Source organism: Procambarus clarkii, chromosome 75 (assembly GCF_040958095.1).
Source record: "Procambarus clarkii isolate CNS0578487 chromosome 75, FALCON_Pclarkii_2.0, whole genome shotgun sequence".
Classification (NCBI taxonomy): Eukaryota; Metazoa; Arthropoda; class Malacostraca; order Decapoda; family Cambaridae; genus Procambarus; species Procambarus clarkii.
Window position 1 is genome coordinate 21,428,563 of NC_091224.1, and position 72,089 is coordinate 21,500,651.

Below are 72,089 nucleotides of genomic sequence, written 5' to 3' on the forward strand. Positions count from 1 at the left end.
CATACTTTGCGTCATTATATAATGGAATGTGAAAAATCGCGGAATCCAGAGATATTTTGGACATCAATAGTGTCCAAGAAATGTGTAAGTACTTCATTCATAATGATGTACTGCCAGGGAATCTTAGCGAAGTATCCAAAATTTGCTTACTGTAGGTGCAGCCTGCACATGACTGTAAAGCTGCCGCCCAGTTGGGTGGGTGTGGAGCACATGACTAAAGCTGCCGCCCAGTTGGGTGGGTGTGGAGCACATGACTGTAAAGCTGCCGCCCAGTTGGGTGGGTGTGGAGCACATGACTGTAAAACTGCCGCCCAGTTGGGTGGGTGTGGAGCACATGACTGTAAAACTGCCGCCCAGTTGGGTGGGTGTGGAGCACATGACTGTAAAGCTGCCGCCCAGTTGGGTGGGTGTGGAGCACATGACTGTAAAGCTGCCGCCCAGTTGGGTGGGTGTGGAGCACATGACTGTAAAACTGCCGCCCAGTTGGGTGGGTGTGGAGCAAGACTAGTAATTGTGTGACTCACCATAGATGTAAAGTGCCTTGTATAGTAACTGTTGTGAGCCTCTTGTTGAATCACTTGTAATACATAAGATTATTAATGATTGTATTTGTGTGGGCAATTGTATATGTATGTGTATGTATATATGTACATGTATGTATGAGTATGTGTACATGTATATATAACATTAATAATTGTGTAATTAGCGTCAAAAGATTGATATTTGCTTAGCTAAACGAACTGGTAAGATACTCGCCTGGCGTTTCGCAAGCGCCTTGCCTTGGGTTCGAATCCTGGCCGGGGAGGATTGACTGGGCGCCAATCCTTAACTGTAGCCTCTGTTCACCCAGCAGTGAATGGGTACCTGGTTGTTAAACGATTCGGCGGGGTCGTATTCCGGGGAAATTAGGGTTAAGGACCTGCCCGAAACGCTACGCGTACTAGTGGCTTTACAAGAATGTATGTAAAACTAGAGGGTTCGGTTCCTGAACCGATTATGTGCCTCTGTAACCCTTTACACCACCGCCCACGGGATGGGTGTGAGGGTGAATAATAAAGAAAGAAATTGAATTGTACCCAGACACAGCTGGGACTTGCTTAACTGTCTCGAGTGAACAGCTTATCAATCAAAAAGAATAACATTTGTCAACCCTTAAAATCTTACGTTATCCAAAGTGTTTGTAGGAAAGTTAGGGACGGTGTAGGGACTGTAGCAGAGCGATCCGTGGAAAGGTCTGCTTTTCATATAGATTGTCGTCCCACAAAGCCATTAGCAATAACTTAATGGGTCTTAAAAATTTATTTTTGCCGTGAAGGGGCTTAGGAAGAGGTAATCAACTTTCGCAACACCAAAGAATTTTTCAACATTTATATCGAACCTTCAGGTTTTTTATGTTAAATTTTGAAACTCTTTTTGCAACAATTTTAAAATTGTTTAACTCTTTTAAAATAAATTATTATTATTTATTTTATTGTATATATAACTAAAGTATTGTTATAACAATATATATAATAAATTAAAATTTGCTTAATGCGGTATCGAAAGCAAATAATAATAATAATAATAACATGGGAAACAATAAATAATAATAAATATATTTGTACGCAGGTAAATGTTCATAATACCAACAAATTAATAACAATATGTTAATAACACACACCAACCAAAGTTCAAGTAAGTTTATTGAGAAAAGGAAGTACAACTCAAAAGGATAGAGCAGTTTACGCTAAATGTAAATACATGTTCAACAAGCATTTTATCATAAACTATGCTATATTTTGTTATAAATAAATTAATATGCCTATCATTATTACTGATATTATTAGTATGTTATTAACAATAATAATATTATTATTAGTGGTACTATTATTTATCTACCTTATAATCCTTCATATAATATACCAGGGGATGAAACTGACCCCACTCAGACTCACTCCTCTCCCGACACCAAGAAATAAAATGTGTAAAATGTGCTTTCAGTGCTGTCAACCTGAAATTACTGACAGCTGAGTGGACAGGGCTTCGGATTCGTAGTCTTGAGTTTCCAGGTTCGATCCCCGGTGTTGGCGGAGACAAATGGGCAAAACGTTTCTTTTACCCTGGTGCCTCTGTTACCTAGCAGTAAACAGGTACCTGGGAGTTAGACAGCTGCTACGGGCTGCTTCCTGGGTGTGTGTAACAAATAGAAGGCCTGGTAGAGGACCGGGCCGCGGGGGCGCTAAGCCCCGAAATCATCTCAAGATAACCTGCTACTCCAGGCTGAGTGACTAACATGTTAGCTCTTATCCAAGATATCAATATCCAAGATATCAAAATGAATATTGAAGAGCTGTTTCGCCAACCAGATACCAGAACACTCAAAATCCGCTTCTCAACAAGCATAAACTATCCTCTCTTTGCACTAAATATCTCCATCTCCCCCTCACTACGGAGTAGAGAACCTCCTACTACAACCTACAACAGGGTTCCAGGGGCTGTGACTACAACCGTGACACTATGTGAAGCAGAAAGGAACAACTCTGCCCCAAACGAACACCTCGGAGGCATTTGTGGAAAGACTGCTCAAACTCCACACTCGAGTTATGGCTCGTATCTAAGGAGAATATCCCAAATCCAAATCCTGCGTGACGTATACCTGGTTACCTGGTTGATGGGGTTCTGGGAGTTCTTCTACTCCCCAAGCCCGGCCCGAGGCCAGACTTGAATTGTGAGAGTTTGGTCCACCAGGCTGTTGCTTGGAGCGGCCCGCAGGCCCACATACCCACCACAGCCCGGTTGGTCCGGCACTCCATGAAGGAAACAATCTAGTTTCCTCTTGAAGATGATTATACTTGAAGTATAGCTCTGATTAGGGTTCCATAGCACCCATCCACAAACACCCATCACCAAGCATATAAAAAACCTCAATTATACAACAACAACCACCACCTCACACCCGTTGCACCCCACAACCTCTCCTGGGAGATGTTGTTGTTGTTGTTATAGATTTAGCTACTCGGAATAAGTTCCAAGTAGCACGGGCTATGGTGAGCCCGTAACTTACCTGGCACAGGAGCGGGGCAAGTAGCACGGGCTATGTTGAGCCCGTAGTGGACTTATCTGGCACGGGAGCGCTGCTGATTGATTGATGAAGATTAAGCCACCCAAAAGGTGGCACGGGGATGAATAGCCCGTAAGTGGTGGCCCTTTTGAGCCATTACCAGTATCAAGAGCTGATACTGGAGATCTGTGGAGGTGCGACTGCACCCTGCGTGACGGGAGATGTCTCCCGTCGAGCGGTGCTCTGCTGGGAGACCACTTATACTCCCTTATACTCACCGCTCTTCACCGTCAACTCATCCCATAATTGAACAACACTTCTTTCCATCCCACCACAACAAACCACCTAAGCCACACCAAGAGCAGCACCCTACATCAACCCAAGTGATGCCTTGAAAGGCGGTGGGTACAGTTACAGCCCCGCTCCTGTTCCAGGTAAGTCCACTACGGGCTCACCATAGCCCGTGCTACTTGGAACTTTTTGTTCCTAGAAGCTGAATCTTAAACAACAACACAACGACGGTGGGTAGGGGTGAGATAGTGTAGTGGAGAGTGGGGTAGGGAGGGAGGAGATTGTGCAGTTGGGGTACAGGGGAGTTTGTGTTGGGGTAGCGGGTGAGATAGTGCAGTGAGGAGGAAAAGACGATAAGAACAATCAGTGCTGTTAATTCTCTCCGTGAGGCAACATGCTCAACACAGGCAGGTGAGAGAGAGAGAGAGAGAGAGAGAGAGAGAGAGAGAGAGAGAGAGAGAGAGAGAGAGAGAGAGAGAGAGAGAGAGAGAGAGAGAGAGAGAGAGAGAGAGAGAGAGAGAGAGAGAGAGAGAGAGAGAGAGAGAGAGAGAGAGAGACAGAGAGAGAGACAGAGAGAGAGAGAGACCTTGACGTATATATATACTAGGACATTACTAGTCCTACTAGTTATAAGACTAGTAATGTCTGGAACTTACGTAATGCCTCCCTCTCCCCCCACCCCTCAACCTCCCCCAATCCAGGGGCTTATATATATATATATATATATGCAGGGGCATGCCCGTTCAATGTTGCCAGATTGGGCTACAAATACCGAATTGGGCTACTTTTGAGAGCCCCGCGCTCCCAAATTTTTAATTTCGCTACTTGCTACTTTTTGGGCTAATTTAAAAGCAAGATGTGCTAATTTGGGCTATTAATGTTAAGAATGTACGATTGCGAGTTACATGAAAGTAACTAAGCTATAAATAATTGTAATTAATAATAATTGTAAATATTAATTAATACTAAATAATATTATTTAATAAATTAGTCCCAAGTCAATGCAGAGTTTTCTTCCAAGCACAGAAACTTGTAAATATAAATGCAAGATAATGGATAGATCGATAAATAAATAGACAACTTTCAAATATTGCACCAAGTAATGGTGAGAGGAAAAAACTAGACAGTATACATTACATTTGAAATTAATAATGGATGAATGGTAATAAATTGGTGTATGTTTGTATGTATACCAGACAAAGTCCATTTAATGGCAGAATTTAGAGATTTTGTGTAAAACTTTTATATCTCATATTATTAATTATAACAGTAATCGAAAAGTAATAGTTTGTAAATACAAGAGACGAAACAGAGAGCATGAGCTTGAGCGATGTGCTGAGTCCATAAGGAGGCCGAGCTTCCAGAAATACCTTCCTGTGATTGGCTGTTGCGGGGAATACCAACACTCTTTTATGAATAAAATTTAAACTAAGAAATAGGTCCCTGTGCACAACAACAAAGTTGTTGTGAAAAAGAACAACAATTTCTGTTTTGCACCTGACAGAAATCTCCATTTAACTGAATAATTTACTCGAATAAGAGGGCAGAGCAGCGTATTATTATTTGTGTCAAGGCAACCCCCAATAATAACGTCTCAAGTTAGGTAGCCAACCCATTTTTTTATAACATCTGTTATATCCTGCAATATTTAATTATCACTTTATTTACACTTTAAATACTTAACTCTTCACTTTTTAGGTCGATTAAAGTTGAAACAGAATATCATAAGCAAGGATGGTGTGCTGAATAAAGATGATTTATTAAGTGGATGGCACCTATATTTGATCCCTTCCTGTGATTGGCTGTTGCGGGGAATGCCAACGCTCATATGAATAAAATGCAAAATAAGAAATACGTCATTTTTCTCAATAACCTTGTTATTGTACAAAAGAACAACAATTTCTGTTTTATACAAGACAGAAATTTCCATCTAACTGAATAATGTAGACCAATAAGAGGGCGGAGGCATTGTATCGCCGATATTATTTGCGTGAGGCAACCTCCACTGATGACGTCACAAGTCAAGTAGCCAGCCCATGTTTCTGTAACACTCGTTACATCCTGCAGTATTTAATTATCACTATATTAATACTTTTAAATACTTAACATTTCACTTTTTAGATAGATTAAAGTTGAAGCAGAATGTCATAAGCAGGGATGGTGTGCTGAATAAAGATGATTTATTAAGTGGATGTAGCCTTTAGCTGATCCCTTCCTGTGATTGGCTGTTGTGTGAATGTCAACAAAGAACATCTACCAATGATATGGCATTTATTATGCACCCCATACCCACGTGTGGGGCGGAGCTTGGAACCTCCTACCCGAGCACAACAACCCGCCTTATGGGTTGCTGTTTGGCTATTTATAGTGCGTTGGAAAAAAAAGAGATGGCGCTAGTTGTATTTTGTAGGGTAATTTGTTATAAGTGTAATTTGATGTCAACAGATGGCGTAAGCTGTATCTTATGGCCACTGTTGACCAGCCAGTTGATAGTGTTCTCTTTTGCCGACAGATGGCATCAGCTGTATCATTATTACTTCCAAATTCCCTTTAAACATTGATCTACAAATCCCTTGGCTTATGATAAGGTTTTATACCATTTATGATAAGTATTAGATAACTGGAGTTCCGCAATTACTTTTATTTATTAACTGTTCAGGATATCATCATATAACGTCTGGTTAGGACGTACTGCTCTCGATTGATGAAGATTAAGCCACCCAAGAGGTGGCACGGGCATGAATAGCCCGTAAATACTGCTCTCGTAATATTATTCAGGGGGTGGGGGAACTATCAAGTGAAAGCGCCAAGCCTTTACGACTATATAGCACTCCTAAGGGATCAGGATACGGATTTTGGATGGAACGGGGGAAAGGAATGGTGCCCAACCTCTTGGGCGGTCGGGGATTGAACGCGGACCTAGAGGAAACGAGACCGTCGCTCTACCGTCCAGCCCAAGTGGCTAAGCGTAATATTATTAAAACAACAATTTATGCATATAATAACAGCATTTCACACTAAAAATACTTGGATATATTGAAATTTGGCAGTGAATTCCAATCTAGGAATCTCCTATGACTAAACTGTACTTTTTAATTATTTTTATGTACTTATTACTTATTATTAAATTATTGAGTACTTACTATAATAATTAAATAAATTATTTTATTTAATATTTAAATTATATGATAAAAAATAGGTAATAATAAATCATTGTGTAGGGGGGACAGGCAGCCAGTGTGTATATATACATGTTAGGCTTACACCAAGGTCCCACAAAGGTACCACAAAGGTGCCAAATTAAAGACTGGGAGCTGCCGGGGCGGGCCCAAGGGTTGCTGGCGGCCCTGGCCAGGCTGAACTTCCGCGCCCTTATAATCACCATTGTTTAATAATCTTCACAGGGAGAAACAACTGTAAATATAGGAATAGTTTATTACAACATACACGGTAAAGAAAACAGCTCAGAAACTAAGGAAATAAAGCTGTCGAAAAAACATTAACGTCCACTTCAAGTTCAAGTATGTTTATTGAGACAATAAAAAAAAAAATACATCTCAAAGGAATAGAGTAGCTTAGGCTATTTCTACCCCCCCCCCCTCTACTTCAAGTCCCTCAAGGGGCGCACAAATTCAGTGAGTACAAATACACAAATCACAATGCAAGAATCCCATTTAACATAGCAGGTTAAAATAGGAAGCACATCATATAAAAGTGTTACAAGTGAGTTACAAGTTACAAGGGAACAAGTGATATATATAATAATATATATATATATAATATGTGTGTGTGTATATGCAGAAATAATATTAATAAAACAATTAACATTGTGTAGTGTACTCTATATATCAAAATATATTACTTTGAAACCCATATCATTCACTAAAAAAAAAAATTGGGCTACTCTAATTACAAGTTCGCTACTTTTAGACCGTCAGTTCGCTACTTTCAGCAATTTAGATCTGGCAACCGTGTGTCCGTTGGTCCGCCAGTACGTGATGGATGAGCGGGGAGGGGACATGCCGCCTCCTCATCCTCCCTAAAATGGTAACTGGCACTGGTGTAAAGGTTGATTGAGATCATGTTTTGCGATGAGTGTGTTGATTTGGTTGCATCCTGAGGACGGTCAGTAGTTGGGATTGTGGGGCCCTAGATAACCGTATGAATAATGAATATAAATAAATAAATAAATATGTTTATTCAGGTAAGGTACATACATACAAGTGATGTTACATTATTGGATTGATATGTGAAATCAATGAGTCAGGACAAGGATCAAAATCAATGAGACAGGACAAGCCTTCCTGTCCTCGACAACAATGGGAATAATAACTTTTCTCGAGTAAATACTGACGCCAGATGGCCGACGTGGCGTCAAGTGAGGTCTACCATATTGAAGACTTTATCGTCTCCTTCAGGATGATGATGTGGTTGGTGGTGGTGGCGACGGTGCTGGCCGCCTCTACCGCAGAAGGCGACGACGGAGAGCCATCTCGCCAGTTAAATTACACTCGTGCTGGGCCGGTGGTGGTAGAGACGTTGCAAGGAGCGGTGGAAGGGATCCAGGAGATATCCACTAAGGGCAGGCGCTTCTACGCCTACTATTCCATCCCATTTGCTAAGCCTCCAGTCAAGGAACTCCGCTTCAAGGTCAGGACACTGACTTTCCATCTTCGGGAATTTCAAGACCGAATCTAGCTGCATTTGTTTCACTTTGTGTAGGTTAAAAAAATTACAATCGTGGCTAGGCTATTGTTGTATATTTTCTGGTGTTAGGTTTAAGGCCTATATGTACTGAGGGCAGTGTCTTATACAATGTGTCACTGTGTGGGTTGTGTCTTATACAATGTGTCACTGTGTGGGTTGTGTCTTATACAATATGTCACTGTGTGGGTTGTGTCTTATACAATATGTCACTGTGTGGGTTGTGTCTTATACAATGTGTCACTGTGTGGGTTGTGTCTTATACAATGTGTTACTGTGTGGGTTGTGTCTAATACAATGTGTCACTGTGTGGGTTGTGTCTTATACAATGTGTTACTGTGTGGGTTGTGTCTTATACAATGTGTCACTGTGTGGGTTGTGTCTTATACAATGTATCACTGTAGACATTGTCTTAAACAAGCCTGTAGAGTTTGAGCTGCTGAAGGGTTATTAAGTCCCTCACAAGAGCTTGTTGACCAAACACCACGTATCATTTAGTTTATCCTCAACATTGTTCAGATGTTTGGTGAACATATTTACCCGAGGACCACAATATATAGTGACCTCAACGGGGACAGAAAGCCAGTGGCTTGTCAAAGTTATACCCCCACATATGACCAACATTCCGGTAGCAGTACATCAGTGCGTACTTAAGCTTGTTGATAAACAGAAGAAAGATGTAATTAACTGGTAATTTCCATTTCAGGACCCAGTCAAGGCACCTCCCTGGGAGGGGGTTCTTGAAGGGGGGTCCTCCTACCCCCCTCCCTGCCTCCAGGTGCCATTCTCCACCATCGCTACAGGAGTGATTTCACTAATTGGGCAAGAGGACTGTCTCTACCTCAATGTGTTCACTAGTAAGGTATAATCGCCATGAGTTATTATAATGTCCGACATTTACCAACTTGCCTCCCTATTACCACAGATGACTCGCTAGAGATTGAATTTACTTAGTTTATTATTAATAATTCAATCCCAGACCCATGGGTCATGTCACGCACCGAACCCAACGGGACCAGTTTAGTCCCCCGGGTAGGACAGAGTTGAGACTCTGTCCTTTCACCTGATGCCACTATTCACATTGCGGTAAATACAGATACCCAGGTGTTAGGGAATTGCCGTGGGTAGCATCCTGTGGAAGGATGTAGTTAGCCTAGGAAGAGAACCTCAATATACCTGAAGTCCAGGCTTCCTGTCCCCGAGAACGAGAAACCCAGACATGGTGTAGGGCGGAACTAAATTAACTTTATACCAGGAATTGCAGACATTTCCAATTTCTCAACAGAAGTTTGATTCAATGTGGAATGGAATAGAGCCAGTAGGGTCTAAAACCTGTATGATGTCATGAACATTATGACGACAACATCTCTTGCACTCGTATATAGGACAACCTTTTATCTCTTCAGTTTATTATAAGCCTACTCATATATGTATTTTTTGCGGGGGTGGGGGTGGATGAATTTAAACGCTTCAAAACAGTCTCTAGTTTGATGCGGTCTTCTCTCTAATTCTAATGATTCCACGATATGAAATTTGTCAAAGATCACCTTGATAGCATTTGACGACCAAGAGACCATTTGAATTCCCTGTTTCACTTCTTTTTTTATATTACTGCTTCCAGCTCCAAGGTGATCCAGACGAATAGACACTAACTTGAACTTGTCGAGAAATGAAACAACTGAATGTCTGAATATAAGTGATGTCTAATTGTGGTCATACTGATGTAAACAGTTAACGGTAATCGTACAGTAAATTCAGACGTTAGGTTTCTCTGACTATATGTCTGTCTCTGCCTTTCTGTCTCTATTTTATATTAAAATTGTTATATTCATGTAAGGTTTTGCAGTTTTCGTATATACATACGATATATAATTCAATCATTATGAATTTATTAGTAAAGTATTAAGTTAAGGGAAGGGAATTATCAGGGGAAAGCGCCTATATAGCACTGGGAAGGGGTCAGGATAAGGATTTGGGATGGGACGGGAGTTAAGGAATGGTGCTCAACCATTTGGACGGTCGGGGACTTGAACACCGACCTGCATGAAGCAAGGCCGTCGCTCTACCGTTCAGCCCAAGTGGTTGTGCTTGTATTAAGTTAGGATCAGGAACATTCTCGCAATTACGGGCTATTCATGCCCGTGCCACCTTTATCAATCAATCAATTCTCGTAAAGCCATGGACACTTCGTCCTGAGTAGCTAAATCTTTAACAACATCGTAAAGCCAACCACAGCCCCTCTCCAGTGCCAGGTAAGTCCACAACGGGCTCACCATAGCCCGTACTACTTGGAACGTTTTGTTCCGAGTAGCTGAATCTAAAACAACATCGCAAAGCCACTAACGCACCTAACTCCAGCCAAGGCAGACGGAGGCCGAGTTGCCAGTGCTGGTGTTCATCCACGGAGGAGCTTACTTCGCCGGCAGCGCCAGCAAGTACCCGCCGCACGCGCTCCTCAATGAAGACATCGTTCTCGTCACTCTTCAGTACCGGCTGGGCGTCTTAGGTGAGTTAACACGGTGGTGTTCTGTGTGTGGCGCCTTGAGATATCTTACCTGGTCCTGGAGTGCGTTCTGGGAGTTCATCTACTCCCGAAGTCTGGCCCGGGGCCAGGCGTGACTTGAAACAACTTAGTCCTAAAGGCTGTTGCTCGAAGTGGCCCTTAGGCTTATAAGGGTGATATACGTTCACTTACAAGGCAGCCATTGGTCATTGTTTCATCAATGATTCGTGACGTTTTCTCTGGTAGAGGTCACGAATCATTGTTGAATGATTCGCTGCATTATAAGCGTCTATAAACAAGTGTGACCTCAAACATGTAACCAATGCGATGTTATTTGTCCTTAAGGCTTCCTTTCCACCGAAGACGAGGTCATGCCCGGGAACCTGGCCCTCAAGGACCAGGTAATGGCCCTCCAATGGGTCAAGGCCAACATCCGGCAGTTCGGCGGTGACCCGAAGAAGGTCACCATCTTCGGAGAGAGCGCCGGCGCCGCCTTCGTACACTTCCACATTCTCTCACCCAAATCTGACGGTGGGTTGGCGTAGAAAGATTGATGTGCTTAGATTAGATGTTTAGCTACAGGCCCAGGGGGCCGTGTTGTTACGACAGAGCCATGTGGCACTAGGCTATTTGCATATAGACGCATGGGTCACTAAGCTATTAAGAAATAATTAAGAAAGTTCATTTCAAAACTCATGTTAAATTCGCTATATTTTTATTCTTAAGTTACATAAATATTAACTAGCATTTTTACCAAGATATTTTTATCCAAGATATAAATATTATTTAGGCACTATCTTTTTAGAATTATTTTGGCAATTATTTGAAAGGCGCTGAGCAAAGATCAACAGGCTGACTTTGTTCCAAGGCGTGACAATAGGGCTATACCCGAATTTCTAGCAGAACTATTCCCTACCGTCTCCCTATCCTCAGAGATACTAAAACATCAACCTCGATCATTCCCATGTGTTTAGAACCAGCTCACGACAAGAAAATTGTCCCGGGCTTAATTGCCGAACAGGACAAGATATGTGAGTAATTCTCGTCAGAGAGAAGCCTATGGAGCCCTTGATAAGCCTAGCTGTAGCTTATTAAGGCTTTCCTAGCCCAACTACTGACCGTCCGCAGGATGCAACCCACATCTGTGGCCTAACTCTTGGGTTACCTATTTACTGCTAGGTGAACAGAAGCATCGGGTGAAAATGAACTTGCCAAACGGGTTTCTGCCCTGCCTGGAGGAGTGACTCGGGTGTGAGCCGGGGACGTAGACCACTGCATGGTGCCTCTGTTCACCTAGCAGCAAATAGAAGTTAAGGGCGACTGTTGTGGGTTGCATCATGGGGTAGTAGTTGGCCCAGATGAGAGGAAGTGGGCAGGGTTAAGTAAATAAGTTTCCTGTGCCCGGCAAGAGTGGGGAACCATTCTAACGAACTATAGTTAACTACGATCTTCAAATGCTCTATTCTCAACAATTACATAATCAGTTCTAGACCCTTCTCTTCTAACAAAATCCTTTAGACGACCCAACCTTAGTATGTCATTTATCTATTTTATGATTTCCTAGTTAGTCTAGCTATTATCCTCCTACCCAAGCAGAATCATTCCCATTTTTATTTTGTTGTGATTCCTGATCGAGCATACTTCTCCAGGATTGTTCTCCCGAGCGATCCTACAGTCTGGCTCGGCCTTGTGCCCTTGGTCGCTCGGAGCCTCTCACAGAGAAGTGGCCTTTCACACCGCTGACACGGTAGGATGCGCAGACACACGGGATTCCTACGAACTCCTGCGGTGTCTGCAGGAGGCGAGGGCGGAGCAGCTGGTCCTCACTCTCCTCGATCACTTTGTGAGTAAATCTTCTAACCTGTAGCGCAGTAGTCTACGTTCTCGACTCACACTCGAGGGGACCCGGTTGGGCATGTGTCCTTTAACCTAATGATCCTGTTCACCTAGGCGTAAAATAGGCACCAGAGAGTTAGACAATTGCTGTGGGTTGTAACGTGGGGAAGGTCAATAGGATAGGATAGTGGATCCCAAATTTTTAGGTCTTATTCCTCCCTTTTCTAACGATAGTCTTGCTTGTGGACCCCTACAACCATGTGTGTGTGTGAGGGAGAATGAGTGGGCGCGCAGAAGAGATGGAAGAGGAGGAGATGATTGAGGGAAATGGGGAATGAGAGTAGCAGAGAAATTCAGAGATAAGGCGACCTATCGACAAGAATTTGTGTGCGCGAGAGATAATAAGAGAGATAAAAAGAGAAACAAGGATGAGCTCAATGTAGTTGACGTGGAGTTGATAGCCACACAGCAAAGTGTAATGGGACGTTCGTCCTGACCGTACGATATACGCTATACACGGTGATTAAGATAACAGGAAGAACACGACGGGAGACATCTCCAGTCACGCAGGGTGCAGTTGCACCTCCACAGATCTCCAGTATCTCTTGATACTGGTAATGGCTCAAAAGGGCCACCACTTACGGGCTATTCATGCCCGTGCCACCTTTTGGGTGGCTTAATCTTCGTCAATCAATCAATCAACAGGAAGAAATAATCCTAACCTGCAGTTGATTAGATCCGTAACTTGCAACTTTAACGGCATATATATAAGCACTGGCTATATGATATATCATGCAAAACACAATATTTTTTAACCATATTTACAACAAGAATCAAGCGTTTATATTACAATCTTGAACAAATGTGTATCATCCAAGCGCGGATATGTGTTGGAATTTTCAACAGAATAATTAATTTTGTGACGAAGATCAATAACTGATAATGTTTTACACGCTCCAAGATCTTTGTCTTGTGTCGCAAGTGACACCTTTCTTTCCTGTTCCCATTCGTTCTTTTCCACTCTATTTCCAGTAGCTACCATCCCTTTGTATAGCGTAAGGCTTAATGTCTATCACAATCTAGAGGGGTAATTAAGGTTACTATAAATACTGTACTTACTGAATAGTTAGTAAATATACTTTAACTCTGGCCATCTTCACTTAGAAACGGTATATAATTTTGTATAAATATTCCTGTTCACATTACCATCCTGGTCCGATTATTTCACTGACGCTACTGCTGCTCTGACTGTGCAATGCTCCGCAGGCATGGCAGTTTTTACCGTTGCTGTTGGGACCCCGGGTTGATGGAGACGTCATACCCATGGAGCCTGAGGTGCTGGCGAGGTTAGGCTACCACAAGCACATTGACATCATATCGGGGATCACGGCCCACGACGGAGGTCTTCTTGCTGTCAGTACGTGCGTCTCTCTCGATGTTTCCTTATTCTGATTTCTATGTTTCTTATGTAAAGACCTTAATGAAGGAGTAGGTCAAAGATTTTATAAATGTACTCTCTACGAGTCTACGATATCGCTGCTCGTTAAACAAACGTCAACTAACCTAATATATTCTAACCTATCTTTAACTGAACCTAACCTATCTTCAGCCGAGCCTCACCTATCAAAATTAAGAAATACAATTTTGTTGTATATATGATGTAGACGGGGTATGTTAGACTGGTAAAAATGCCGCCCTTCCGGCTAACAAGACAAACACATGTTGATGAAATTAATATATTCACCCATGCATCACCATTAAAGTGTTTTTACTTGTTGGCTTCCGTTGACGGAACAGCAATGTACGCCAGAGAGGACCTCCGGAAGGCATTGCAAGAGAGGTTCCACGAGCTGGGGCCTGTGGCGTTGTCGTTTGACACGGCAGACGACACCCCTCTCCTGCTTGCTCGCCAGGTCTTCAACCACTACCTCGGGGGAGTTCACCTGGACGAGGCTCATGCTGAACAAGTCGTCAAGGTTAGCAGTTACGGGCTCACCATAGCCCGTGCTACTTGGAACTTTTTGTTCCAGGTAGCGAATCTTAAACAACAAAGGTTAGCAGGGGGGGGGGGCGGGCTTGTGAGATAGATTTGTGGCATTTTTCTCGTGAATATGAGAATGGGAAGAGGATTTGATCATGTGTAAATGGTTCAGAAGCCTTTAAGTGATCATTCATATGTTCAAAGGTTTAATTAATATAGTGGATATGCTGTAGTTCATTTTCCTTAATTTCATTTTTGGATATTAAAATGTTTAATTTGTTTTCAATTTATCTTGTCAAAGCCTAAAAAAGCCTTTTTGTTTTTCTTACACTTTCCTCTTTCTATCCCCTTCAAAATATATATTTAAAGGCTTTTTTAAATTAAATAGTTATATTAATCTTCTTTACGACAGATGTTCACAGACCGAACATTTGCAGTCTGCCACGACCTGACCTCCATCCTGCACTCTCGTTCCTCTGCTGGTCCACTACCACACCACCACAGCAAGGCCCCCCACCGCAAGGACCACCACATTAAGGACCACCACCGCCGCACCTATACCTACGAGCTCCACTACAGAGGAGAGCACTCCATCACCGACATCTTCAACATTACCATCGGCAGACACTGTGAGCTGACACGCGAGGCTTCTCTAATCTGTCTGTTTACATTAACTTAACTCAATAATTTATTCCTGTATTTGATGAGTAACAACCTACCACTCACAGTATTCATCATCTATATTAACAATGTTGATATAGATGATGATGTTGCTCGTGTTGCCTTGCATATTGCAACAATGAATTATGTTGCTTGTTCCAAATGTTAAAGTGGAGTATGCGTCCGGACGCCTGTGTTTCAGGGGTGACCCATGCAGACGACCTTTTCTACTTTTTCACGGGAGGAGAAGCCTGGCTGCCCCTCACCCGCCCACAAGACCTGGCCTTCAGGGACCTCCTCATAAGGCTCTGGGTCAACTTTGCTACCACTGGGTACTGACTTACCCCGTCTCCACAAAGTCTGTATATATTTAGCTAATACTGACCCACAGTAATGACCAAACTACATATCTCTCTACTCTACATACTACTAAATACTAAGTAATACTAAACTACATACTCTCGCCGACCTGCATGAAGCAAGACAGTCGCTCTACCGTCGAGCCTAAGCAGCCCAACCATGTTAAAGACTGTACCTCTCTCAACCAGTTTAAGTTAAAAACGAAGCTATACCTAATAAATTCCCTGTAACCTACCTTACCCTTCTATTGTCAACCAATGTCTGTTTTTCTTTAAAGAGCGCTGTTTGTCGACATAATTGTATTTGTGCTGCTTTTTCATCTATGTTTTCATTTCTTGTTTTCATTCTACTCATTATGCTCAATTAGTATTAAGCTTGTCATTTAAGTTTATCATGCCCGAAACGCTTTGCGTAATAGTGGCTTTAGGCATTGTATGTACTAGCTCTACCTATAAGTCAACCAATCCTTGTAAAAATTTATTGTATGTATGAACCTTACCTAAATAAAATTGTATTGTATTGTTGTTGTATCAAAAGATGAAGAAACGACGACGTTTCGGTTCGTGTGGGACTTGATAATGGTCCAAGACAGACCGAAACGTCGTCGTCGTTTCTTTATCTTCTGGTGTGTGATCATCATATCTTCAGCCACGTTATTGTGAATCATCATCTGTAATGACCCACTATTTTGAAAACACAAGAAACTTACACTGAATATTTTCGGTACGAAACTGGAGCCCGCCCTCTTCAGCAGTTTGGGGCCGAAATATTCAGTTGACGTTTCTGCGTTTTCAAAATAGTGCCAGCTTTTATATATAGATCTACATATTACCTCATTTCATTAACACGCCTAGGTATATACACAGCAATGTGCTGCTACCCTATTATGTATGAAAGATTACAGAGTTCAAATAGATTACAAAGATCAAAAACTAGCAATAAGTTCATATAATAATAATAATAATAATAATAATAATAATAATAATAATAATAATTGTCAATTTTTTTAATGTTAATTAAGGAATCCAACGCCGGATTTTTCGCTTGGGTTCACCTGGGAACCTACCACAGAGGCCCACCTACAGCACCTGGTCCTCCAGCCCTCACCTGTCATGCACAACGACACTAGGCGTCAGGTGAGGCTAATTATGTAGACAGGTGTTAATACGGTTATTACTAATTGCTGAATTTGCAATTTGAGGGGGGGTGAGGGAGGGGTAGATTTGAGTCAACCAATTGGATTTGAATTTAGATTCTAGATTAAGGTAAACTGTTTGTTTATATATGTTAAGTAGCATCATTATTATCTTTATAAACATCATTATAATGAACACTATCACGAGAATCATTCTCACCACTATCATCATCATGTTTGGACACAGTAATCCAGATGGTGACAGCAAAAAATGTATAGATTAAAAGCAAAAAAAAATCTTTCCTTTGAAATCAAAAGCTCATTTAATTACCACAGCCCTCCTCTCTTCTACTAGTTGATCAACTTTCATTATAATTGGTTGATCATCGCTCGTATAGATCCTGTCTATATCAATATGTTGCATGGCTGTGTTGTTGGTATGCTAATTATATGCATTAGCATGTCTTTTATGCACGTTTTTGCATTTTTAAATGTTGAAAAACATTTGTCAATCTTCTGATTATTTTCGTGTTTAGGTTTATCGCTTTGCAAGGCCTCACTATCATTTTCACTTCCCACTTTATGTACACTGTACCATGTACACAACACCACGTACACTGTACCACGTACACAACACCACGTACACTGTACCACGTACACAACACCACGTACACTACGCTACCCACAATACACCATCATGCATCACCATAACCACTACATTACTAAATCTAACCAAATACTGCAACTGTGCTTGTTTGCTCCTGCAGGAGAGAGAGTTCCTGACGTCCCTCCCCACCTACCAGTACGGCCTCCTGGAAAAGGAGATGGAAGAGGAAACTGCAGAAGAAAACGGGTGGAAATTGGATGATGATGAGGAGGAGGAGGTGGAGGAAAATGAGTGGTGGTACTTGGATTATGATAATGATGAGGAGGAAATAGAAGAGGAATGGTGGAAATTGAATAGGGAGGAGGAGGAGGAGGATGAACGAGCAGCAAACACAACAACAAACACTGAGTCGAACACAATCTACACCAGGGACGAGTTGTGAGCTCTGAGTGTTGGGTAGGCTATACACATGATGGGTAGGCCATACACATGATGGGTAGGCCATACACATGATGGGTAGGCCATACACATGATGGGTAGGCCATACACATGATGGGTAGGCCATACACATGATGGGTAGGCTATACACATGATGGGTAGGCTATACACGTGATGGGTAGGCTATACACATGATGGGTAGGCCATACACATGATGGGTAGGCTATACACATGATGGGTAGGCTATACACGTGATGGGTAGGCTATACACATGATGGGTAGGCCATACACAATGATGGGTAGGACCTACACATGATGGGTAGGACCTACACATCATGTTAGGGTTAAGACTTGTTACATGATGATTTGGCGAAACATAAATTTCATAAGACAGAAGATTGACGACTTTGATTATATTATTATATCAATATACTTTATAAATGCATAATTATATGTTACTCTACCGTCCTTGTACGCTGTATAACTGTATCACTGCATTTATGTACTGCTGGCTCACTGTATTAATGAACCAATGCACTGGTTTTGGTTAGTTGCTAGGCTTGTTACGCCTATGTCAACCTCTGGAGGGTTATTGAGGCCTACATAAGATTCGGGGAAACTGCAGAGGGGGCTATTGGTCCATACGTGGCAGCTCCGCGCATTCCAAATTTCATAATTTCAACACTGAAAAAAGTCAGTATAGTTGACCAAAGGAGAACTGAATATAAGTGTAAACACACTTCCTGTTACTATGCTGAACCCTAATCTAGAAATGTCTATATAATTTAAGTACAGTCGGGTGCGTTCTCGATTCACAAACGGCAATTCCGGTTCGAATCAAGGGCGGGACAGAAACGGTTGAGCTCGTTTCACGAGTGTCAGTAATTCGACCATGGAGTGGGGGAGAAAGGACCTCTACTTAAGCCTGACGAGTATGAATACACTCTCAGAGGTCACGACCTCTCCGTAGGGTGCAGTCGCACCTCCACAGATCTCCAGTATCAGCTAATGATACTGGTAATAGCTCCACCACTTACGGGCTATTCATGCCCGTGCCACCTCTTGGGTGGCTAGCTTAATCTTCATCAATCGAATACACTCTGGCTGCCGGTCTCCCGACACAATAAACTATTATTATTATTATTATACGGAATAACAAATATAATTTCCGTGTACTTTAGATTTGTATGGAGGACCCCTGACCGCTGACCGTTAACAGAGGCATTAGGGAAATGTTCCCAGCCATTTCTGTTCTGCCCGGGAATCAAACCCAGGATTCCTGATTGTGAGTCAGGAATAAAGCCAACAGGTAGATACATGCTGTATTGGGTGGACTGTATTTCCTGAAATTATATAGTGTCACACCTAGAATTAATTAACATAGCCATGATAATTAGGCTCAGAATTGGCATCATCGACTACCCATTTGTTTAAATTAACGGAAATGTATACATATAGATGATTAGACATTTCTTTATAAACAAAAAATAACATAATTGACTAACGTACCTAATCTAGTGTATTTTTGTTAATGTTATCATACAAAAAAATTATTTGAGTTTAGAATTATTATTAACATATAGGACTTTTCTGCGAACTTTTCATATCAGTGACATCGGGTGCCAAGAAGTACTGCCAATGCGCACAAAACATCTTTTAAATTATTACTTATCTAAAAAAAGAATGATACAATTAAAGTTAAATAGTATATTTAAAAAAATAATATATATTACTATAATATATTATTATTTGTAAGACACTGAAAGCAAATTCACAAAAAATAGTGCCTATTTACTGGAGAATTAATTGACTAAAAGTCCGTCAGTGCCTCGGGCGCCGCACTCGAACGGCTTCTGTTGATATGTTTGTGTTTTGGGCCATTTCGATCAGCGAACTTTGGGGTCGAGGAATGTCCCTCACTGGTTTGACGAGCCTCGCAGTAGTCTGAGAGAGAGCCCAGCCATGGCGGACACGCTCTCAAACAACTTCTGCTCCCTCTGCGGCTACTCCTTCGACCGCTTCGGCTCTGACAAGCTCAACATACGGACATCTCTGGCCTCGCCCGTTGTCGAGCAGTCGGGTGGGTCGCGGGTCCTGACAGGGGGGAGGGTGATGGTGGGGAGTTTCGGGTAATAAAAAATCAACTTTGTTTTCCAACTAAACCATACACAACCTAGCATATCCTAGCCATAAAGAACCCAGCCTAGCGCAACATAACATATCCAGAACGCCTAGAAGAGGTGGCCAAATAGTTTAGGAGGGAAACTTTAAATGCGTGCCCCTTTAAAACTGCAGCTAGACAGCCTTTTCCAGATTTTCTGGATGCTTTAGTTATGACACAAGTTACAAAGAAGAGGCTTGACATAAAAGCAACTCGCAGAATAGCAAGTCATAATTCGGTTTTATTAAGTTAGTTTCTATTAGCATAATGTGCTCAAGAAGTACACTAATATATATTTAAGGACAGATGAAGACGTTGCAGCCTCTGCTGGCTTGCTTCTACTATTAAACATTTGTTCTGTGGTTATGGGGGAATTTTGGAGGATTTGGCTTTTGGGAATGACACTGAGGCAGAGAGATAACAATAACTCTCCTTGAATGTTTGTACTTTTTCCTGAATAAACATCTTATCTTATCTATCTTATCTAATACTAAAAGTGCACAATCACATTAACGTGAGGTCTCATTGAGAAAATCCTGTCGGGGCCGAGTTGTTTAGGGCGTATGCTTGGGAGTACCCAGTGTGTAGGTTCAACTCCTTGTTATGGCTTCTACCGATTTTCTCAGTACTAAGAGTACTTAGTACTCTAAGTACTAAGAGTATCTACTATAGTAATACCAAGTAATATAGCAATACTGTACTACTTAGTAATACTAAGAGTATCTAATTCTTTATCACACAAGTAAATAATTACAGTACTTGAGTGATACAGTAGTAGATACTGTAGTTGATTTGTTGACTCTTAGTGACAATTGTTCACTTGGGGTGAAAACTGTTCTTGTCATTGTATTATAGAGCCGAAGGGTTGTATTGTTGGAACTTTCCCACTTGTTCCAATAGGGGAATTTAACAACTTATAAATAATAAAGCAAAATAAGGTGTTTTAATATATTTTTAAGTGAATTTGTGTATTAACTTAAACTGTGGAGGTCACTAGTATCAAGAAATAATGATTGTAATTCATTTGGACATTTTTTTATTAAAACCTTTGCTTCAGAATTTCAAAATGTTGTGTTTTTGTAAACTGCATTTCAGTGGTTTATTTGATTAATATTACCAAGGTGCATCAATGTTAGTTGATTGCATCAAATGCCTGTCACTGCTAATTTTTTTAATAGGCATTACAGTATTAGGTCTGAATAGGGGGTAGGTTTGAATAGGGGTAGGTCTGAATAGGGGTTTGTTTGAATAGGGGTAGGTTTGAATTGGGGGTTTGTCTGAATAGGGTTTGATTTGAATAGGGGTAGGTTTGAATAGGGGTAGGTTTGAATAGGGGTAGGTTTGATTAGGGGTAGGTTTGAATAGGGGTAGGCTTGAATAGGGGTAAGTTTGAATAGGGGTAGGTCTGAATATGGGTTTGTTTGAATAGGGGTTTGTCTGAATAGGGGTTGATTTGAATAGGGGTAGGTTTGAATAGGGGTAGGTTTGAATAGGTGTAAATTTGAATAGGGGTAAATTTGAATAGGGGTAAATTTAAATAAGGGGTAGGTTTTAATAGGGTTGGGCTTGAATAGGGGTGGGCTTGAATAGGGGTAGGCTTGAATAGGTGTAGGTTTAAATAGAAGTAGGCTGTACACAATTTGCAGTTAGGTGTGCAAATCAGATGTAGTGATTTTCTACATACATACCCTCTGTGCCAAAGGATGCTATCAGTAGTCTCATTTGCTATTGCTACTCTAGAAAGTTAAGCACTAGTGCCAATTTTCTTTGTACTGTATTTTGTTATTGAAGGAATCAATAACTGAAAGATACTCAATTCAAACTTGATCTGTAACAATACAGAAGTATCTAATTCTTTCAGGCGATGAAACACAATAACGTGGCTGAAGTAGTTTGACCAGACCATACACTAGAAGGTGAAGGGACGACGACATTTCGGTCCGTCCTGGACCATTCTCAAGTTGATCGAGAATCGACTTGAGAATGGTCCAGGACGAACCGAAACGTCATCGTCTCTTCACCTTCTAGTATCTAGTTCTTTATCATGAGTAAAGTTGATCTTTGGTCATTAGCTGGGAATCTGTGTTTAAGGATTTCTTCAAATATTTATTAATTTGGTTGAAAGTTGTACAGTATACCGTACTTATTTTTAACCTTTGAGGTAATTTGGAGAAATAAATTAAAATGTACAGTTTATTATTTCTTGATAATATTTACGTAATGTAATGATTTTCAGGACTGTTGGAGATGCTGGACATCACAGTAGCACCCCTGAGGAAAGAACTAGTGTTCATTTGTTACTCTTGTCGGACAGTATTCAGCAACTACACAACAGCTAAAACAAATTTTAAGAACAGAGAAATGGAGGCTTTAAAACTTCTCACAGAACCCGTGGAGGCCAATGAGCAGGGCCAGTTACCTTTTGTACCATATTTGAAACGCAAGTGTATGCATAGACCCAATTCCGAGTTGATGCTAACAAGGCCATCAAAAATTCAGAAAATTGACAGTTGTGCGACAGATTCTAAATCCACTACAGAGCAAGGTCAGAGTCCAGAAAAGGAACCCAAAGCTCTGCCAAGAAAGGAAGTGTTGGATGATTTGAAAAGTATAAACAGTAGCAATGAGAGAAACAGTGAAGCTGGCATTGGAACCTCTGTGAGTGAATAGATGTTTTGGTAACTGCGTGAGGCCTGAATTTGCATGTTGCTTCATATCCAAAAATGCCATTCAGCTGTACTTTTATTTTTGTATTTCTTTTCAGGGGCTATGATATTGTATTTCTGTAATTAAGTTTCATAGATTCTTCTAATAGCAAAGCTAGTTTTTTTCTATGGCTATGTCATACACCTGAAATGAATGTGTACCGAGGCAGCGTTATTGGTCGTATTGGCCTACTTTTGCAGTGCTAGTATCGATACAATTTACTTGGCATAGTACTTTGATAATTTATATTTATATTTTTAAACAAAGCAGGTTGAGTTCTAGCATCTGACAAACAATATTTGGTATCATTATCGTAGCATCGGTATCTGTTAATAAGACAGTACTGTATCAGTATTGGTCAAAATATTGTCCTCTGTGCACCTCTACTATGAAAGAGTTATGAAAGTACAGTACAGGTACAACAATGGGTTACAGATTAGTGCACCTGAGCAACAGGAGCATGATAGATAATGCTTAAATTTAAATTTATTTTGTATTTCTTTAGGGTTAAATTATGGGCCATAAGTGTTTTTAAATGAATGCTTATATGTCAGCTAAATATTCAATTATTGTCCCATCACAATGGGTTTTACTTTTGAGAAAACTTAAAATTCATGATATGTGCAGTAGCACAGGAACACTTCTGAGGGGAATTTTTCACAAGGGATTTCCCATTTTTAATGTGTGCTTGTATATTGTATGCAATATATTGTATACATGTATTGTGTGCAGTGTGTTTTATTGCCGGCTAGCTTCTTCAATCTGAGGGCTCGGTAGTACTTTTTCACAGTGGGAGTTTACTAGAGTAGAACAATACGTTTTGAACCCTTCTTGTTTAATCATATTTAATTTTTTCTTTTTCTCTTTCAACACCACTCAAGTGTAGCAGGAATTTCTGTGTTGTACAATTCAAAGAATAGTGGTGAAAAAAAAGAGAAAAGGCAGAAGAAAATAGAAACAGAAAGTAACTAGTTATAATTATTAATCATTCATTTTGTTGGGGATAGGACAGGCAGCCTCTGAATATGTATATACAGTACATTAGGCATATATCGAGGTCCCCATGGTTGAACAACTGATTCGTCTCAGGAGAATAACCCCACAATAAGGTGACTAACTTCCAGGTATCTGTTTCCTGCTAGGTGAACAGAGGAATTACTGTAGGTGATAGGAAAACGTGTCTGACTATATCTGTCCCACCCGGAATTCAAACCCAGGATTCCCGATTGTGAATAGAGAATGGGCCAACTGCAAAGATAAAGATGATTGGAAGGAATTGAACTATGAGGGGAAAGCGTCAAGCCATTATGACTATATAGCACATGGAAGGGATCAGGATAAGGATTTGGGATGGGATGAGGGGGGGGGGGCAGGAATGTTGCCCAACCACTAGGATGGTCGGGGATTGAACGCTGACCTACATGAAGCGAGACCGTTGCTCTACCGTCCAGCCCAAGTGGTTGGACGGTAGACAGTTGGACGAAAGCAAGTAGAAGGGGGCTAGAGAGGCAAAAAAGAATGCTGAGGAAAGAGAAAAGAGAAAACAAAAGAGTTGAAAACAAAATGGGTTTCAGGGCATTGGATAACAAACTACTGCATATTTCTTATCAAGATTCTATGGTACGGTATTTCAATTGATAGAAGCGAATTGTATATTGATAATTTTACTGAATTATAGTTAACAATATCTGTTGATTATCTGTATTGTATTTTTCTTGAAGATCAGCAATTGTGATTAACAAAAAATGAAATCCATTTTTTAATATTAATGCTTAGTGAGTTTTTACCTCAAGTTTGGGATATATATGATAAGTTTGGATGTTTTGTATAGTAAGCCTAATAGAATTCTCCATTCACAGAAACCTGGAGCTCTGAGATTTGAAGCTGTTAAGTTCTTGGAAGATGGACGCTACAGAGCCTCTGTAAGGAAACTGTGGGGACGAAGCAAAAGGTTCAGAACGAGTTGTTTGTCGTTCCTCTCTGTAGTGATCAAAAGGGAGACAAGAAGTAAGATACTGTATAGTGTTTGGTGTTTTACCTTGTCTGGGACATGTCTGTTAAGACGTGTAGAGGTTTCCCCTAACCAGTGGCAAGACTGTCCGCTAGTCACCCACCCAATTACAGTATAGTATCATGAAGAGCTAGGGAGTGGAAATCGAGGTGTACAACTTACTCGCGGGTCAGATCTTAAGTCTTAATACACCTATAAGGAATGGCTAAATGAATATTTATCTTGCTTTAAGTGGCTAATGCATTAGCTCAGCAAAATCAGCTTTACAAAATGACTGGTATGAAATGTTTCAACTTTTACTTATACATTGTAGATTTATTTTTTCAGTTGTGTGTTGTGGTCTCTCACAGGCAGTAGGTAATAAAACTTGTATTATTTGCCCCAAAAATTAGCATGTTTTATAAAATTGTTTTTTGTCATGAGAAACTGCATAATGGGCTTAATTTAACCTGCTAATATTCAGAGGGAAAGTCTCAGTAATGTAGGTGAAATATATGAAATGAAACTGACAATGTTTTGGTGGTTTCCTGGACTCTTACTATGTGCTATATTGTCATAATGGCTTAGCGCTTTTTCCTCATAATTACCTTCCCTGGACTCTTATCAACTTGAAATGTTGTTACTGTCATTTCATGTGTGTGGGGGTTGTGTTACCTCCATTTGAGTTTTACTCTCAGGATTTAACTTTTAAAGCAGCCAGGAAGTAGGCCTACTGCAAAACTGGGTTTGCTACTGGCACACTGTGATGCTAAATGCATAACTAATAATCTATATGCTAAATGTTATAATAATTACTAGAATCTAATGTTGAACATTCTTCATTTTATGAATTCATTATTTTATTGTGTATTTTCATTTACGATGTTACAGATTTGTTGAAGCACGGGACACTGTTTACAAAAAAATTAGATGGCAATAGCCTCCGAGATGTGTCTTGGGGTCCGACAATAGACACGGTGGCCCAAGTTGCCCCCACCACCTTTTACATCCTGTTTGCGTTGCTGGGGCTCGATGTACGAAAGGCGTAAGTATTTGCTTGTCATGCTTCAGTAGAATGTTGAGCCTAGACCTACAGAAATGAGTACCATTCTTTGGTAATAATGCTTGTTGATTCTTAATGAGGTAATTTATGTTACAGCATTGACTAGGAGTTCTTAAGTTGGTAAAGAATTGTATATCACATGGTGACCTGTAGCATAGTGGTTAGTGTAGTTGTGATCACTTACAAGTGATTGGACCCAAGTTTGATTCGTGGGCATAGTGAGACATTTAAGCAGGTTTCCTTACATGTGATTAACCTGTTCATCTAGCAGTAAACAGATACCAGACAGTTAGACATAGGTTTCATCCTGGAAATGGTCAAGCTTGGTCTATGAGGGATCTTGAAAAGCCTAAAAGGCTTTGTCACTGACAATTATAAATTATACGACACTCTTGTTTTTGCTTGCTGAAATCCTGTATTGGATATTGTGTTAACTTTAAGCTTAGACATACAGTATTTTGTATTGTTTAGATGTACTGTACCTGTTTTAATTATTAATAAAATTTATATGGGTATATTGTTGCTAGGAACAGGAAGCTTGTTATGCTCAACAGGGTGCCCCTGACCAAGGGTGAGGCTGTCCACACAATCACCCATCCAGATACTGACTAGAGCCAATCGTTCTTTACCTGACTTATTTAGTGAGGCGCATATCACCTGGTGTGCCACACCAGTGGCCAACATACACCATAGTATGTGTCTACCTGCCATGCTCTAGTTTTCCCTGTGTTCCTCTTGTTTTGATATCTTGTCAAAGGTTTTGGTTGAACAGGACAGAGTGCTGACAACAGTGTGTAGAAATACCAAATGGAGTTCATAGAGATTTCTTCTCTATAGTCTTCTCCAAAGACTTCATAGAGATTTTAAAATCCACAGAATATATATAGAACTTGATAAATCATAGGTTCTTTAGTTGAGCGTATTGAATCATAGATTCTTTAGCTGACTTACTGAATCATAGAATCAATAGTGAGTTTATTAGGTCATGGATTCTTTGGTAAATCAGTGGATGGATAAAGCCCTTAGAAGTTGCACATTATCTACAAATAAAGCATTCTCTGAACTTGGTGTTTTTCTGCTCCTAAAGTTGTGTTGTATTTGAAGTCTAGGGAAGGCTTAACCCTTTGACTGTGTCACACAACCAAGGATGTTCTCACTAACTAGCCATACGCTGCGCAATACGGTCAGGAATGTTTTAAAATACTGCACAAGATTTAAAACTAACACCATCTTGGAAGGAAATCATGGGTAACCCTCCTGGGTGAGAGCCTCAGTACTGAGTGAGTGACCATGAGTCGCACATGCACCAGCACTAGCATCAGCATCACTGCCATGCAGCTTGTGCCTGAAGCATAACCTTATAATGACGAAATAAATGAGCAACTGCAATTATTTAACTCCACTCCATAAAGGGACCGGGTAGTACAGTCGGGTTCATTCTCGATGCACAATAGATTCCGGGTTCCAATAATTCCGGGTTTGAATCCTGGGACAGGAATGGGTGGGCACATTTCGTTTCACCTAATGCATCTCTTCACCTAGCAGTAAGTAGGTACTCAAAAGCTAGTCAGCTTGTTTTTGGGGTTGCTTCCTGGGCAGGGTCAGTAATTTGACCATTGGGAGGGGACCTCGATATAAGCCTAATGTTTGTGAATATACTCTGGCTTCCTGTCCCCCAACACGGTGAATTATTATTATTATTATTTAATGATGATAGTGTCATGGAAGATCCTTGACTATGTACAAGGTTCAGGTAACAGTGAATGCAATGCTGGTTATGGTGTTCACAGACATATTCATGATTTAGTAACTAGGATTTTTTATAATGATTATTGATAATAGTAGTTTTATGGCTAGATTTAGTGATGCACATAGTGCTGTGTATCAGGAGGCACTTTTCTTTGTCAGGTGCCATTGGCAACTGACTAGTGTGTGACTGCTGTGCTTAGATTATGAGATTACCACACACACACCAGAACTGCTTTGTGGTTTGTAATAGTTTTTATGTAGCACGCAGAAAAAATTGACTGAGGACTCTGGAACCTAAACCAACTATTCCCATATTTTTAAGTTCAATTTTTTTTTTATGTATACAATTCTTACATTTTTGTAAGAATGCTTGGCATTTTAGGCAGGTCCTTAATCCAAATTTTCCCCAGAATATGACTCGCCAAATCGTTTAACAACCAGGTACCCATTCACTGCTGGGTGAACAAAAGCTACAGTTAAGGATTGGCGCCCAGTCAATTCTCCCCAGCCAGGATACGAGCTTAGGTTGAAGCGCTCGTGAACCACCGGATGAGTGCTTTACCAATGCGCCACGGAGACTGCCCCATGTTGTGTTGTAATGTGTTGATTTTGATATGCAGTGTTGTTGCAGAAACGTAACTCACGTGTAAATCGAAGGCCAACTATATGTGGAAGTGGTCGACGCTACTTAATAATTAAAATGATTGACTTCCTCTTTTTTCTCAGATCCCAAGAAGCCAAGGATGCAAAGCAGAACTTAGCTGGTTGTATGCTGTCAATGGCACTTTACAAACGCTACAAGCGACGTGCCAATTTTCTTCCTCTGCTGCACTCTGTATACCTGCACAATATTGGGACTCCATTAGAGGTCGGTATTTGGGGGACCAGAACTACCACAATTTTTTGCCATGTGTTGAGATCTTTTATTATTTATTTCGATTTTATGCTCGATTGTTTGCTCCATCGGCTGTGAGAATGACGGTAACGATATAGCAATCTTTATCCCAATTCTCACAAATGATTGATTTCTGTATTACTCTAAAACTGTTCATATTGACTCATGAAGTTTCGTATATTTCAGGTAATTCGTGTTCTTCATCAAGTAGGCCTGGACTGTTCCAGCTTTCAAATTACCAGGTGTTTTCAAGTTGATATCGTCCTCCAACAGTGAAATAGCACAACTGTGGAAGAAAGAATTGGAGGTGCGATTTTCTTCATATTTAATACTGAATTTTTTCTTACAATTTTTTTTTTTGAATGTATGTTGATTCATTTGTTTCACTCTGGTGTTTAAAGTGTTTAAAACTTTCTTTAGAGAAGAAAGAAGACGAATTTCTTTAGAAGAAGAATATATTGTTTAATGTAGAATTTTGTTGACTTGGTGACGAATAAAATACTTGTTAAATAGATTAAGATCATAATTCATATCAAAGATAAACTATAATATAAGAAATGTCATGAACCTCCTAGTAAGGCTTGTGGTATGGCCTTTCCCCGTTAGGCAGGTTGAGATCGTATGGGCAAGTCTCCTTACACCCGTTGCCTCTGTTCACCCAGCAGTCATTATGAACCTGGGTGTTAATTGACTGTTGTGGGTGGCATCCTGTGGAATGGTAAAGTGCTGCATATATCCCAGGTATACTTGAATTTCCCACAAATGGCGGCACGGAGAAAATAGCCAGAAGGCTACACATGAAATTTGCCGCAAGGCAAAGAAACTAGAGTCGCAAGGCCCACTGCAACGAGTTGGATGGAAGGTCCAACAGTCACAAAAAGGTTCACGCCCGAAGTCAAAGAGTGGGTTCACGCCCAAACAAAGTAACTACTACTACTTAATAGTTGGCTCTCTTGGCCTCAAGCAAATCACAACTTTATAGGGGTCTAGAGATATATTGAAAGTAAAATAAGTCACCAGTTTACCATTGTGAAAGTATTCTACGTGACAACAGTTGCTTACAAGATACGCACCACAACAAAGTTAATAACAATGTTAATCTCACTGGCACATGTCACAGTAGCTAGATGTTACTCAGTTAAAGAGGTTAACAAAAACTTAACATGGAGAACACTAGATGGCAAGTGAAGTGCATCTTAAGTTGTGGTCCAGTTGAAGTAATTAGGACATTAAAAACCAAAGTCACTAAGGACTACTCAAAGTCAGAGCCTTGGTAGACTTGGCAACAATAAAGTAACCAGTGCAGGGCAACTTCATATCATTAACATCAACAAAGCAACAAGTCACTGAAACAAAACTTTGCCCTCAAAGAACTAAGTCCCAACTAGACAGGCAACTGGCAAAGTCAAAACTTGCAAAAGTTAGTCACAAATGATTTCTAAAAAATTGCCAAGTCCCCACAAAGGAAAATATATAACATGTCACTTAACCACGAGTTTTATTATACTTGGTACTATGCCAAGTATAATATATATATACATAATATAAATATAAAATATATATATATTTTAATATATGTATATCTACAACATGTATAACAATAGAGTCCTTCACAGTATATATAAATAATTGGTCATATGTACAATTGGTTAACATAGTTATGTCATAGGGTATCCAATCACAACAGGTATATGCTGAGTCATAACAGAATAGTAGAAGATAAATTTATGTGTTGAAAGGTAGTGAGTCCACTGGTTATCACTTGTTGACATAGGTGCCTTATCCCATGAGAGCTAGAAATGGGGGCAGGTCTAATGAATGATGATGTGAAATGGTAGTAGTATGAAAAGTGAACATCACTAAATATCTTGCTATAACAGTTTTATCATTTCCTGAGGTCTCTCTCCCTACTTTGTGTACCTGGAAATAGGGTAATTACCTTAATCATCAATAGTTTAGTTCATTTATTATGCACCCCATACCCATCCTGTTGGCAGTAGTGCAAGGGGTTACAAAGGCTGTAATACACTCGGGGACTGAACTCAAAGATTCATTAAACTAAGCAAGTTAGTGATGAGCTAGTTACAAAATTTAATATATATTGTTACATCAACAATTATTAACATCTTTATTGACAAAATTTAATTGCAATTTTGCCTACTCTGAGGATTTCTCTTAAGTCTTACTAAAGTGGGGCCTCGTAGCCTGGTGGATAGCGCGCAGGACTCGTAATTCTGTGGCGCGGGTTCGATTCCCGCACGAGGCAGAAACAAATGGGCAAAGTTTCTTTCATCCTAGGCCCCTGTTACCTAGCAGTAAATAGGTACCTGGGTGTTAGTCAGCTGTCACGGGCTGCTTCCTGGGGGTGGAGGCCTGGTCGAGGACCGGGCCGCGGGGACACTAAAGCCCCGAAATCATCTCAAGATAAAGTGAGGATAATGCTGATAGTTACTGTCACACAGGACAGAGAGTCATACACAAGACAGTAGGTCTAAACTGTAGGCTGAAGCACATATATTAATGGGTTCCAGACTGCACTTCTGGTTGATATCTAAATAAAGCAACTTGTATATGTGGAGAGCTAGTGTCATAATTGATATGCTTATCCTGCACACTGACCTCATCCAGTAGGCAGCAGTAGAAAGATTTCAGTTGCCTACAGTTATCAAAGTGGGAATATTTGGCTAAAATTTCTGGTAGTAGATCATCATAGATCATAATAAATCATCAATATTGACCCCATTTCTTACTTTCATGGGTTAAGGTGATATTTTTCAGGAAAAGATAAAACACGTTAAAAAAAAGTTTAAAGATGCTTATAATGATGCCCATTTTCAACATTCACTATTTTCTACACAAAATAACATTATTGAGAACCACCACCACCACATTTCAGCAAATCACATGCAGCGGCAGTAGCAGCTTACTGCTTTAAAAAGACGAGGTATCAATGTCTTCTGAAATGTTATGTACATGTGTGTCAAACATTTCCCTCATGAACTGCTGCTACGTTTTCTCTTCCACCTCTCGTGCATGTTCACATTTAATCCTTGCTTTGTCTTGCACTCGTTCACCATATCTGCCCAATTTTTTTTCCTATTCACATCCGCTCCTCCACTGAAATTCACTCGCGTATCCTCATCGCTACTCTGTCATCATCCATTCATTCAAAATAACAACATTATTTCAGCACACTTCAGTCTGATTTTTAACTATCTTTTATACTTCTTATTTTTCCTTATAAGATTTTATTCTTCCATTTACACTGCTCAGCTCATCCACTTGTTTTGGTAGTACTTATAGTAACGATGAGGACCATAGTATACATAGACCCACGTACAACGAAATTACAAAGTAAAAAATCTGAACTATTGAGGTGGACAAACTGGAAAACTATTTTTTACTTGTGTTGCTTTGACAAATTAAACTAACCTATCCTACCCTCCCTAGGCCTAATACACAATATCTGAGGCCTAATATAGCAGATGTGTGTGCTATACTAGGCCTAACAATATTTAAATTTGTGTTTTAGCTTCATTTATTTTAAAAGAATTCTTTACTAGTCAGTATACTGTACAGTACAGTACTACTATCTAAAAGCTAAGAACGTACGAATTCTGACTATTGACGCTCGTCACAATAGGTACTACATAAACAGGAGGATGGGTTCTCATATCACATACATGTCTCAAGATTCTCTCTTCCTTCTGCTCTAGTTCTTAATTTGTTGATTCTTATGCCACAGCGGCATCTTGCATCCACAGATAAGGATAGGCAATATCATTCCTTGATGCCACCTGATTTTCCTAACTTCCATAAAAATTTCTTTTTCAACTTGGCTTACATAAGTTCCTTTATTTAAATTGGTTTTATTTCATTTTGAGGAGTGGACATGTAATTTTCCTGACAGGAATAAAGCATGAAAAATGTAAATTAAAAGTTGTATAAAATTTCTTAATGATGAACTTTGGTTTAAAATGTCTTCAGCTTGCACTGGAAATTGTTCATCGTAAACCAGAAGCTACACCAAAGAAGTACTATGCAGAGAGAAGAAAACAGAGAAGTGTACTTCCAAAGCCAACACCAGGTATGGTTATGCTTAGAATTCCAGTAATGTTTGTAATGAAATCCTGTGTGGGAAAGTAAGATGTATTTATTTTTGTTGTCATTATAGTAATTGTATCTTACAGATTTTCTAAGTGTAAGGAGGATTTAGGATACTGATTATTTCTCTGGGATGGCCTGCTCAGTAGCTCTCCAGTACTCATACATTGTTACCACAAAGGTTAAGGATCATGCCAGGTGCCTGAGAATATTGCTGATCTACCTGGAGCAAAGACCAGAATTTGGCACTCTTTGAAATGAGGGGTGTTTGGGGTGGGTCAGTGATCTACCAAAAACCAAGGAAACCAACCAGGAAGATTAGTCTAGTTTTTCCAGTTTTGGGTGCTTTTCTTCATGTCTCTACCAGGCGTCTTATATGCATGCAGAGATCCATGCTCCCACTTCCAGCCGGTCTGGGTTTCATTCTTTTCAGATTCCTGGTTGAGGTAAGGCTTCTGGTCTGCTGGTTACGTTACAGGTGTGTGGTTCCACTTTTATACCCTGTGTCTGCCCTGCCGATTTTGCCTAGATTTTGCAGTTGAAGGGGGGGGGGGTTCTCCAATTGCCCCTTTCTTGGTAATCCCCAATACTGTAATGGCATAGTGAAGGAATATCTGACTGCCTTTCAGCATATTGGGTCCTGTGATGCAAAGGCTTAATGCATAGTTCCTAGCGTTCATAAGTAGATGTGGTTTTCCCCACCCCCTCTAGTTTTCCAGGGACCTACTGAGCTGTCTACTCCAATAGTATTAACCATCATGAGTGAGTTATTTGCAAGGGTGTTATCATGATGACCCTATCCTTATGGGTGGTGTCTTGCTTTGCACATATCATTTCTAGGCGATATGTACCTCAGCTGCTGCTTCACTGTGTTCTCGTGTATATCCCATGTCCAGTATTCCATATGACCTTGTTACAGACTTGTTTGGTAATTTTGAGTGATTTTTGGTTTATTTTCCTGGATTTACCAGATATACTTTTTGTATACTTGTCAATGGTTGAGAATCAACTTCGCTGTGGCCTGGTCTGATTAGGCCTCTTGATTTGTGGCCTATTTGCATTTATCCATTCACTCGAGGTTCCTCTACTGGCTGTGGCTCAGAGTGGGATACCTATGTTATGACTTTTTGGACCTGCATTTTGGTCTAGCAGTGACATACAGATTCTTCACCAGGCTAACTAGGATAATCTTCTGACACCTTTGTGTTCTCAGGGTCTGAGCTCTAGCCTACCTCGATGACTGGTTAGTTTGGGCTCCCAGTCATTTGGCTATTGGCATCCTGGTCAACGTGTCCTAGTTGGTGCTTTCTCAGGTCCTACTTTGGCTGGGATTAGTTTGGGATACCTGGAGGGGTCTCCCTTTCTCTTCCAGCATCTGCTCAAGCAGTGTGCCCATCTCTGGTATTGGGAGGCTTCAGCGTTCTAGGCTGTACCTCGAGCACCTGTTATGTAGTCTGAACTTTGCCTGTGTTGTTTATACTGTTGGTGTGTATGGCTGAAGGCACTCTTTTTACTGATGCCTTTGCAAAGTGCATGTTCTTTTGCCAATGTTGGGATTGCTCAGAGACCTAACACATCACATAACACAGGTGCCAAAAAATATTAGGAAGTTTTCTTTTGCAAACAGAGAGGTAAACGGTTAGAACAAATTAAGTGAGAAGGTGGTGGAGGCCAAAATCGTCAGTAGTTTCAAAGCATTATATAACAAAAAGTACTGGGAAGACGGGACACCACGAGCATTGCTCTCATCCTGTAACTACACATAGGTAATTACACTTAGGTAATTACCTTGTATAGATAATCAGATTCTGGTCGTGGCTCTCGGTAGGCCAACACGAGTCTCGGAGGCCTGTCACACACCTTGGACTTAGTGGTACAGTACTAGTATACAAGCACCAGGGAGCTACTGGGGGGCCTACCAGAAAATGGCATTTCATTACATTTAATGCCTGATTTTTATGTATTGTATATTGGTAATCAGCATTTTGTTCCAAAATAAATATTAGAGAAAGTCAAGATATTTGTTCAAATATATATATACAGTATACTGTACTGTATATCTAATGTTTTCCAGTGACTTCATATGGTCTCTGTTGGGACAGCATTCAGTATCCTGTTCACTCTTCCAAAGGCCAAAAAAAGAATCCCAAACCTCTTATGGCACAGGCATATGCTGTGAAGAATCGAGTGCCCTTTATGATGACTTACAAGGATGCTGAAGTCAGGCTTGCAGACAACATCTCGTACGAAGAATTTGTTCCAGATTCGGAAGATTTTGTTAGAGTTCGAGAGCAAATGAAAAAGGAAGTGCAGAAAGTTCTTGTACAGTATTACAACATATTTAAAAACCTGGATGTTGTGGAGCAGCATCAGTACTCTAGCATCACTATACAGAAGAGCGAGATTGTAAGTGTTACGTATCTTGTATGTTATAATCTCGTTGCAAGAATTACCACATCTATTTCTCTTTTTGGTACATTTTGCAACCCTTGCATGTTCATTATGTCTCAGGTTCTTCATGCCCAACAAATTGAACTGACTTGTAGGCAGGGTCACCAAAAGAACGCAAGAGAATAAATATTGAGTAAAGATTGTATCTTCCTAGATTTCCAGAAAGCTTTTGGTATAGTTCTCATTCCTGAAATTTGTTAAGGTCTTCCTACAACATTGTGCTACATAGTCTCCCTGGCTTTATGCCTTCTTTTGATAATTATTTACTTCCTGTAACAACAGTCGACCTCAGTTCCTACTTCCCTCATTAGCTTTGCATTATCTGCAAACATTAATATATATATGTGCTCCCTCCTTTTAATAGGTTAATATAAAATAGAGAACAATAATCCTAGGACAGAATCTTGGGAAACTCTACTATCCACTCTTCTGTAGCCTAACATATTTTATTTGACTATGATCCTTTGTTTCCTGTTCATCAGTTATTCCCTTATCCAATTCAGAGTCTACCCGGTCGGCCGAGTGGACAGCACACTGGACTTGTGATCCTGTGGTCCTGGGTTCAATCCCAGGCGCCGGCGAGAAACAATGGGCAGAGTTTCTTTCACCCTATGCCCCTGTTACCTAGCAGTAAAATAGGTACCTGGGTGTTAGTCAGCTGTCACGGGCTGCTTCCTGGGGGGTGGAGGCCCGGTCGAGGACCGGGCCGCGGGGACACTAAAAGCCCCGAAATCATCTCAAGATAACCTCAAGATATACCCCATTATCCCAGCATATCTCCAGCTATATACTTGTCCTAGTCTTTTGTGGGGCATATAAATAGCTTCTAGAATTCAGTCCAAAACAAGTGTAATTAATGAAGTTGGGAAAGGTTTATATGAACCTATTGGAAACTACACACTATTTGGATGGAACTAGAAGGAACAATTAAGGAAAAAGACCTGGGTGTTTATATATTATCATCACTAACACGAGAAGCTCGCATGAACAGGATAATGTCAGCGGTATGTGAGAAGCGAGCTAAGATAAGAACACCATTTAAAAATATGAACACTGAACATTTTAAGTCCATTTTAAGTCCATACACTCTGCCTATGAGAGACCATTGGGGTATGCATTACTAGTATGGATATTGGCCCTAATGAGCAGTGCCTTAATCACAAAGAGACCTCAGCAAAGAGAAACACTGGGGAGGCCTCTGTAGTCCATTACCTATCCTGATTTACCAATGGAACAATAAGTCTGACAACATCAGAGTGCATGCCATTTACCAACCCTGTTGCCTGATATGAGAGCTAGTAAGAGGCAGCCTTGAACATGCCATCTTTATCACAGTGAGAAACTCAAAACTAACAGGAAGTCAGATGCCAGATCAAAGAACCATGACAGCTCAGGAAGGGCATGAGAAGGGCAAAGAAAAGAAGGTTTGAGCTAGTTTAATTAATGGTGTCAAAAATAAGTGCAAAATTAAGTCCTAACAAGAAAAGCTTTGCCAGTGTTGAGCAATAGGAGTGACTATTTGGTATAAAATGATGTTTTAAGAAACATCCACAAAAAAATTACACCATAACCATGCTGACATTAAAGACACCTGATATGGGGCCAAGAGTTGTCGAAAGACCTCCAAGCTGCCTCATACTGTGGCCTCTACGAAGGCAGCAAGCATAGTGCTAGAGTGTCTTTCATTTGCCTCCCGTACAAATGACAGTATTTTACAATTATTTAGGAACTCCACAAACCAGGATAGACGGAGAGCAGAGAACCATCCTGATTGGTGAAGCCGCTGATCCAGTGGGAGGGGTGTAGCCTTGGATACAAATCTACCCATATGGAAGCCAAAAGAACAATTTGGCTTGCCAAGCTCTGCAACTTATTCAGGATGAGAGGAAGAACCTGTACCTGCTACAAAGGAAGCAGGTACAGAAAATCCCACTAATTTCGATCTAGGTGAAAAGCATCCACTGCTACAACCTTCTTACACATCTAAAGGAAGCAGCCACTATCTGCTTTCCACTCCATCAAAATCTTACAGAAGCAGCACAGATTGTTGAGAGCCTGACGGGAGCCTGATAGCTGAGTGGACAGCGCTTCAGATTCGTAATCTTGAGGTTCTGGGTTCGATCCCTGGTGGAGGCGGAAACAAAATGGGCAGAATTTCTTTTACCCTGATGCCCCTGTTACCTAACAGTCAATAGGTACCTGGGAATTAGACAGCTATTACGGGCTGTTTTCTGGGGGTGTGTAACAAAAAGAAAGCCTGGTCGAGGACTGGGCCGCGGGGACGCTTAGCCCCGAAATCATCCTAACACTTTTGCTCGTTAACAACGCAGTATGACATAAAAAATTTAGTAAGACGAATGTTCAGTAACGACGCAGTATGGCGTCAAAAATTTTAAAAATTTGGCCTGCTTTCAGCTTGACTGTGGGAGGGACGCACCTCAGTTTTGGACATTATAAGCATATATTCCTGTAGGAAATTTCATTGCGAATACATTGATACCAAAATGAAAGACCTAGGACGAGAATTGAGGTAACAAAGTTGAAAAGGGTATACACATTTTATTGCTCTTGAGTACTCACATGGGTAACACGCTGTCACTTTCTCTGTTTGCTGTGGTTGGTACACTGGGCTTTTGGACTTTATATATGCATATACTCCAGTTGGGAATTCTATTGCGAACACAATGATACTAAAATGAAAGACCTAGGACGAGAATTGAGGTGACTAAAGTGAAAAGAGTGTACACAGTTTATTGCTCTTGCGCGCTCCCAGGTAACACGCACACTTTCTCTGTTGCGTATGGTACGCCGGCTTTTGAACTTTATATGCCTTTAGTCCTGTAGACTCTGCCTGTAGAGAATTCTATTGCGATCACATTGATACCAAATTGAAAAACCTAGGACAAGAATTGAGGACAAAGTTGAAAAGAGTATACACTTTTCAGTTTTACCGCGCTCTCCCGTGGAATGGCAGGCGCACCTTGGGGTGGAGCGGTGCTCTCTTGCCCAGAGCGCTGTTAAGATAACCTCAAGATAGCATATTTGACACCCCCATGAATATTAACTGCATTTAAAACTAAACTTTGAGATACCATAAGTGGTGCTAGTGGATTTGACCTTGTAGCACCTGTGCATGAACTGGGGGTAGCTACTGGCAGGGCCACCCACAAAAATGGAATTTTTTTGATAAAAATAAACAAAATACAGTACTCTACAGTATTGGTATAGACAATAAATAGGGAAAAATGGAAATAAGTATTTATAGAATGAGAGTTTGGACCTGAGCTGGTGCTAAATAATGCATTTCAATTTGTCAAGATTTCACTGTATTGTTGTGATCTAAATTTCTGGCAAATGTCTTCCTATCCAATTTAGGTCAAGAATTAGATAATAATTGCTGATAAATTTTGAAAGTGTCTGCTGTGAAAACAATGTAAATTCATTCATCTATTAAATTATTACTCATTGATTTGTCATGATGTAATGATCTTTTCTCCTTAAGTGTATTAACTTGTGAAATCTTGTAAAGGTGGACTGTGGTGCCGTATTCCGAAGTCCAGCCGATAATGGTTCTGTGGCAACACTAATGAAAGACTTGAAAAGATACATGGCTTATGACGAAGGCGAGCCCATACCGTTGTGTATCTTTGGGGGACAAGACGCGGTGGAGAAGATGGTGAGCGCTAAGGATGTTATGTCTTGCTTCTCTGAAAAGCTGGACAGATTAGATGGTCTTGAGCCCGCAATAACAGACTTCGGTCGGCAGATACTCCTGGCAAAGGTACCAATGAAATTTGTTGTTTTTTTATTTCTGTTTCATTGTATCTTAAGAAATTGCCTACAAGATGCATTGTTGATGATAGGACTTGATATAATGGCTAAAGACAAATAAGAGATAATTTCCTTGATTGTTAGTGTAACCATAATTTGTTACTTATAAGATGATGTAAATTGTCACAGCCTAAATGGTTTTCAGAAATTTGAGGCTTAAGCTTACAGGGATGTGTATGTTCCTTATTTATTTCAGGATATCATCAAAACTTTTTTCCCAAGTGGGATGTCAAGAGAGTTTGGAAGCCTGCATCATTTGTGCGAATTTGAAAAGACGTTACTCAAGAAGTGCGAGGAGTCAGACTTTAATGCAATTTGCACAATTTTGAAACTTGTTACACACAGTTATATTGTTGCTCTTGCTGAGAACAAGTTGCTAAGCACAGCAAACAAGAATCAGTTACATGCAGACGAGAAGCAGAGAATTTTGGAGAAAATCTCTGAAGAAATTGTGGCCGATATATGGCCCAATGTTGATGGGTCGTCCCTGGACATTGTACGCCAAGGAAATGAACCTGTTAGAGATGGAGGTAATTCAGAAGTACTTTATTGTTTATTGCTTTTATGCTAAGTGATTTTATGATGCTTTAAATTATATTTGGATCTCATTGCAGTGTAGTGGACCCCTTGATATAATGGAAGGATTTCATGACATTTTGATGGAGTTGTAATATTGACCAACATTTTTGGGAAATACCTGTTAGTTTTCATATTTAAATGTTCCTTTTTTCTTAGTGATTTTGATTAAGAAATGCTCACTAAACTGTGCTCTATTGTTGCTCTAGTTAAAACCTATTATCTGTATCCAAAAATAGCCATAAATAATGATTATATTTGTTACTGTAAAAAATACCGGGTAGTTCTTAACCCGAAAACAGCAGAGAATGGGTTAAAAATTTGTCACCACATGCTGTAATGGGATTCCTCTATTTATTTTTTATATATCTTTTTAATCTGAATTACTCTTGCGTGTGCCATAAAGGGAAATGTAAAGTGAAATTTATTTAGGGGGATTAAACAGTTTGATATGAGCAAAAATAAACTTTTCAATAGGGTTACTGTGGATTTAGGGATCTTGTAGTACAGTTGGCTTTATTTTCGACTCAGTTGGGGAACCTGGGTTCAATTCCTAGGCAGGACAGAAAGGGTTTGGCATGCTTCCTTTCACATAATGCTTCTGTTCATCCAGCAATGAACAGATATCCAGGAATTAGGCAACTATTGTGGGGTTGCATCCTGGTGAGGGCCGGCAGTTCGACCTTGGGGATACCGCGATACAAACCCCTATAGTATATACTGTCTGTGCTCACTAATCCAGATCATATGCGGCCCACGCCACTTAGTAACCTGGATATCCGGATTAGTGGGAAGTCTTACCGGGAAGGTCTAAAATGAACTTACTGTATTTGCAGTTTATTTTTTGTACCACAGAAAATGTAAATCATATTTCTACACACAGTAACCTTAACAGACAGATTCCTTTTGCATATTTAACAGATTTCACCTCATCTAGCATATTTCCCATACCCCAACTTTGAAAACAAATTTTTAAAGGAGGAAGGGCTCATATTTTAGTGAACAAAAACTGCTGCAACTGGAAATGGAAATAAACCATAGAAACTGATTTTAAATATGCTCAATGGCCTTCTTGAGGCCCCAACTCTTTCTTCTAAAAGTGTCTGTCTACAGGAAATCATTCAAAACTTGATTGTAGCCATATTTAGAGAGCTACCTTTCATACCCTAATATTTCCCCTCACTCCTGGGCTGATTTCACAGAACAAATATTATTTTCAACCTATCACATGAAGGACAACTATCAGGAGAACTTGTCTATAAAAAGATTTAATCACATCTGACATATTTCCCAGCTTTGAAATCTCATTTTCAAAGGAAGATGGACCATGTTTTAGTGATAGGAAACCCTGAAAATGAAAATGAACTATAGAATTTAGTTTAAATATTCTCAGTAGCTTCTTCAAGGCTCCAGCTGTTTCTTGTAATGTTGCATCCATCTATGAATGTCATTATAAATATGATGGGAGCCATATTAAGAAAATTACCAATCATGCCCCACTATTTCCCAATCTCTATGGGGTAATTTCTCCGAACAAAATTATAATTTCAACCTATCATATGATGGGTAATTTTCGCACCAGCCTGTGAACGCTCTCCTAGCATCCTAAGCAGATCTGTACGTCCCTCGCTTTCTTTTCATAAAGCAAAGCTCATAGGTCTCCGATGTCACTCGGTAACCTGGCACCCACCCACCCATCCTTTTCCAGTAACCTGGATTTATGTCCAAATTTTGCAAAGTTTTGCAGACAAAAACTAGGACTCGATTTTGGCCTGATTACCGAACGGTCTGGGTTAACTTGGTCTGGATTAGAGAACTCCTACAATATATATTCAAAGGCTTCTTGTTCCTGACAAAAATAATTATTTAATCAAACAAAATTCTTCAATTAATGCTTAATAGCTTAAAAAATAGATAGAATATCCCATAACTCAACCTTTTCCAGGCTGAGGTATTTCTGATATTTCAACACTTAATGTAGATTATCCCCTTTTGAGTAAAATTACGCTGTGGTAGAAGTCATAGTTGTTGCTGGAGTAGGAAAGGTTAGGAACATGCACTTCATTGGACCAGTTTTGAAATATTTGTGAATTCTTAATAATACTGTACATCATTGCTATGATTAATAATGTGTAATTATCTAAGTGTAATTACCTAAGTGTAGTTACAGGATGAGAGCTATGCTTGTGGTGATCTGTCTTCCCATTACTCTTTGTCGTATAACGCTTTGAAGCTACTGATGGTTTTGGTCTCCACCAACTTCTTGCTTAGCTTGGTCTCACTTAGCTAGTGTGTGTAATTACCTAAGTGTAATTACCTAAGTGTAGTTACAGGATGAGAGCTACGCTCGTGGTGTCCCGTCTTCCCAGCACTCTTTGTCATATAACGCTTTGAAACTACTGACGGTCTTGGCCTCCACCACCAATAAAAATCCTCAGAGGAATCGACCGGGTAAACAAGGATAAACTATTCAACACTGGTGGTATGCGAACAAGGGGACACTGGTATGCGAACAAGGTGTGTGTGTGTGTGTGTGTGTGTGTGTGTGTGTGTGTGTGTGTGTGTGTGTGTGTGTGTGTGTGTGTGTGTGTGTAATTACCTAAGTGTAATTACCTAAGTGTAGTTACAGGATGAGAGCTACGCTCGTGGTGTCCCGTCTTCCCAGCACTCTTTGTCATATAACGCTTTGAAACTACTGACGGTCTTGGCCTCCACCACCTTCTCACTTAACTTGTTCCAACCGTCTACCACTCTATTTGCGAAGGTGAATTTTCTTATATTTCTTCGGCATCTGTGTTTAGCTAGTTTAAATCTATGACCTCTTGTTCTTGAAGTTCCAGGTCTCAGGAAGTCTTCCCTGTCGATTTTGTCAATTCCTGTTACTATTTTGTATGTAGTGATCATATCACCTCTTTTTCTTCTGTCTTCTAGTTTTGGCATATTTAATGCTTCTAACCTCTCCTCGTAGCTCTTGCCCTTCAGTTCTGGGAGCCACTTAGTAGCATGTCTTTGCACCTTTTCCAGTTTGTTGATGTGCTTCTTAAGATATGGGCACCACACAACAGCTGCATATTCTAGCTTTGGCCTAACAAAAGTCATGAACAATTTCTTTAGTATATCGCCATCCATGTATTTAAATGCAATTCTGAAGTTAGAAAGCATAGCATAGGCTCCTTGCACAATATTCTTTATGTGGTCCTCAGGTGATAGTTTTCTATCTAGAACCACTCCTAGATCTCTTTCTTTATCAGAATTCTTTAAAGATTTCTCACATAATATATAGGTTGTGTGGGGTCTATGTTCTCCTATTCCACATTCCATAACATGACATTTATTAACATTAAATTCCATTTGCCAAGTGGTGCTCCATATACTTATTTTGTCCAGGTCTTTTTGAAGGGCATGACAGTCATCTAAATTTCTTATCCTTCCTATTATCTTAGCATCATCAGCAAACATGTTCATATAATTCTGTATACCAACTGGTAGATCATTTATGTACACAATAAACATCACTGGTGCAAGAACTGAACCCTGTGGTACTCCACTTGTGACATTTCTCCATTCTGATACATTGCCTCTGATTACTGCCCTCATTTTTCTATCAGTCAGAAAATTTTTCATCCATGATAGAAGCTTACCTGTCACCCCTCCAATATTTTCCAGTTTCCAGAACAACCTCTTATGTGGAACTCTGTCGAAAGCCTTTTTTAGGTCCAGATAGATGCAGTCAACCCAACCATCTCTTTCCTGTAATATCTCTGTGGCTCGATCATAGAAACTGAGTAAATTCGATACACAGGATCTTCCAGATCGAAAACCATACTGTCTGTCTGATATTATATCATTTCTCTCTAGGTGTTCTACCCATTTAGTTTTGATTAGTTTTTCCAATACTTTCACTATTACACTTGTCAATGATACAGGTCTATAATTGAGGGGGTCTTCCCTGCTGCCACTTTTGTAGATTGGAACTATGTTAGCCTGTTTCCACCCGTCTGCTACGATTCCTGTACACAGGGATGCCTGAAAGATCAGGTGAAGTGGAATGCTGAGCTCAGATGCACATTCTCTCAGAACCCATGGTGAAACGCCATCTGGGCCAGCTGCTTTGTTCTTACCGAGCTCCTTGAGCATTTTTTCCACTTCGTCTCTAGACACCTTCTATGTGTTCTATGTTGTTCTCTGGAATTCTTATTGTATCTGGTTCCCTAAAGATTTCATTTTGTACAAACACACTTTGGAACTTTTCGTTTAGTGTTTCACACATTTCCTTTTCATCTTCCGTGAATCTATTTCCCATTTTCAACCTCTGAATATTATTCTTTACCTGCAATTTGTTGTTTATGAATTTATAGAATAGACCTGGTTCTGTTTTACATTTGTCCGCAATCCCTTTTTCAAAATTTCTTTCTGCCTCTCTCCTCACTGCCGTGTAGTTGTTTCTCGCATCTTTGTATCGCTGGTATGTTTGGGGGTTCGGCCTCTTCCTGTATTGATTCCATTTTTGTGTCTTTCGGTCTCTAGCCCTCTCGCAATTTCTATTGAACCAATCCTGTTTCCTAGTTCTGCATCTCTGTTTTGGTATAAATTTTTTTGTGCCTTTATCATATATTTCACAAAACTTGCCATACATCTCATTCACTTCCTTGCCTAGCATCAAGTCTGTCCAATTATACTCACTAAAAAAATTTCTAAGGTCACCATAATGTCCTCTCCTGAAGTCTGGTTTTTCAACTGCTTCAACCTCCTTATTTTCTTCCAGCTTATAATGCATTGCATACTTTATTCCCCAAAAGACATGGTCACTTTTACCCAAGGGAGGAAGGTACTGAATGTCAAATATCTCTTCCTCCTTCCTGGTAAATATCAAATCTAGCATGGAGGGAACGTCCCCTTCCCTCATCCTCGTAGCTTGTTTAACATGTTGATACAAGAATGTTTCCAGGATGAGGTCTACAAATTTACAGGTCCAAAAATATTCTGTTTTAGCTTCATATGCTTCCCAGTCTATGGATTTCAAGTTGAAGTCACCGACTATCAACAGTCGTGATCTATCGTTATCCGCTCTCGCTATAATCTCTCTCATTATTGTTATAAGACCTTCACGTTTACTATCTAGCTCCTCCTTTGACCATGTGCTGCTTGGCGGTGGACTATATGCATTTATCATCATTAGTTTATCATCCTCATAGCAGATCTCTAGTGCTATTATGTCAACTTCTTGTGGATTGGCAGTCATTATTTCCTTCACCTTTAGGTGTTCTTTTACCAGCACAGCAACGCCACCGCCTTTCCTAATTTTTCTGTCCCGTCTCCAAATTGAGTAGCCCCTTGGGAATATGACCTCATTTAAAATTACATCTTAAAGTTTTGTCTCCGTGAGTGCAACAATGTCTGGTGTCTGCAGCTGTATTACATCACTTAACTCCAGTATCTTCGATCTCACTCCATCTATGTTGGTGTATGCAATCTTCAGGAACTTGTTCCCCCTCTCCTTATTCTTCACTCCCCCTCTCTCTATTGATTTTGTTGGTTTGCCTTTATGTACCACTTTACTGGTTTGCCTACCCCTATCACTTTGTAGAAAAAAGAATTTATTTCTTCTTCATTCCTGCTCTCATTTAAATGTTTTGCCTCGGCGAGGTTCAGTTTCAGCTTCCCTCTATCTTCTTTTGAAAGATCTCGTCTTAATGACCACCCTTTCCCATCCTCATCCCTTTGCAATTTTCTAGCATTCCTTAGTACTTCTTCCATCTGTTTGGCACCGTTTAGAGTGATCCTCAAAGGTCGATCTTTCCCTTTTACGTACCTGCCTATTCTCCTGTAGTCGCACACATTCTCTCTGTTTGTAAGACCTTCCACGAGGCCAACAATTTTATCTACTACTTTAGCTTCTTCTACAGCTCTTTCTGACCTAGATGTTATCGCCTTTTCTTTGCAGCCAAAAATGATCAGGGACTTACTCCGATCAACTGTGTTTTGCACCAACTTCGGGTTAGATGCCAATTCTTTCCTCACTTCTAGCCTAATGTTTGTTTTATCTTGGTTGCTGCAGTGTTTGACTTCCTTTACTGCTTCTTCTATTTTTTCCTTCTCCTTGGCCACTTGTGCATAAGTGAGTTGCATATCTTTCTTGCACTGTTCTATTCCCTGTGTAACTTCCTCCATCTGTGCTGACAAAAGCTGTTTCTCCTGTTGAATTTCCTTGCCTAACCTATTGTAGTCATTTATGTTTAAATTTACTTTAACTTCTTCCAAAGCTATTTTTAAGAGTTTATTTTCTTCTTCCATGGCTTTGCAATTTGTTTGGCTTTGCAAATTTGCAAATTTGCAATTTGTGTGTGTGTGTGTGTGTGTGTGTGTGGTGTGTGTGTGTGTGTGTGTGTGTGTGTGTGTGTGTGTGTGTGTGTGTGTGTGTGTGTGTGTGTGTGTGTGTGTGGTGTGTGTGTGTGTGTGTGTGTGTGTGTGTGTTTCTGAGCTCTTACATTGAGCTGCTCCCTCAACGAAGAGCTCAATGTATTCAGACCTTTTCATGTTTACAAAATAAAGAGGACATTTAGTTTGGTATATAATTACTGTACTATTAAAATAATTACATTTAGAATTGTTCTTAAAATTAGAAGATTTGTCAAATAATGAAATCTAACTTCAGATGTTGCCTAAAATATATATTCTCTGTTAAGACACTTGAAGATGAAAAGATGACGATGTTTCAGTCCGTCCTGGCCCATTATCAAGTTGATTGATAATGGTCAATCACAATCGACTTGATAGTGGTCCAGGACGTACCGAAACGTCGTCGTCTTCTCATCTTCTAGTGTGCGGTTTGGTCATCATTTTTCAGCCACGGTATTGTGACTTATCATCCACATAAAGAATCATCCACATCAGAAGCTGCCTCGTATGGGCCAATAGGCCTTCTGCAGTTGCCTTTGTTCTTATGTTCTTATATATATTTATACAGTATTCATATAATTAAATACTGTAATTATTCTACAAAAATATGTTATTTACTATTAATTTTATGATTATATATGAACTAGTGGTATTTAAATATATTTACAGAGTGCTCCTTTGGCGATTGTGTCAATTTTCGGGACAAGGCTCGCCTGCCCTGCTCGGAGCGTTGTGGACGGCCATTTTATTTCTGCTGCAAAAAGCCACTGAACAATGGCTTGGTAGAGTGCGCCAAAAGGGAGAACTGCCCCCAAGGTGCTTGGTTTCATCTTAACAAGAAATGCTCTGGGCTGGTTGAAGCCCCCGAGGGTGAGTGTCACCAACCCTTAAACAGCCCCAGTCACTCTTTACGGTTACCTCCTATGCTCAAATCGCCAAATACAGTTTTTCTGTAGGGAGCTTTTCTGTATCAGGGAGCCCCTTCAGCTCTCTGATACCAGGGAGCCTCTGGGGCTCACTCAGAAAATGGCATTTCTTTACATTCAATTTTTTTTCTTTCTTTAGATGTGTTAAATGGGTGCAAGTACTGTATATCTTATTGTACAGGTGGTATACTGGGGGAAAATGGCAGAATAGAGGGGCACCACAAAGTTTAAAGGGCATTTAATCCTGCCTTTGTAGTTCAGTGTTATGGTTTGAAAATTATCAGTGACTGAAATGTATAGGAGTACTTCTTCACGGGGCCTTCTTTGTAAGGCAACGTGAAGAAGTCACTATTTTCTCATTTGTAACGTTAAAATAGAATCAGAAATGAGTGAGGTAGGTTTGGGTGGGGATAGAGGGATGAAGGAAGGAAGAGCAGGATGGAGGGGAAAGGACAGACAGGTGGGAAAGGAGGGAGTGAGGGTTAGACAAATGGATGGATGGAGGTGAGGGGGAAGGGGGGCAGAAAATACTTTATTGGGCTCTAATGTGCATAATACTTACTATTTTTCTGTCATGAATACTGTTGTATTTTGTTTAAGCTACGGTACTTCATTTGTGTTATGGAAGATACAGTCTGTACCTTTGTTAATGAATCTTAAATGTATTATATCTTATTTTGTTTAAAATATATATACTGTATAATGAAATCAAATTATGCTTGAGATAAAGTGTGAATTTTATTAACATGTTCATTAGGATTTGACAATATATTTTTATCATGGGGGTGAACTACAGTAAACAACTCAAATAAAAATTCTTATAAGTTAGCAGCACAAAGAGTAAGAGATGAGGTATGAGGATAGGCAATGCTTTTCGTAAGAAATGAATGTATAAATTATGTGTAACCTGCGGGCCAAGCTCTCACAAGTTGAGCCTGGCCCTGGGCCGGGCTTGAAGAATAGAAGGACTCCCAGAACTCTTATCTAGGGACAACCTGTCCTCATACTTATGCATCCCATTTTCATGTTAACAACAGCATCAGAACTCTTAAGAGCTTTAGTAAAATCAATAGCACCATGATTTTAATGCTTCCTTGCATTAATAAACATCTACCAGCCTGTGTTAGACACGTTACCCAAGTTTGTAGGCTTCTCGTTAAGTAAAACCACTTTGAATTTTATGCTTGACAAATTGTGAGAATGGGCTATTGTTTGAAGCCTTGACTAAATGTGACAATTTTGTGAAGTGTATGTATGGTAAAAAATAACTTAAGGGTTGTATTGGACTTAATTTCTGCTGATTTCTGGCACTGTGCACTAATTGTTCTTAATATTTTCATATATTTTGAACCACAATTTAGCTTGGCAAATCCAAGGGGACTATTTTCTTTTCAATTTTGTCATCAGATGATTGGTTGTGTAGCACGTGTGCTCTCAAGAGACGATTGGCAAGCATCCCAGAGAAAAAGGATGGCCTCTGGGAATACCACCGTGGGCTGTTATGGTACTCTCTCTTCTTCTGGGTAGGCCACTCTGCCGAACAGCAGGGCAATGGTTGGCTCCTCCACGCGGTGTGGAAGGTGTCTATGCCACTGTTTGAGAGCAGAGGATACAGTGATTACCTTCGACAAGGATATGCCTTTCTCTCTGGTAAGTTCCCCAGTACTGCAAGATAACTTTAAAAAATAAATTAAATCCTCGAAAAAAAATATTTGTAAATAAAATTCATTGTAAATTGGACATGTTTTATGGTATCTTTTACAGTCACAAGTGTGTCCCCATTTTTCATGTTATTGACTAGCATCAGAAGTTGAGGGCTGCAGTGAAATCATTAGCTCCATAATATTGATGCCTCCTTGGATTAATGAGGGAAGGGAGGGAACTATCAGGAGATAGCACCAAACTATTAAACTGTATAGCACTTGGATGGGATCAGGATAAGGATTTGGGATGGGACGGAGGTGAAGGAATGGTGCCCAACCACTTGAACGGCCGGGGATTAAATGCCGACCTGCATGAAGTGAAACCGCCGCCCTACCGTCCAGCCCAAGTATGATGCTTCCTTGGATTAGTGAGTGTCGGCCAACCTGTGTTAAGTGGGTTGCTGTAGGCAATGTTCAAACATGAAAATGTTTATCCAGCCTGAAATGTTTCCAACAATAAATGCATGTCTATATGGTAGGTTTCTATATATCCTTGTTTTATATATAGGTTGCAACAAAAGTCTGTTCTCATTTTGGAACAAAATTTATAATTTTTCTGTGGAGAGCCCCACTGGCTTCCCTGGAGCTATACTGGGCTGATATGCATATATTAGACTGTGGCATCAGTCAATTCGATTGGAGTTCTTAGCCTAACAGGAACCATGAGCCAGAACCTGGCCCCCCCCTCAGAGAGGCACGAGGAACAATGGCCTATAGAAACCTCTCATGTGGTTGGAAGCATTCAATGCCTGCCATAAGGGTCCTGACAGCTGAGTGGATAGCGCTCCAGATTTGTAATCCTGAGACTCCAGGTTTGATTCCCAGTGGAGGCGGAAACAAATGAGCAGAGTTTTGCCCTGATGCCCTGTTCATCTAGCAGTAAGTAGGTACCCGGAAGTTAGTTAGCTGCTATGGGCTGCTTCCTGGGGGTGTGTAACAAAAAGGAGGCCTGGTCGAGGACTGGGCCACAAGGATGCTAAGCCCTGAAATCATCTCAAGATAACCTCTCAAGATAACCATCTACCGGGTTAGGCACCCAGAAAGGTAGGCATCCCAAATCAAACTACAGCTTGTTAAAAACTGCGACCAAAAGCCGAACTAGCAAGTAGAAATCCCCAAACCAGAACGGTGAGGTCAGTCCTTCTGTCAGGCTCACAGCACGGGTGCCGGAGTTCGTGGCGGTGTGGCTTTCACTGCAGAGGGTTTGTGTCACTCACGGATCGATGACTCGGCTCCATTCAGACTGCTCCCCAGTGGTTCATTGCCTGAACCAAGAGGGGGTTCAATGCGGTGCTGCACTCTTTGGGGCTGGTCACTTCGGATGACTCCCTCTACTTGATTCTCGGGGTTTGGCTCACCAGATGGTTAATGTCCAGGGAGTGTCCAATGTCCAAGCAGATGGGCTGTCCCGGTTCATTTCTCTGTTCACGGAATGGACGGTCGACATCCGACTCCTTCGGTTGGCTCTGCCGGATGTACGGACGCCCTGCGGTGGACCTCTTCACGTCGGCATGATCGAGGCGTCTCTTGGTATATTTGGCGCCCTTCCCCGGCTGCGAGGTCGTCGGAGTTGATGCCCTTTGGACAGGATTGGTTGAGGTGGGGTTACCTGTACCTCTTCCTCCCGGTACAGCTGTTGTTTTGGGTTCTGTCTTGATTAGACTACTACTACAGGACTACTCAACCAGGGTGAGTGTCCTGGCCGCACCATACCTTGTTAATGTTCCGGTCCTACTCGTGCTTGTGTAGCTTTGGGTCGCAGGTTGTTGCCAGTTGTCTTGACTTCGAGTTGAGGAGCGAGTGATGACTGTTATTCTTTTCTTATCTTTGGTTAGGTAACTCCGGGGTGCCGACAGGGGCTCTCCACAGAAAACCAGCGTTGAATGTAATGAAACGCCATTTTCTGGGCGAGTTCCGGAGGCTCCGCGGCAAAACCTGTCGGCGGTTTTCGTGTGTTTGACATTCAGCCTCTGAACTGGGGTTGGATAGCCGGTGCAGGGGGTCTGGGGCTCCCCCTTTCCCCTCCCAGGGAGGGGGAAGCTACACAGACAGCGGCATGACGGCGATGGTGATTTCATGCTTGTTTGCTTTTTTTGGTTTGGGGAGTTTTGCTTGCTAGTTCGGCTTTCGGTTGCAATTTTTAACCAGCTGTAGTTTGATTTGGGACTCCTACCTTTCTGGGTGCCTGATGGCAGACATTGAATGCTTCCAACCACATGGGGGTTTCTATAGGCCATTTGGCTCCTTGTGCCTCTCTGAGGGGGCCCAGATTCTGGCTCATGGTCCCCGGTAGACTAAGAACTCCAATTGAATTAACTGATGCCATGGTCTAATATATGTATATCAGCCCGGTATAACTCCAGGGAGCCTTCCGGATTCACCCAGAAAATGGCACTTCATTATATTCAATGCAGGTTTTTTTATTTATAGTCATCGAATGTTCAAATTGAGCTCCGAAATTTATACTCTACACACAGTAATTCACATTCTGAGATCGTAAAATATTTTGCCTTCGGTTTTTAACCTTGAGAATGGAGTTTTGTTACTGCCTGTACATGAATATCTTTAATATCATTATATCAAAGCAGATATGGTAATACAGATGTTAATTGTACTATCATTGATTACTGTACAGGTACTAAACAAATGTACATTTTATTTTTAATCAGCATTGAAGTTTTTGTTGAGATATAATCTCATTCTTATTTTGTTTACCATCATAATATTTTTGTATTTGAGATGGGAGGCATATCATTGTCTTCTGTAATTTCTCCACACATGATACATATTCACCAGGGGTGGCAGGACGTATTCCCCGACTGGCAGCACATGATACTGTCCACAACCGTACAGTTAATGTCAAGGGTGGTGCAAATAACAACATGAGCTGGGATCGTGCTGTGGAGCTTTTCAATCGGGAATTACTGAGTTAGTATTCAGTTATTCTTTTATTATTTTGATTGGCTTGAGTCGAGTTACTATATCTGCAGTTTCCAATGGTTTGGTATCGTTCTTGATGCTTCGGTTTAAGTGGTGCTCTCGTTGCCTCTTGACTGATCTCAAGTGCTTGCTTGCACTACTGCTTCTGCCACCTAGCCAGTATATTTATTTGTATAATAAATTTATTCTTTAGCTTTGTTTCCTTTAATATTCGGTAACTTATATTTAACCTGATTAGAATATTTAAACGAACTCATTTAGGCAAAATCTTCAGTTACGCAGAGTGTAACTTAATGCAATATAATATTTTACATAGACTAGCTAAAATTTTACCTTGTTCAAGATACACGGCCAAAACCAACCTGCTCTTGCATCTTACAGGACAACCAGCCCTTAAAAGCCAAAGGAAAACTTCTACAGCATCCAATAAAGCAATTGGTTGTTGGATACAGTCAATCAACAGGGCATGGGAGAAGGAAATTTGCAATGGACCTGACATGAAGGAAAAGGACCGGACAAAAATTGTTCAGGAATATGTCTCCTTCATGAACTCGCGCAGTGTCCTCCAGAAAGTCCCTGGTCGCAGGCCGTACAAGGATATTGACTATGCTCACGTTATTTGTATCCAGAATCCCAGTGGATTTATTGACAAGCTGAAGGAGTTGAGTGAAAAAGATGTCTCACGTCAGATGAATGAAAGGGAGAGTGATGTTTTGGAGTAAAAAAAAAAAAAAGATGAAGGCAAAACGAAAGGTGACACACTCAAATACAGGTCAATTGTAAATCTTGATTTGCTGATTTCTGTTTATACTAATTGGTGCTATGATTTACATGCATTTGAAAAACAACTGCATTTTCCTACTTTTTTTTTCTTACAAGAATTACTGTGCTAATAGTAATAGGTATAAAGTATTTTTCAAACAGTCATAGTTAAGAAGCTGCAGTGAAAACTTGCAAAAGGTCTAGACGTCTCATTTTATTTTTCCAAGGTAGTTAATTGTCTTAATTAAGTTCTTTTAATATGTCTTGACAAAGGCAAAATTGCTCATTCAATAACACTTTACTGAGAGGAAAGGGGGGGAAAAAAATAGAGTACGTATCGGCAAATAGCCTGAATATAATTCCAGCAATCAATTTTTGGTATCAATATTTTTAATAGCACAGATTTTTTTCCAAAGAGTAAATAAGGCTATAGTTGCACCATTTGTACAGATGCATGAAGACAAATGTCTGGTGTTATGAACAAATAATTTTGATATATTGTTCCCTGGGGGTTACCACACTGCATAACCTTCAGAATAAGATCAACAACAGGGTAGCTCTAGAATGGCCACTATAGGATATTATTGTGTGTGTGTGACAACCCTGGGTTGTGTCTTCTCCTTGGAGAGTGGCTAATACGTTTCTGCCGTCTATGGTAATTTCACTGTAATCGAAACAAATCTTGGATTTTTTTTTTTTTGTATCTTTAGTGTCCTGGGCATTATTTGTTTCAAATGATTTAATTTGTATGATAATTGGCAAAATTATTGAATTTTTTATATATACCTGCCACACATGTGACCATGAAAGCATATATATACATACATATGGTATTGCCACATATTATTATTAATACTAGACACCTCTATTCCCCTCGACTTGCCTTCAGAATGTAGGCAAAATAATTTTTGTTTTTTGTTTTATAATGTATCTATATCTACCTAATGTGCTGTCATTTTCCTAGGTCCATATTTTTGTTAACTAGCAATATTTTTGTTTGTATATTTAAATATTTGACAGATCTGCTTAGTTTTTACAGTGAATAATTCTAAAGTGCTGAGACAGTGTGAAAGAAAACATTTGCTTGGGCTCATTGTATATAAGCAGTTAGTCTTACCATATGTAAGTTGAGGGACTAATTATGCACGAGTAGATGGACTCTTTGGGGCGCGAGTACAGGAACTCTTTGGGGTGAGTGGAGGGTATCTTTGTACATGAGTGGAAGGTCTGTGCGTGTGAGTAGAGGATGTCTTTGTGAATGAGTAGTTACTTTCTATGCGAGTAAAGAAAGTTGTCGTGTTCATGGATGCTCATGAACCTATCGAGAGGTTTTGCGTACTTGGGGCACCTTGCGCTATATAGTCTTCCGGGCTTGGCGTTTTCTATTGTTAATTACTTGACCCCACCTTGCTTCCTTTGGGAAATGGTGCAGAAGGATTAGGTAAGAGAAAATTATTCATACATTTTTAATATTCTTCTGGATAAAATATACAGTATAGTGGCACCTTCTCAGAGTATGTCCGGGTACATTAATTTTTCCAGTATGACAATGTATAATGTTTTACCTACAAAGGCTTCATACCTCTGAATTTTTGGTATATCCACAGTAGCAGAAACCACATTTCACTTTGCCTTGGGGTTAGTGTGGCTTATATTAGGTATACTGACTTTTAGCCCATACATAGCTACACTACAATTACTGTACCCTCTTTACCACAATTTTTGTATCTTGTGACATAATAAGTATCCAGCATGTTTTCTTTGAGTATACAACTTCATTCAAGAAACAAGCCTAACTTATAAAACTTAGGAATTGTATGTTTTGTCTGGCAAGCACCTAGTGAGAGTAATTCAACACAGGGTTTTTTGTGTTTAAAATTAAAAAAAATTTGGTTTCAATTTTTCTGTCATTTGGCAAAACCAACACTGATACTATAGAAATAATAGTGTAAGAGGAACAAGTAGAATATCAGTATTGTGATGACACATTTATCATTACGATAAAAGGAAAGAGAGGCATATCATAAATTCTCGGATAAGATGATAAATACTAATAGATACTGGCAATGATAGAATATAGCGAAATCAAGTCAAAAAGGGCACAGCGATGAGTTGAGGGAATTGTTTCGTTTAGCGTGCAAGTGTGGTGTGCTAGATATTCTATGAAGCACCTTGCTTCTAAGGTTTGAATAGTACACTAGATTGCAAAGACAGATTAAAGCTTGTTTTTCCGTTCCTCCACTAGTGGTAATATTTGTTGACTGCCTCACCACAGAGGCGATGATTTTTAATACTTTTTAACTATGGTTTCGTAATATATCTCGGTCGTCATATAAACTTTGTAATATATCCTGTTTATCTCTTAGTTCAATTGTGAGAAGCTCCTTGATTTGATTGCTTATTATTCTACAAGCAGTAGGTAATATTTTAACTTGATTTGGATGTACTGTTTAATCAGTGAGCATAAATAATTGTCTGGTAAATGCTTTTAATTTGTATCAAGTATTTGTATCAAGTTATTTTATTAGTGTACAGAAGCAATGGAACACCTCAAAGCAGTGTTATTTCCTCCTGCTGGTACTACAGTTCCCTAGCAACTGTGCTTCACTTTCTCCACCTTGTACCACAGTACCCTAGCCACTGTGCTTCAGTGTCTCCACCTTGTACCACAGTACCCTAGCTACTGTGCTTCAGTGTCTCCACCTGGTACCACAGTACCCTAGCCACTGTGCTTCAGTGTCTCCACCTTGTACTACAGTACCCTAGCTACTGTGCTTCAGTGTCTCCACCTGTTACCACAGTACCCTAGCCACTGTGCTTCAGTGTCTCCACCTGGTACCACAGTACCATAACTACTGTGCTTCTGTTTGTTGCATGTTCTCTGCCGTGCAATGAATACTGTTGGCCATTTCAGTTGATTTTATCTTCCGCAGAATTTCCACACTTTTTATACAAGTACGAGGTGACTGATTCTTTTACTTGAGACTGTGTAATTATTATTACCAGATACATTGGAGGCAGCCAGAATATCTAGGGAAGATTCTGTACAAGACAATCTTATTAACGAGGTTGACGAGCATTCTAAGAAGACTTAAGCATCTCTGTTGAAGAATTATCAGTAGAATTAAGATGTAGGGTTTCAAAGTGGTTTGATGAATAAGGTCTTGGATATTAGCTAAATGGTGTTTTGCTATAGTTTTTTGTGATTCAAAATTGATACCAGTTGAGGGCAAATTAAACACACGTGACAGTCACAGTTAAAATAGTCCACAGAGTATTCACAGGTGTTCACAAGTATTCACCCATACAGTCCAGGTGATTGGAACAATCACAGTAGTTACATTGTTAAGCACGTTACAAGCTCCATCAGGAAAAGTTAAGTGCTAATGTTGATGTTGCTGACTGGGAAGCTGTTGGTAGACTGACTCATATTTTGTGAGTTGCAGGAGAGGTGACATGGAATTGACATGTGTTGCATGAGCGGTGTTAGTTTTCAACAACAGATAAAAAGCAAATACAATACTGAATGCATATTACAGTATGCACAATATGTATATTGTACACCATTAGAGCCGATACACAAGTTATATTCTTGTTGAGAAGGGTGCCAGCTTACTGTGGTGAACAACCTACGGACCTTTGTAAACTACTTTTCCAAAAGTTGACCAAAAGTTACACAGGGTCACTTGGTTAGTTTACATGTGAGAAGATTTGCTCTCCATTTTTATTGTTTAACAGGGTTCTGTTCTTTCATCACATTTTCTCTACATTTTAACTTTTTGGTCTTGTGTGTGATACTATTCACTCGTTAAGCTTTCCCTTTGTATTCCTGAGATTAGAGGTACAGTAGTGACACAAGATGGCTCTCAAAGTGTGAGTTTGGTTCTCTCGTTTTTCATTTTGACTCCGGAATGACATGGTAGTGTACGAGTGTGAGGAAGTGGCAGGAAACTCGCTGGTTTACCTCTTGGGCCACTGCCAAGGAGCCACAGGACAAATTACTTTTATTCTGTTCATGCAACTGTTTGGGGGCCGTGTAACAAATTGTTTTTATTCCACTCATGCTACTGGAAAGGAAATGCGTGACAAGTTGCTTTTATTATGATATTGCCATTACAAGGAAGCCACCCGACAAATTTGTATTCTACTTGTGCCACTACGCAGGCTCTGCCTTAGAAATTAATTATGGTACGCATATGCCACCTGACAAATCTTATATGCCCCTGCGAGGAAGCTACCCGAGAAATCACTTTTGTTCCACTCACTCTTCAGCACTTAAGTTTTTTCCTCACTCTTCAGACGCAAAGCTGCACATTTTGCTGGCCATTGTCAATACAAATCAATAATTTTATTTGTTATTACAATATCATTTGAATTACAACATTTCAAGGACTGTTCTAGTTAAACATCAGCATTTTGAAGAATTTGTCTATAACTCGCCACATGGCTCGGTGTCACTGCATCATTACGAGTGCATTACCAGGTAGTGCCTGCTTCACCAATATGAAAATAAGATTAGGATACAAAATTCTGTTGAAATTTTATATTTCTAACGCTCACTGGCGGGTAAATGATTAATGTGGCATTTAAGTGTTTGGGGAAGAAGAAGAGTAATGTTCCTTGTTGATGTGAGAAGATTAATGTCTAATGGAGGGAGAAAGAAGCAGTGGCTCGGTGTAGGTGGTTTTATTTGGTATTGTTCATTCATTTTCTTAATTTTTTGTTATTCATTTGCACTGCAGGTACAAATATTTAAGTGCTGCAGTATACTATGACATGTATAACATTTATTATATGATTGTTCCATAGTTTTAATTGTACACAGCAAATTTCTGTGTTTGCTCTCTTAGTGAAGTGATGAAATGTATATCTTTACTTTGTTGAATTTTTAAGCAATATGTATACAGTACATGGTTTAGAGAAAGTATTGACCTAATTATGATATTTTATTTAATCATTTGTGGGTTGTTGAGTGGTAGGGCACATAATAGGCTATCTTTTGTAGCTGAAATACAGTACAGAAATATAGAAAATTAATGTTTTTCAACTCTTTGCAGTCAATATAAGTGAACATTCTCATTATGCAGTTTAAGAATCGTTGCTTTCATAAAATTGTTTCAATTCAATAAAATGGAAGCTTGGCATCAGCAAATACTTTGGCATGTATGTGCCTATCCGTCCGTGTTCGATGTCCCTACAAACCTCACTTGTAACGCCTCTACAAGTAGGCCGGAACGACTCTACAAGTAGGCCAGAACAACTCTACAAGTAGGCCAGAATGCCTCTACAAGTAGGCCGGATATGTTGGCAGTTGTCAGATAAATGGCATGAAGATAATCATGTTTTATTTAGTATGCTTTTAATTTTGCTGAATGGCTACTGTAGATATCTACCTGAAGGACTGTATTTATATCTGATTAGATATATAGTATGTCTAGTTGAAGGACTTCAACTCCAACTATACAGCTCCAAGACTAGAAATCTACCTTAACACTAGGTAGATGAAAAGGTAAAATCTCTTTCGCAGTGAAGTTTGATCGAGGACATTTCGTCAAAATGGACACATTTCTAGTACTGTTAACTAAATTGTATTTGGAGGACAAATACCTGTTTGTTTATTTTTATATTACATTTTGAAAGGAAGACCACAACTATTGTAATTGTACAATTCCAATGCTAATACAAAATAGGAAGTTATTTTGAATTTCCCCTTTAAGGTAAATAAGAAATGTATTTAAAATTAGCAGTGTAAAAATGTCAGTGTGTTTCAGATGGTAAAATAAGAGGTGCAGTATTCGCTAGATAACTAGGATTAGGAATTATAATAAATATCTAGATGTTCTTGGCTGTCCTGGTGGTTTTGCAATTGTTAAAATGTTGTCGTATTATTGGTTCCGTCGTTCTCTTTGAGAGTTTAACGTGGAAGATCAGATCAGGCATTTAGTTGTTGTCGTTGTTGTTGTTGCAGTAATCAGTGACAGATTTCTGTCTGTATGATCAAATGTCTCTTCCATTTTGATTCAGGGGAGAATTATATCAATTTTTGTGCTTTACTGATGGGGATGCTTCTGAAATGGGTATTAAAGTATCATTACTATGGTATAACTAATGGCAGTGATGTTTTCTCTCTTGTAGCCATGTCATTAACGATAAGTGTCTCGTATAACCTTGTGTAGGCATGCTGGATGTTCCTCTCAAATAGAAAACTAAGGCAAAATTTAGTATTGAATTGGAACTGTTGTTTTAGCATTTTATACTTTGACCTCTCACTACTGAACTATTAATAGCATGACCAATAACTGAACTTTTTAAATCAAGTCTGTTATCATCTGAAAGTACCATAGCAGCAAAAATGGCATACTCAAAGCAAAAAATTCCTTTGGAGACCCATATTTTGCTAAATTTTTCATGCGAGCTTGCTGTATCAATGGGTCTGTAGCTCAGTATTCTATGACCCCGGCTCTCATCTAAGAGACCTGGATTCATTCCCTTGGCAGGACAGAAACTGTTGGGCACATTTTCCTTTACTTGATACCCATGTGGACCTAGAAGTATTATTAGGTACCCAGGAGTTAGGCAGTTGTGGGTTGCATCCTGGGAAGGGAAGGGAAGTTGGCCTGGGTGGACCTCGATAAGTCTAATTACAGGATTCGTGTCCCTGATAATGGGAATTATTACAAATTTTGATTCCTGCTCAAGGGCTTTATGAGCTCTATGGTCTATGCAGTCATTTTAATGTTATGGGCATTTCCTTGAGATTTTAGGGCCATGTGTTCACTTTCTGAGATGTGTACGTCTTGCCATGGTTATTGTGGCTTAGTTGGAACTTGCTAAACAGTTTTGAGTTTTGGAGTGCTACAAGATCATATTCAACTTATGATCATTGTTATAGAAGACCTAATAGTGCCTTGGAGCTCGTGCACTGTTTAATGAATTCATACTAAGAAGCTTTAATCAGGGTAAGAGGTACGGCTCTCTTAAGTGGACACACAGGTGCAGCGTGAATCCTGGTACACATTAGTGTTCAGTTGGATACCTGTATGGTGTAGGAAACATGGGCTAGTCACAACCTAATATCCAATGGTTCTTTAATTTAGTATCATATTTCCTACAATGACTGAAAAGTTCGCACATTTTGTTGTTCAAATTCTGACAACCAGACATGTCTGCAAAGCCATCCGTCCTACAAGTAATTTTGGAAAGATTTTGTTAGTATTTTCTGTGGGGACAAACCCCAGAGGCTCCCTGGAGCCTCCGGGGCTCTACTCAGAAAATGGCATTTCATTACATTCAACGCTGGTTTTATTCTTTTAAATCGTATCTAATCTCTGTATGCTTGTGCTACTCAAGTACTCTTGCTCATCAGTCATCTCCAGCAGCTTTATGATTGCATATCTGCAAGATGTCAGCTCTGCTTCTTTGTTTTATTAGCATTGTCTTTTTCCCCCTGCATACTAATGTATTTGTCTTGGCAGGCATCAACACTGAAAGAGGCTGAATCATACAGTACAGTACATTGTTTTTTCTCCAAGATTGCTCTCACTACTAGGTCACATCAGTCGCAGGAGTCCTTTTGGCTTATTGGGGACCAGGGCCAGAACTTGGCATTCCCTCTCCATCCTCAGGGGCTGAGAGAGCTGGGGCAATTATTGTCTCCCCACCAGGAAGGTCAACAATGTCTGGAAAACTTAACAGATAACTGCAAGGTATAGGGGAAATGAAGCACCAAAATGCCCAAATGATTCTGCAACTATTCCAGTGAAAACAAATGAATTACTTGAAACTAGTACAGATAGCCACCACCAGGTGTCCCATAATCCTCGCTACCACTGCCTGCAACATTCAGTCCTTTCACTTTATAAGTGAACAAGTCCATTTGTAGAGTGCTCCTTTAGCCAATCCTTTGTGGCGGGTCCGACTGCTTTAAGCTGAGCTTCCGTCATCCTTTGGTCTTCAGCCTGTGAGGGCCATTTGCTTGTGTGTTCTTCTCTTCTTTTAGTATTTAGTGTTTCCATTCTGGTGAGTTTGCATGGGACCTAGCATAAAATGGGTTTATTTTTTGTGATGGTTGGCCAGGTTCCTGGCCCACATTTTTTCTTTTTTTTTTTTTTGGGGGGGAGGAGGGTAATACCTGTGGTTTTCTCCCTTCCTTGTTTTCCAGCTCTCTGTTGTTAGTTAGCTTTCAAAGAGCCACCAAGGAGTTCTTTCCAGAAAATCAGTTGAAATGTAATGAAATGCATCTTTCTTGTAGAGCCCCGTTGGCTCCGTGCATCTCGTCCTCATTACCAGCTTTGTCAGTTCATTATCGATCAGCTGTGAACTGACTATTAGAGTTGGCAGTGGTCTGGGACTCCAGACTGCCTGATGGTGGTTATCATTATTAATTTCAAGTGATTTGTTTGTTTTTGCCTAAATAGATGCCGAGGAGTTTGGCCATTTTGGTCCTTCGTTTCTGATGAACCTTGCAGTTGTCTGTAAAGCTTTGCTGACTTTTTGGTTGCTATCCTGGTGGGGTGATAGTCTCCAGCTCTCTCTACCTCTGAGGGGTGGGGAGTGGTAGGCAGGTTCTGGCTCTGGTCCTCATCAGGCCAAAGGGACTCCTGCAACTTATGTGGCTCAGTAGTGGGGAGCCATCTCAGAGAGATTATTTGAGAAAGAGGCATTTCATTACATTAAATGCTGTTTTTTCTTGTGTGAATTTTGATAAACTACCTCACTTTTTCTTCCATTGGTGTACTATCATTAAAGAAGTTTACTGTTTTCACACCCGAGTGATTACCTTGCGGTGATTTCGGGGCTCGATGTCTCTGCGGCCCTGTTCCCAACAAGGCCTCCATGTGATACTCAAAAGAGTTTTGTAGCAGTGGCATTAAGTATAATTTCCTTGTTTACACTACCCGCACTTGTTTTCCTTATGATTCATTGTACAGTACATCATTGAAAATTTCCATAACTGATTATCGAAATCTATAATGCAGTGATTGAAATAGCTATACGATAATCATTCTACAAATATTAAACTGTGCAACTAAAAAAAAAAATTCTGCTTGAGGCATTGATAACTCGGAATATTAAAACACACTATACATGCATTGTTGATAACATGCACGTGCAGCATCTTTGGTGTGTTAAAGAACTACACGTTTTATTAAAAAAAAAATTACAGTAATAAATTTTATCGGATTTCTGAAGGGTTTATCAAGCAGTGTAACTACTCATGCTAAAAATTTCTTGTATGTCGAGTCTATTTCTAAGAGGATAATATGACTGTTAATTTCTTTGAAGCTAAAAGGAAATCTGAACAAAAGTGGCTTGCATCTTTCATATTTATTTCTGTTTCTATAGTATAGTGTAATATTATAAAAGATGGTTGTAGGCTTTGAGATTGCTTTAAAATATAGCATTTATGCTAGCTTTATTTTAGTTTGTGATTCAGATTTTCCACATTTACTATTTTCATGGGTCAATACAGTACTTGTATTGTTGTGTGTGTGGAGTGGGTATAAAATGTTAATAATTTTTGCAATATTGGCAACACTTTGTTTTGGATTGCTTTCAGTAAGAATTACTTCATAAATACTTACATTCAATTAATTCATAATTATTAGTATTCACTAGAGTTGAAACAAATATAAGATTTGTATTAATAAGTATTTGACAGCTATCTGAAGGATTTGATTCAGTTTTCTGTGGAGAACCCCTTCGGCTCCCCAGAGCTATACCGGGCTGATGTGTATATATTAGACCATGGCAACAGTCAATCGATGAAGTTCTAGGCTATCAGGGACCTCGAGCCAGTGCCTGCCCCCTCAGAGAGGCACGAGGAGCAATGGCTTATAGACACCCCCATGTAATTGGAAGTAGTCTATGTCTGCCATCTACCAGGTCAGGCACCCAGAAAGGTGGGAATCCCAAAACAAACTACAGCTAGTTAGAAATTGGAAACCGACAGCTGAATGAGCAAGGAGAACTCCCTAATCAAAAACAAGCATGATGTCACCACTTCCCTCCTGCCCTCCTCTGGTTTCCCTTTCCCTCCTCCCCAGGAGGAGGAAGGGGGAGCCCCAAACCTCCCTAGGTGCCCTGTAAGTACTGCCATTGCAATTTGGGGTTACCTTCCACAAACATGACTTCCATGACGCAAAAATCGGGAGGAAATAAACACGTAAAAAGACTCGCTATCATTCAAGACGATCTAAATAGGGTTTTGAAATGGTCAAAAGATTGAGAGATGTAGTTTAATGCTGACAAATGTAAGGTTTTGAGGCTAGGTAATGATGATAGAGTTACAAGATACGAGCTAGATGGTGTTGAAATTGCGAAAGGGATCTTTGAGTTATGATTAGTAAAAATTTAAAACCAAAAAATCAATTCATAAAGTTTGTAATAAGGCAAATAGGCCACTATGATTTATTAATCGAAGCAGTACTAGAGTAGAGTAGAGTAGGCATCCTTCAGTCTCGGGAGACTATGGAGTTGCGCCCTAGTTGTCAATTCTGGTGCAGCGTCTGGTGTGACTGATGAGGCCAATCCGAGAGTGGCAGTCCTTCCCACACCAAGCACAAACGAAGTCCGATTCTGGTCTGTCTTCCTGGCTACCGGCTTTCCTTCTCTGTCTCTTTGCCTCCGATTCCTTGGCAAGTGACTCCTCGAACTTGGAGAGACCTCTTTGAACAGACTGCCTCCAGGCTGAACGGTCTGCAGCCTGTGTCTCCCATATATCTAGATCGACGTCCATGGCTTTCAGGTCCCTCTTGCATACGTCTTTGTACCGTAGCTGGGGCTTGCCTGTTGGACGCTTTCCCTGCATCAGCTCTCCGTACAGAGCTGATGCAGTACTAAAGCTTCGATTAATAACTAAGACACCTGGTGTTGTTGTTCAGCTATATCTTGCTCTAGCTAGGCCCCATTTAGATTATGCACCTCAGTTTTGGTCGCCGTACTATAGAACGGATATAAATTCACTAGAACGCGTCCAGCGTAGGACAAAGTTAATCCCCCAAATTAGAAACCTGTCATATGAAGAAAGACTGACAAAGCTTAAATTACATACTCTAGAAAGGCAAAGAATTATGGGTGGCATGATAGAGGTGTACAAGGGGATGAATTGGCATAAAAAAGGGGATATTAATAGGGTATTAAAAGTATCAACACAAGACAGAACATGAAACAATGGTTATAAATTTGATAAGTTTAGATTTAGGAAAGACCTGGGTAAATACTGCTTCGGCAATAGGGTTGTTGATTTGTGGAACCAATTACCGCATAACATGGTAGAGGTGGGGTCCCTTGATTGTTTCAAATGTGGGTTAGACATGTATATGTGTGGGATTAGGTGGTTATGTATATGTGTGGGATTAGGTGGTTATAAATAGGAGCTGCCTCATATGGGCCTTCTGCAGTTACGTTCATTCTTATGTTCTTAAACTGTTCAGGGACTGCCTTTGTAGGGTTTTTTGCTGCTCGGTGATTGACCGCCCTTGGGGTCAGCCGGGGTGTTTTCCTGCCACTGTTTGGCCTTGGGTAGGAGGTAGTATTGTCGCTGGCTGGGGCACAAGGTACTGTGCAGCTGTCTTATGATACCCATGGCAGCTGGTTCTGTTCCTCCTGGAGATATTGTGCTTTTGTGGGGTGTTTCTTTTCATTTGTTTTGCCTGGTGGGGGTCTGCCTGGTGTGGCTGTAGAACCCCTTGTAATATTTTGGTTGCCCTCCACTAGGTCCCCATGATTGCACACATCACAGGGGGGTTCAACTTTTGTTTGTTTGGTAGTTCTGGGATAACTGGTTAGCAGTATCTTGCCTGGGCTTCCCTTAGCAGTCAGCCTAAGGACCCTGGAAATCCCCATTGGGGCTCATTGGTCCAATGGATGCATCCTCCGAGTCCTGTCTCGCTTCATGCGAGTTGGAAGGTTGCTCTGTCCCCTTGTCTCAGGGTGACACTCAACATTTTTGCCTCCGCCATCCTGCCTGTTGGGTCAATGACACCTTTGACCCAGAGTCCTGCGAGTAGTGTTTCTTGCTTGTGCTCCAGTTCACCCAATCCTCTAATTCTGATATTCTGGTGCAGGCAGTTTCCCCATTGCATGCAAGGTTTAGATTGCAACATGCTAGGTTGGTTGCCTTTCCGGATGCCCCGCGGCTGCCACGCTTGGGTTATAGGGACCCGGACTTGGGGGGGGGGGGCGTTAGTTGCCTCGACTTTGATTTCGTCTGCGCCCCCTTGTCGTCGTTAGTTTTTTTAATTAGTTATGCAGGAATTATATGTAAAGGAACTACTCCCTGCTGTGGTTCATCCGTCTCCTCTTGCTCCCGGCTTCCAAATGTCTGAGGGTTTCAGAGTCAGGGCAGGACTTTCTTGGTGGTGAGACTTGGGCGGCTTTGGGGACTGCCCATTCCAGATCGGCGGCAGAGGCTTTCGAGCCTGTTTTTCCTGCTGAGGCTTTCAGGTCACACCAGCAAACCCACCCTTTGTCCCTGCTTTTCTGATGGACTCTGCTTTTTCTCCAGAGACAGAGGGTTTGGAGGACGGCTCTGCCCCGGTTCCTGACTTGGACGATCCCAGGGCTGGAGAGGAGTTAACTTGGGGGTCTTGGGCCCCGTTTGACCCCGCTTGGGTATTGGTACCCTCGGTACGGGGCTTGTTGTTACAGGGGAAGAGGAAGGGGAAGGGGTTTTCCTATCCCCCCCTTCCTGTATGAGCTTAATATGGGTTCGACTCCTCCTCGGGGTCGGTTCTGGGTTCCATTGGGTTCCTTGGTTCCCTCCTTCTGGAGGTTTTTGGCTTCCCGCATCCCACCTCGGGAGGTGCGGGAGGTCTTTGCGGGTATTCCAGGTCGTCTGCAGGATTATTCGGTTCAGCCAGCCTGTGGTCTATCCCAGTCCCCACGATGTTTGTATGTTTTTGGCTTTGTTCGTATGGCTTTGGCTGCTGTGTTTGGTAATATGTCCTGGGTTGACATTCAGGCACGGGGTTTTTGGTGGTCGAACAGGGTACATGGCCGCATGGTACCTCGTTAATGTTTCTGGTCCTTCTTGGGCCTGTGTAGCCTCAGGTTGCAGGTTGCAGTTAGTTGTCTTGACTTCAAGTTGAGGAACGAGTAGCGACCGCCTCCTGGGTAAGTCCCTCTTTCCTTTATCCTTGGTTAGATAGCTCCAGGTAGCCAAAGGGGCTCTCCATAGAAAACCAGCATTGAATGTAATGAAATGCCTTTTTCTGAGTGAGACCCAGAGGCTTCCAGACATCCCTCCCTCCGGTCAGCGGTTTTTCACATGTTTGATATTCAGCCTCTGAACTGGGGTTGGATAACCGGTGTGGGAGGTCTGGGGCTCCCCCTTGCCCCTCCCGGGGAGGGGGAGCTGCGCAGATAGCGGCACGACGGCTGTGGTGACGTCATGCTTATTTGCTTATTTTTTGATTGGGGAGTTCTGCTTGCTAGTTCAGCTGTCGGTTTGCAATTTCTAACCAGCTGTAGTTTGTTTTGGGATTCCTACATTTCTTGGTGTCTGACCTGGTAGATGCCAGACACTGACTGTTTCCAACTACATGAGGGTGTCTATAGGCCATTGCTCCTCGTGCCTCTCTGAGGGGGGCCAGGTTCTGGCTCGTGGTCCCCAGTAGCCTAGAACTCCATCGATTGACTGTTGCCACGGTCTAATATATACACATCAGCCTGGTATAGCTCTGGAGAGCCTCTGGGGTCTCACCCAGAAAATGGCGTTTCATTACATTCAATGCTGATTTTTTGTTTAAGGGTTTAAATACAGTGGAGTCTTCCTAGAGTAGATCCTCTCCTCTAATTAAAATGAAACAAATAATTATTACATTTCTCAAATTAGTGTATGCACTAATTTGATTTGTACCAAACTTTTCTGCAGCAACTGAAGTTTTGTTGCATCTGAAGTTTGCTGTTTCAGTACAGTATTGCAAATGTTATTTTATTTCTATTTCTGCACAAAATAGAACATTGTTTTTTGCACACATTTTGGTACAGTATAAAAATCACTTGTAAAACTTGTATTATTAAACACTGTGTTAATAGTTTTTATTTTTGGGGGGCCACTGAATTGTGGTCCAACCGCAAGGGTGCCGTTACAATTGAATTATGACTTCAACAGCATATTACTGGATGGAATCCTTCAGCCTCCAGAAGGCTGAATCCTCTTGCAATATACAGCAGAAGGTACACAGAGTTCCATTTTAGCTGGATTCCACTGTCCTGTAATTAATTTAAAAACTTGTGAGTACCTGTAATGTATCTTTTTAAGCCTTCAAAACAAGCTTTCTAGTATCAGGGGTTACAAGGCAACCCCATTTAACTCAGCCATTGTCAATTATTATTATTACAGTATTTTTAAATGCTTTTGTTTTTATATTTAAAATTAGTCTTTCATGTGATTTTTATATCAAAATGTGCACTGATATATTCTTTCATTTGTGAATTCATATTCCTTTTAAATATTTTCCCTGTCAAAAATTGGTAAATATTGTCAACATTCACCAGAGAGTTTTAACTAAATGGAAAGGGTTTGTTAATTCTCTGAAGGAAAATTTACTGTACTGCACATTATTTGTATACTGTACTTATAACTCTGTACCAGAAATTTCAAGTAAAATAGTTTAATTATGGGGAAAAAAAAAGTTTGTTGTCAAAATATGTTGAACTGTAACCTAGAAAATGAGCTACAGTATCATCAGCTAGAAGAAACCATTCATAGTAGTAGTGGGAAACTACACTGTGTCAGTCTGTATAACCCATTAACAGAAGCACTGTTTCAGTTTAGGAAAATCCTCCTGTTATGATGTAGTAACCTGTTGTCATTATGAATGTGTCTGAAAATCATTTTCATGTATATATTAGTACTGTAATTGAAGACAAAGATCTTCACTCTTCTAAAGTACAGTATAAGTAAATTCTGTATGTCATAAGAGAGAATCTAGAGTTGTTTGCTTAGCACTTCAACAATTCTTTTCTTCATATTGTCTTAACTCAGAGGTGCGGTCTTCGGCACGTTATTGCAGGAGACAAGTGTAAAAAGTTGGAGACGGCTAAAAAGAGTGGCAGAGAGGCCACTGTTTGGGCATGTGTCGCTAGTAGAGGGGAGACTGCTGCTTGGTTACATGCCATTAATGGCGGAGAGGTGACTGCACAGGCACGTCACTCATTAGTAGCGGAGAGGCCACTGCTCAGGTATTGGTTGCTTACTAGTTTCCTCATCTTTTACATACTAATTGTGCAAGTTAAGAAGTCATCACTCAAAGCCATAATGTCTGCTGATAAGCCTGTGTGTGTTCACTAGTTTTAGGGCATTTGGGAAAGCTATTGGGATAGCTTCATAATAATGTGATGACACTATAGCGGTGTGGGGGGTCACACACCCAGTCAGGATTTCGAGTGAGCTTGTAGACTTATACCTTACTTTTAGTGTACTGTATTTTTATAAAGTACTCTATGAATTACTGTGAATACAAAGAGCAGCTACTATTATTATCTTTACAATATTGGGGTTACATAGTATCCTAAAACGTGATATTCCAATCTGCTTTAAAATTATCCTCTTTTTGATGTGGTGTTTCCTCAGCAGCATTCTTCGTACGCAGTGAGGTGAGAGCTTAACAGCTTAGTACGTTTAGTGCCTCACCATCAACCTGCATCTCTTGTTGCTGCTGAGGTAACATGAACCTCGGTCTGGTTATTATTGTCCTCTGTGTACTCGGGCACGTTTCTTGACACTAGTTTCCTTCTGTTCACCAATGTGATCTATTTGTGTGCAATATAGTGATCGATTCACTTGTTATATTTACTTTTGAGAAAATTGTCTTGTGCCAATTTAATAAATTATGTATATGTTTACATCAGTGTCTCAGTAATTGCCATATCAAATTTATCTGTTATTTTGATGTCCTCAGATTTCCAATTTGTTTACCCTAAACACACTAAATGTATTTAATCTTAAGGCATAATTTTAATTTTTGGATACTGAAATTAAATTCAGACTAAGAGATATTAGATATACATTAGCAGTTTTAAGTGTGTACTTTTTTCAAAATTTTGAAAAGAATTATACTTACCAGTAGTTTTTTGTTATCATTAAACTTCATTTGTTACAAAAGGTATAAACACTTAGGTGGTTTAAAAGGAGACTTGGAGAGATGTTGTTTGCTTGCCTGTAGCAAATGGGCATTGAGAGAGATACTGGGAAAAAAAAAACTATTAAGTAGTGTACTTTATTGAGCTGTCAAGAATGGTTGATATTAAGAAGAACTGGTAGCATGCAATGGAATCTGAAACTGTAATGTCTTTGTGTGAATTGTTGTATGGATTCAATTTCATAGAACTGGTTAAATTCCCAGTTGAATTTGACTTGGCAGTTGTGTGTGAAATTTGGTGTTAGGTACATGCTTAATTAAATGACAAAGGTAACATAGCCTAGTTCCAGGGCTGCACAAATACTCATCTACTCGCCCATGGCAAGTTGAAATTGAGGTTTATGAGCATTTGTATTAGAATAATGTTTATTTTCTAGTAATTGATGAAAATCTCTTTGACAAGGGATATTTTTGTGGTGAACTGAAGCAACATTTGTTCAGCCCTGTTTATTAAGTTAATATTTTGCTAGAACTGTACTAAATTATAACTTTTTGCCAGTAAATTTGTTTTGCTAAACTGTTTCATGAGATATCAATCTGTTCATAAGAATATCTGTTAATGACTATTTAGAAATATTTTAATTCTGTTAGATTTTGTTATGCTTTTCTGTTCTGTTGGTGCTACGTTCTCCAAATTCTTGTTTTTGTTAAGATGCTTTCACAATGATCAGAATTTACTGTATTGAATGATGATTGTCGACTTGATATGATAAGATGAATATCTGAACTCATGCGCCTCATTGTACTAGAGATCTAACTTTTTTTTGTGAGCTTGCAACAATAGTTTATCTGGAGGGAGGAAAATCTGAAAGTGTCAATGGTAAGTCTCAAGAATTTAATGATTATGTAGACATGGATTCATTGAACACCTGTTATAAATAAAACAATAAATTTGTGTTTTAAATTGTCTTTTACAGCATATTGTTTGTATTCATTTGGCTTTTCTAGGATACAGTATTGTTTGCCTTTTAGGTGATCTATGGAGAATTTTTTTTTCCTGCTACTACATTTTCATTTGCATGCTTACCATATACTTTTTATTTAAACTTAGGCATTATGAAATATTTTCTGTTGGTACAGTATTATTTGCTAGAAGAATACCCATTTAAATGTTATAAAATAATAGCTGTCATTGTTTTATTTTTTATATACAAGACCAAAAGTTGCCATGAATTCAGAGATGTAATTCATTGGATGCTATAGATAACATTAAACCATTCAAATATTCTTGTTGAGATTTTCTATTTGCAGTACCTCTTTCGGGTATCCCGCAACACGGACAGTGCTACCTAGTCTTCTAGGGTTGGTGCCTTCTTTTGGTAATTGTTCATATATGCAGTACCTAATCATCATTACACTGTTAAAAAAGAAGAATTTTAATTAACTTTGAATTAATCAAGGATAAGTGAATTATCCAAGAGAACGTTAATTCAATGTTGACTTTGTTACTCTGATATTGTACCTACTGGGTAATTGGTAAAATACAGGCAGTGTGGAGTATAAAGAATTTTCAAAGTTCAATATTAGGATAGTGTGAAGTTCAAGGAAGGTGGTCCAATGCAAGGACGTCGAAGATCAGTACAAAGTTCTACGCTTAATATAAAGTAAATTTAACAAATGGTCAAGAAGATGTTTCCATTCAAGGACAAAAGTTCTGTATAATTAAAGTTAGATTCATTATTAGGGCAAGGCATGTTCAATACAAGGGTAAATTGGGTTAAATAAAAATGAGTGGGACATTCTATGTAAGTGTTTGATTCCCAGGCAGGAATGTTTTCTTACACCTGTTGTCTCTGTAGCTGCTGCAAACGGGTACCCATGCAGAAGTTTTTGGGTTGCATCTTTGGAAAGGTTGATCAGTATATAGAAGGTCGGGGAAGGGGGGAGAACATATCACAGCATGGGAGTTCAGGCATTTAGTTTATTTTGCAATTATTTGTAGCATGTTGGTGAAGCATTTACCAACATGGGGGGGGGGAGTGTTTGCATGGGGTTCAACCACTCCAAATTACCTCAAGCCCACTATCACTCTGCAAATTCAGTTATCAGAACTAGTATAGCAAACTGTCTTCAGACAACACATATCCCCTCTGTCCCTCAACATGGTAAACATACATTCACTCCACATATTCTCATGTGCTATTTACATGTACAAAACCTTGTTACTAAATGCTAATCTTGATCTGAAACTTTTCCCTGATAGGTGTAATAGAACCCATGAGAATGTAATGGTCTGAACAGACCAAGCTTCTCCCTTCTGCCCTTTCTCTTGTTCATCGCACACCAAAAATAAAGATATTTGATATCCCCAGGGTCAAACTAAATATATGCAAACACTCCATGCAATTAAACGGACCTAGTCTTCAGAACTCGCTCCCTGACAAATTTAAAAATTGTCAAACCTATGCCCTATTCAAATGTAAAACCAAAAAGTACCTAATTTCATCCACATATTGGAGTTTGAATCACAAGGTAGCAAACTTATCTTGTACTACCCACTTCCCCAATATTAGTACTGCACTTAAGACATTTATCTTTACCAGTGTAATTGTTCCGAACGTTAATGGAATCTGACCCATATATCAATCAGGTCAACCCATGTGTTGCGTTTCCAAAAGGGTCGCCCATGTTAGAATCGGTGAACGCCCTAGTAATATTGTTGAAAACATCTTAATAACTTATTAAACCAAAGGTCTTTTTATGTCAGAAGAACGGCAGAAACTGGATCTATATATGAAAACTCTCAGGACAAAATTTAAAGTAAAACTAAAGTTATTTGTAGTTGTATAAAAGTTGCATTTTTCATCGGTCGTAGAGCCGGAAATCCGCAATATTCATCTCAGAACAATGCTTATTTCACGCAGAATCGTTAATAAACGTAAGATTTGTATACGTCTCAAGAAAGATAGAAACATAATCTTCATTTTAAATGCCTTACCATGGGCATATTTGTATTTAAAGCGAAGATACGTGTATTTTTCTAATCAGCGAGCTCCGATCCCGCACAGATCGAGCAACGGAGTAACTCTCTCAGAACAATGCTTATTTCACGTAAATTCGTTAATAAACGCAAATGTTTTTATATGTGTTGAGAAAGATAGAAATATAAGCTTCATTTTAAATACTTTACCATAGATATATATAAAGTTCTAATGAAGATACATGTGTTTTAATAATCGCCGAGCTCCGACCCCGCACAGACTGATCGACAGAGCAACTCTCTCTCAGAACAATGCTTATTTCACGTAAATTCATTAATAAACACACATGTTTTATATGTCTCAAGAAAGATAGAAATATAAGCTTCATTTAAAATACTTTAACATAGACATATATAAAGCTCAAGTGAAGATACATACGTTTTTATAGTGGCATTCAGTAGCTTGTCGGTCATGGAATGCAGAAGCCTACGCACTTGCCAATATAGTGTGTAATTAACAAAGATACGCTTATAAAGCCTAAAATATTATATGCCTTCAGAAAGACAGAGATATGCTCGTTATGTGAGTGCACCAAAGGAAATATATCTTGTTGGAGGACAAAGATATATCAATTCTAAAATAAGTTTCGACTCTCGCTCGGGCGAGAGATAGCGCGACTCTCGCCCCATCTGTTGGAGATTCTGTTCACCTAATGACCCAAAGCTACGCAAAGCCTCCTAGCATTACTTAAATAATGAAGAAATATGGTATATTTATTCACTATAATGTTGGTGCTTAATGCAGAACACGAGAAAACATATATTTACTATAAAATAATATACTTCCATTATGAAATAAGTAAATATGTGGCCTCATAGGAAGTCAACGGTCCAGGTGTCAATGTTGTGGAGCGACTTATCCAAGATATATTGTTGTCTGGAAAGTGTTTGTTGGCATATCAACCTTCTGTACACAGTGATCCAGTCGTCGCACTTCTCTCCTTAAATGATCGCAAATTTAGTTTATTATATTAACAAGTAGAATACGTATATTCTAATAATATCTAACATAACTAGCCAGAAAATATTTAAGACTTATTGAAAAATACATGTCTGGAAGTTAAATCGACTTCATAGAACAATAGTGTTGGTCTATACTAATCGTTATTCGTTAGTATGCGTTCGCTACTTAAAACATTTACTGTACTGA

The 72,089-nt window shown here is 40.0% G+C and overlaps 2 protein-coding genes across 3 annotated transcripts; both read left to right on the plus strand.

Annotated features, from left to right (window-relative positions):
- The first annotated feature begins 3,622 nt into the window (after nt 1-3,622).
- On the plus strand, nt 3,623-18,003 carry LOC123771739 (carboxylic ester hydrolase-like). Of its 2 annotated transcripts, none has more exons than XM_069313263.1 (12): nt 3,623-3,742; nt 7,750-7,981; nt 8,742-8,897; nt 10,394-10,541; nt 10,884-11,069; nt 12,188-12,381; nt 13,641-13,791; nt 14,172-14,350; nt 14,768-14,984; nt 15,218-15,347; nt 16,397-16,511; nt 17,278-18,003. In XM_069313263.1, exons 1-12 carry the CDS (start codon nt 3,726-3,728, stop codon nt 17,557-17,559), a joined length of 2,007 nt encoding a protein of 668 aa, XP_069169364.1. In that variant the 5' UTR covers nt 3,623-3,725; the 3' UTR covers nt 17,560-18,003. The 2 variants fall into 2 exon arrangements, with proteins under 2 accessions (XP_069169364.1, XP_069169365.1); XM_069313264.1 differs by lacking the exon at nt 3,623-3,742 and adding an exon at nt 7,342-7,378.
- Nucleotides 18,004-18,151: 148 nt separating this feature from the next.
- LOC123771738 (uncharacterized) lies at nt 18,152-54,294 on the plus strand. The gene is given in 15 exon segments (XM_045764459.2): nt 18,152-19,635; nt 21,953-22,374; nt 24,282-24,429; nt 25,304-25,457; nt 27,951-28,092; nt 28,306-28,335; nt 28,337-28,426; nt 32,107-32,206; nt 34,298-34,629; nt 38,204-38,455; nt 38,702-39,035; nt 46,150-46,350; nt 47,814-48,056; nt 50,906-51,037; nt 51,431-54,294. Coding segments are annotated over 15 exon segments (3,039 nt in total). The 5' UTR covers nt 18,152-19,517; the 3' UTR covers nt 51,772-54,294.
- The last annotated feature ends 17,795 nt before the right edge of the window (nt 54,295-72,089 follow it).

What these genes read in the sequence shown, in the direction of transcription:
- LOC123771739 (XM_069313263.1), top strand. An exon ending in TCTCTCACCCAAATCTGACG is followed by an intron (nt 11,070 to 12,187) that starts GTGGGTTGGCGT and finishes ATACTTCTCCAG; the next exon opens with GATTGTTCTCCCGAGCGATC. An exon ending in ATGCTGAACAAGTCGTCAAG is followed by an intron (nt 14,351 to 14,767) that starts GTTAGCAGTTAC and finishes TCTTTACGACAG; the next exon opens with ATGTTCACAGACCGAACATT.